Here is a 72,089-nt window from a genome sequence, read left to right on the forward strand (position 1 = left end):
ACCAATAGAATGCACAGAGCATGCCACAATGTACCTGCAGGTCCTAGAAGATTACTAGTGACAACCTAGGCACTCAGAAGGACCCGTCAATCTAGGCATCCCCTGTGCTAGCAACAACTATGGTGAAAGTGTGTGAAATCATCATTATCATGTAATCATCAAACAGCAGATACAGATGACTAGTCAACCACCAAGAACACAAACCCAGAAAAATTACAGATATGCAAAACAAATTTTGTTCACCCAGAAACCCACCATTGGGAAAAACTGGGAGTCATCAACCGACCAGGCATTCCACTAAGTAGAAAAAGATTCTTACAAAGGAAACACAACCAAGCTCAAGAAGCACCTAGGTCTATTTAGGAATATGAGCAATACCTCCTTTGTGCAATCTTCTTCTCCAACTTAGCAAAGCTTGAAGCTCAGTCCTTCATGGCAATGGCAGCTCCTTCTCCAGCTCGTTCATTCCATGGCACTAGCTTGCAAGCTCCAACACAAACCGAAACCAATTTGGATTCAAAGGAGAAAGACCAATTTCTTCAAGAAACCATACTCTTGAAGAAATCAATCTTGAATCCGACCTAGATATAAATGATAGAATGATTCAAATAGCTAGATGCAGATTTGTGTTTCAAATGCAGTTTTTCAAAAAGAAATCAATTGGAAAAACTCATAGATGAAATCATGGTTCTCTCGTGGAAGGAGAAGCGAAAGAAGGCAAGCCAAACTTTCCAAAACTTCCACCCGAAAGGAGACCACGCCAAATGAGCAATCTCGTGGGCTATGCAGACCCACCAAATTGTTAGGTCAGAAACCCACTTGGCAGCAGAGAGAGAGAAAGAAGAATAGGACAAAGCAGTTTGTTATCCAGCTGGAAACAAGGATGACTAGTCATCGAGAAACGGATGACTAGTCATCATTTTAAAGACTATTTAATGTAATGATATGCAATGCTCAATACCTTTGTCAAATTGCTTGAGCCACCATAGAGCAGAGATTAGAGAAGAGCACCAATAAAAGTTTTCCTAATCTAGACTTGAGCTTGATAAATTACATTACACATCCTATTACAAAGTTGTCAAGGGAAGCCAAAAGAAAATAGTAAAACCATACATTAACAGTACTTCACACCTTCTTTGTACACTTTCGCAAATGGGCTTAGTCATGATTTTCTGTTGAATTTTGGGTTTGTTTTCACCGTGATCTGTGTGCCTTGTTTTATGTCCTGCTTGGATAAGAAAGCTGGATCTTTGGCTACTTTGCTATGTGTTCTCTGTTGGGTTGGAGCGTTGCTTCTGGGTCGCCTTGGATTTTCTTTGGAGTTGCCTTGGCGAATCGATATAAATCCCTTGTCGATCTCGGTAAGACCTACTCCTTCTTGCTCTAGACGCTGGAGCCTTAGGGCCAGTGGTCTTGCCTATGTGAGTCCAAAGAGGTCGCACCAGTTTTGCCATCGTAGTTCTTGAGGGCGGCCATGTCGTCCGGACGTCCGAGGCTCTGGAGTTGGATTGGTAGACGATCTTATCAAGAGAGTAGGACTTGAAGTCGGCGGCGACAACAGAGGAAGGGTTGGTGTTGAAGGGGACGTAGTGGGTAGAGAAACGGTGGGTGTGGGTTGTGTTGTGGTAGCGAGCTTCGTCGCATTGTTGTGGCAATGGAGGATTGTGGAGGAAGGGGAAGGTTGTGGATGAATTTCTGAATTTACCCTCATTTTTGACAAAAAATTTAACTGAGTTTGACAGAGGGACTAATAGTGCAACAAAATATCTACTTGAGTGACCTCTGCAACTAAGAATTGAATTGAGTGACTAAACTGTAACTACGGGTATAGTTGAGGGACCATTGCTGAATAACCCAAGATTTTCGTAAAGTCATGTCTCATTTTTGTATCCATATAGTCTTCTCTTATTTTTCTTCTATTAATGGATAATCTGATAAACTCTTGGCATCCCGATTACAGTGCATCTCTTGACATCACATGTCAGATCTTTGTAGTTCGATTTTTGTTTTGTATAATCGTTTATATTTTATATCAATAAGCATTGACTGCAAACTGCATCATTATTATGTCACTGGCAAAACACTCTAAATTAGGTTTTGCTCATCAATTTAACTCAAGGTATATCATCGCCATCATTCTCAACACTTGACACATGTCCATGCATAACCATTGTTTTATAAATACAAAGTAAAAAGTTAACCATGGTTATGCCTATATCCGTTTTGAGTTCAACTTGCTAAAACACCTAACCCTAATACTCTTGGCATCCCGATTATTGTGCCCATTCTAATATCGTACCTCTTAATTTTGAAATTTAAAAATCAGGGAGTATCAATAACAAATCAGGAAGTTAATGACATGCTTTAAAATAAATTAAATACAAATTATGAAGATAGATTGCATATGTTGTAATTTAGTTAATAATAATAGGGCATATATATCTTACAAGTTTGGGTTTTAGTTAGATGTTTAAAAATATGTGAGTTTATGTCTAGGATATAAAAGTTGCAAGGCATCTATGTAGAAAGCACACCATAAAATATAGATGAAAACTTTCATTTACGACGCGCGCTAAATGCACGACACGCCATAAATACTGACCTATTATGGGGAGTCTTTGAAAGGACGTGTAAATGACGCCCGTAAATACTTAGTTTTCTTGTAGTATATGAGAAGAACCCAAAACAACACATCGTAATTGAAGGACAAAAAAAAAATAGAGAAATACATAAGTGAATTGGGAAGGGAAACTTGAGCACACAAAAATAACCAAAAAGCCAAGATAATTTTATTCAACTAAAGAAGGGTACATATGCTTGAAATTGGAGATGACGATCCAGGCTAGTAGGGGAGGAGCCCCCTACCCAGCCAACTTAAGGATCTTAGATAAAAATGTTAACTAAATAACATTATAGAATAGGGTTGAAAGAAAATCAACATAAGCAATGGCAATGATGATGGTCACCAAATAGTTTGCAGATGCCTCCTTTCTCACAACCTGAAGTGCAAAATTTCCAGCATTTTCCACCATCTGGGTTGTCATCCGCACCGGGGACACACTTTCCAAGTTCAGGATGATCAGTACAACACTTGGAACCTTCAACAGTTGCTATCCTCCAAACTGAAATTTTACAAAAAAAAAAATAACCTTATTGATTAATTCTTCAAAAAGATTATAGTCTTAGCGTAACATGAACCAAAAATTAAAAAACAAAAAGCCTCTTAAGTGAAAAATGGTAAGTAATATAGTAACATGGACTTGTGCAATATATAAAATTATATTACAAAATATTTACGGAAAAAACAAGTGTAAACATGGGTTTATGCACTTGAATAAACTCTAAATTCTTAGATTAATAGTAATTAAAATTGATCCAATATGAGTTTTCTATCGACTCATACACTGATTTGTTCAACCAAAAAGCAAAAAGAAATAATAAAAAAAACCCCTAATAGCTTGCATGCATGGACATCTGTTTGACCATATATATAGGATTTTGTAAATACTTAACTGAAAAGCCTAACTAACAGGAAAAAAATAAAATATACATGATTGAAGATCATTGAAACAAACCATTGGTGGTTGACAAGAGCACCAAAATGAGGACGAAACAAGGGATTGTAAACTTAGCCATCGTTTTTTCTAGAATTCACTTCACTTGTTCTGCTAAAAAGTTGTGACGATATGCGATTTATATAGAGAGTCAAAATATATAGTCATAAATATATAATTACGTTCAAAATATATATTGTATTTTTAAGGAATTAATTGAGCTTAATTACGTTGTTACAATGCTACAAATATATGGTCTTCAATCACGTCGGCTGCAAAACTAGGAAAGGAAACGCATACTTTTTTTTTTATTTTTTATTTATGGGGTTTTTATTATTATTTCAAAATCAATTATCTTTCCTTTCAAGATACATACTAGTTATTCCTGGTAGTATGATACTTCCCCTTAGGATAGGATCATTTTTGTTCTTGTAATTTGCTTCACAATAAAGTTTCCGGTTCTTCTATAAAAAGTAGAAAAGGAAAATAATACCAAAATCAAGCAGAAATTATATCTTTTCCAGCTTTTCTTCTAATAGATATTTGGTACCAAAGCAGAAATTATACCAAATAGATATTTCAAATCCCAAACAACCATTGAACTAAAGCAGAAAATAATACCAAAGCAAAAATTATTCAACTAAAAAAGGGTGCATATGCTTTTTCAAATTTCAATTTGCAATATTGATAAATAGTTGTTTTGGATTATTGAAAATTGAAATTTTAAGAATTTATGTGTTTCGCATCAAGTGAGGATTGGATTGGCTCTAGTTTGGTTGTATTTATGTGTTTTGTAATTTTCTTGCTCTGCTGCTTGTTATTTTTGTTCTTCTTCTTGGAATTTTTAATAAATTTCATTACTTAATTATGTTGAATTTAATTTTCCAGATTGTTTGGTTTGTTTATCTCTTTAAAACTGAAATTATTTTGTGTATTTATGAATTTATTATATTATATAAGTGTTAATATCCATTTGATTGGGTTTTAATTTCGTGTAATTGTTGTGGTCTTATAATTGCTTTTAATATCATTTCCATACCGTTGGCATTTAAATACTTGAGTCCAAAAATTATTTGTGTCAGTTTTGGTTCACCAATTTCTATTTTGCACATTCAGTATTTCCTAACAATCAACTTAGTGACCGTTTGGCATTTCTTATTTAAGGTGATAAATGATTTTTAAAAAATTTTGCTGTGGTAAACTACAAGAAAATAACTTATTGCTGAAAATTACATAGAATTTTAAAATGACGGAATTCAGATTTCCATCATTTCAATTTCTGGCAATTGAAGATTTCAATGTTTGGATTTATGCATGTCGAATTTTGTAAATAGTATCATGGAAATTGTGAAATAACACCTATTGTTAATGTATGGTTTTTACTATTTTCTTTTGGCTTCCCTTGACAACTTTGTAATAGGATGTGTAATGTAATTTATCAAGCTCAAGTCTAGATTAGGGAAAACTTTTATTGGCGCTCTTCTCTAATCTCTGCTCTATGGTGGCTCAAGCAATTTGACAAAGGTATTGAGCATTGCATATCATTACATTAAACAGTCTTCATAAAATGATGACTAGTCATCCGTTCTCAGATGACTAGTCATCCTTGCTTCCAATGGATAACAAACTGTTTTGTCCTATTCCTCTTTCTCTCTCTCGCTATCCGTGGTTTTCGACCTAACGAATTTTTGGTGTAAAGGCCACGATTTTGGTCATTTGGCTGTCTCCTTTATGGAATTTTGGAAAGATTGTTTTGCTTTCTTTCTCTTCTTCCTCAAGAGAGAACCATATATTTTTCATCTATGAGTTTTTCCAATTGATTTCTTTTTGAAAACTGCTTTTTGAAAACCCGAATCTGCATCTAGCTATTCAAATCATCTCTCATTTATATCTAGGTCAGATTCAAGACTGATTTCTTCAAGAGTATGGTTTCTTGAAGAAATTGGTCATTCTCCTTTGAATCCAAATATTGTTTTTGGTTCGTGTTGGAACTTGCAAGCTTGTGCCATGGGATGAACGAATGGAGAAGGAGCTGCCATTGCCATGAAGAACTGAGCTTCAAGTTTTGCTAAGTTGGAGAAGAAGATTGCACAAAGGAGGTATTGCTCATATTCCTAAATAGACCTAGGTGAATCTTGAGCTTGGTTGTATTTCCTTTGTAAGAATCTTTTCTACTTAGTGGATTGCCTGGTCGGTTGATGACTCCCAGCTTTTTCCCAATGGTGGGTTTCTGGGTGAACAAAATCTGTTTTGCATATCTGTAATTTTTCTGGGTTTGTGTTCTTGGTGGTTGACTAGTCATCTTTATCTGCTGTTTGATGTTTGCATGATTTTGATGATTTCACACACTTTCACATAGTTGTTGCTAGCACAGGGGATGCCTAGATTGATGGGTCCTTCTGAGTGCGTAGGTTGTCACTAGTAATCTTCTAGGGTTGCAGGTACATTGTGGCATGATCTGTGTGTTCTCTTGATTGTGATTGTTCATGACTAGCAGTTGACTAGTCATACGTGTATTTGGTCAAGGTTTAAAGTGTGTGAAGATTGCTGAGTTGTTTTGTCTTGGTTGTGTAATTAAATCTACCATTTGTCACCTAAGTACCAATTTCACCTATATCGGTGAATATTAAACTCGGGAATTTGATGCCCTAATTTTCTCAGTTTTTTCCTCGCGTCATTTAATAAATTCCACGCTTAAGTTGCCAAACAAGCAAATTCTGAGTTGTTTTTCGTCATCCAAACGAAGGGTAAGAGAAAACAACTAATGAGGTGTTTTCATTTTCTGATTATGCGGGACTCAGTTTCGAAGAAGTGCTAGGTTTAATGATTATACGGGAATCATTTTCTAATTATGCGGAAATTAGTACCAACAACACTTATAACAAAAAGTTTATCAAACGCCAAACTGCTTTCCCTCACAACTGATTTCTCTCACAGCAAATCTGACGGGCGATTATTTTCACAGATACAGTAATGCCAAACTGGCCCTTAGTGAAATCCCATGTCCGGCTATTTTTTGAGCTAAGAACTAGTACATAGATTAGGTCAAAATGTACCAAACTATCGGCAATAATTGGCCAAATTCTGATACAAATGTTTTAGTTTTTTTTTTATAACAAGTGCAATATGTTAAAACAAGGTGAGATGGTTTATAGTTGGCTTGTAAGTTTCATTAGACGTGGGTTAGGCCAGTTGACAAGTGCAGTGAGCCTATTCCTTTGTGCTGAACTTTAATTTAGAATAGTCTATTGCTTGTATTTAAATTTTTTTTTAAAAAAACCTCTTAAGTTTGATGCAAATTGCTACTAGGTTCAGATGCTGCTTCAATTTGGTTTGTTTCATTTGTCAAAAGCAGCTCATAGGGAAGTTGCTAGTCCAAGACGCTGCGTTTTGTGTGCTGTTTTATTTTGTTGCAATGTGCCACGGAACGAGAGAGGCTGGGTGGGCGTCCTAATTTAAGCAGCATCTGGACCTAGTAGCAATTTGCATCAAACTTAAAGTGCTACAATTAACTAATTTTCCGTTTGGTTCCATAGAAAGAAACTAAAGCAAAATTTAGAAAACCAATTATAATAAACCAAAACTAGAGTTTTGAAGCGTGTTTATGATTCACTTATATATATTCTTAATGCTTCTTTCATTGTTTGTTCATATATGTATCTATGCGTTTGTATTTCAGTTGTTATTATGACATACTCTTGCTAGTTCTGTGTGAAAATTGTCGTTGCTAAAATACGAAAACTATGAGAGAATATTTGTTTGTGGGAATTTTCTTTGTATTCTTCTCCTTGTAGGAAGTCATATTTATAATCCAATGAAACTTGAATGGACAAGTAAATCATAAATTCCTAAATCTATTTACAGTAGGAAATCATGAATTAAAGTAAATCAATTACAATTATAATAGGAATTCTTGGTGTGTAAGGAAAGTAAGTCAATATCCACAAGTCACGCCAACACTCTCCCTCACGTTGGTGCATAGATGTTGCCAATGCCCAATTGATCCAGTGAATTGTGGAATGCTTTACTGGAAATCGTCTTTGTCAAAATATCCGCCAATTGATCCTCGGATTTCACAAAAGGAAACTGAAACACTTTAGCCTCAAGCTTCTGTTTGATGAAGTGTTGATCCACCTCAACATGTTTAGTACGATCATGCTGAACTGGATTCTGTGTAATGACTATAGCAGCCTTGTTGTTACAAAAGAGATTCATTGTGGATGTAGGTTATACCCAAGTTCAGTAAGCAAATTTCTTAAACAAAGAAGTTCACAAATCCCTTTAGTCATGCCTCTAAACTCGGCTTCTGCACTGGATAAAGCTACTACATTCTGTTTCTTGCTCCTCCATGTCACCAAATTACCTTCCACGAATTTGAAGTAACCCGATGTGGATTTTCTATCTGTTATATTACCTACCCAATCTGCATCTGAATAACCATCAATATTTAGATGACCATGCTTTGAGAACATAAGTCCTTTTCCAGGTGCAAACTTCAAATATCTAAGTATCCGAAGAATTGCATTCATGTGGTCTTCACTTGGAGAGTGCATAAATTGACTGACAATGCTCACCGCATAAGCAATGTCTGGTCAAGTATGTGACAAATAGATCAATTTTTCCACTAACCTTTGGTATCTTTATTTGTTAGTTGGAACTTGATCCGGATATTCTCCAAGATGATGATTCTGAACAATAAGAGTGTCCGCAGGTTTGCAATCTAGCATTCCTGTGTCTGTCAACAAGCCAAGAAATATTTCATTTGAGAGAGAAATATGCCTTGCTGCGATCGAGCCACCTCAATTCCCAAGAAATACTTGAGTCCACCTAGATCATTCATCTCAAACTCAGTAGCCAAATAGTCTTGTAGCTGTGATATTTCATGTTTATCATTCCTAGTAATAATTATATCATCAACATAGATTATTAATGCTGTTACATTCCCTTTCTGATGTTTCAAGAACATAGTATGATCTGAGTTGCACTGTTTGAAACCATTGTTCTTCATTGCCATGGTGAACAGTCCAAACCATGCACGTGGTGACTGTTTCAATCCATACAATGCTTTTCGTAACCTCGCAAACTGTTCCAGTTTGAGTAGTATTATATCCAAGAGGAATGTCCAAGTACACCTCCTCCGTGAGTTCGCCATGTAGAAAAGCATTCTTTACATCAAACTGGTGTAGTGACCAATCCAAATTAGCTACAAGGGACAATAAGACTCTGACAGTGTTTAACTTTGCAACTGGAGCAAAGGTTTCTTCATAGTCTATACCATAGGTTTGTGTGTACCCTTTTCCCACAAGTCTTGCCTTGTATCGCTCGATAGATCTATCTGCATTGTGTTTTATAGTAAACACCTATCTACATCTGATAGTCTTTTTTCCTCGTGGTATAGTCTCCAATGTCCAAGTCTGATTTTTCTCAAGAGCTTTCATCTCCTCTTTTATAGCTTGGACTCACTTAGGATATTTCAATGCTTCAGATACATTGGTTGGAATACGAATAGCAGACAACTGGTGCACAAAAGCCTTGAGTGGTTCAGACATGCTTCTCAGTGGATATAGGATTTGCAATTGGATACTTGGATGTCTTGCTAATATCAGGTGAATAACGGTTTGGTAGCTTCCCACGATTTTGCCTGAAAAGTAATTGATATTCAATAGTTTTATCCTCTAAATGCACAGGTCTAGTAGGAGTAGTTACCTCAAGGATATTCTCAGGAGATTGGTATGTTGGTACTATTGAGTTAGAAGGGGGTCTTCATCTTGTTGTTATGTATTGTCTGTAGGTGTGAGACTCAGATCAGAAATATCTTCGCATGGATCAAGTGAGTCAGGCAATTGATCGTTATGAATGGGCGATTGATCGCATTTCGGCAGAGAGTAATCTCGTGCTCCAGCACTCGAGACGATTGATCATTTCTGTACATAAGAGAATTTCTTCATTTTCCAAGTTGCTCTAATTCTGCTTTTCACTTTGTATCTCCCCTTAAAGCATAGAATTGGATGATGAGTCATGGAAGAACAGCTCAAATTCAAGAAAGGTCACATCCAAAGTGACATAGGTACGTCGGGTAGGAGGGTGATAATAGTGGTAGCCTTTCTGATGAGTGGCATAACCCACAAAAACACAACGAAGCGCATAGGGATCAAGTTTGTTACGTTGATTTTTGTGGAGATGAACGAAAGCCACACATCCAAAGATTCGGGGTGTGAGTACCAAAACAGATGACAGAGGTTAGTGTTGCGCAAACACTTATTAGGGAGTTTTAAAGGTCAATACACCAGAAGGCATGCGGTTGATCAGGTGAACTGCAATGACAATAGCATTATCCCAGTGATGGTGAGGAACATGAGCGCCAATAAGAAGTGCGCGGACGGTTTCAAGAAGATGTCGATTCTTTCTTTCAGCAACACAATTTTATTGCCGTGTCTGAGGACAAGTCGTCTCATGGATAATTCCATGTTGTTGGAAGTAAGTCTGAAAGTCATGATTGACAAATTCTACACCATTGTCTGAGCGAAGAATCTGGATTTGAGCATTAAACTGAGTTTTCATCTGTTTGTGGAAGGACTAAAAATGGGAAAACACTTTGTTTTTATTCTTCAACAAATAAAGCCATGTCATCCGTGTACAATAATCTATGAATGTGACAAATCATCAAACATTAAAAGGGGCAATAATAGGTGAAAGTCCCCAGACATCAGAGTGAATTAACATAAATGGAGTAGTACACTGGTTCGTACTCAACGGGTAGGGAATATGGTGACTCTTGGCTAAAATACAAGTATCACATGTGAAGTCGGAGTCCTTGAAATCTGAAAATAAATCTGGTATAAGATGCTTCATATAACTAAAAGAGCGGTTTGTTATGTTGTCGTTGTCCATGTGAAGTCGGAGTCTTTTAGTTATATGAAGCATGTGAAGTCGGAGTCCTTGATTAGGATATGCCTCATTCGCTCATGTACTGGTTTAGATTTCAAGAGCGGTTTGTTATGTTGTCGTTGTCCAAATAGAAAACATGAGTTGTGCAACGAATTTGATTTTCGGAAGCCCTTGGAGAGGTAATTTCTAAGCGGGACGCGTATTGATTGCGTATTGACGCGAATTTGATCTTGTTGCTCTTCATGACCATTGCGCCACATTTTTATCTCAATTTCCAAGGTATGCTCCTGTTGTCTTATGTTTTCTGCCTAGAGATTTACTTAAGATGTGACATATCTGGTTAGTGAAATTACATGCATGCCAATTGGTTTTTCACAATGTCAAACTAGCTTTGTTCATTGTGGAGACGAATTTTCAGTGACTCTATGTCCTGTTTATGTGTGTGTGCATGTATTAAATGTTGGGACCACTACAAATTTCATGAAATTGAATGTCTTTGGTATTCATTTTTGCAGCTTATGCGAGGAAATGAAACAATTACATTTAACCTTTTATTTCTAAGAACTGTTTATAACCTCTTTGATCTTAAAAAATCAAATGAGATTGCCGCCAGATGTTGTAATTCTCTTAGTTTCTTTTCTGTTTTTTTATTGGTTCTTGTATATTTTAAGAAAATCTGAATTTGAGTCCTCAAGAGTTGTCATTAAGACTCCACTACCTGGCGTGTAATGAAACTAATAATCCATAAGGTATTTTTGGTGGCCATGGTCATATGGTTTGTCTTCCTTTTTTTTTTTTTTCTTTCTTCTTTTTCGTTTCTTTTTCTCTTTTTAAGTTTGATCATACATTATCTCCTTCTTTTGGCTGAAAATACAAAACTGATGACAGCATTTCTTCTGTCGGTCGTATTGCAATTCAATCATTCTGTGCTCCACAATGTGAATATTCCAACATGGTTAGTGGAAATTGTTATTCGCTCTTCAGCTTTATATCTGATTTAGCCTCTGAGTCACAACTGCTTCTTGTTTCCTTTGCTTCAGTTGTGTTGTACTTAGCTCTTTGCTTGTCCTCAAGTAAAACAAGACTCAAACAAAAATAAAAACTTAAAAGACTAGACATCTGGCTAACACTTAACTAGGACAAAATTTCCACCTTCAAGTTGCTATTCATAGCAAATTTTAAAAACTAGAACATCTTTTCAATAGATCCAACTAATCCCACCACAGAGTCTAAGCTATTTAGAATCAATTAGAAAAGAATTCACAAACTTCCTTCGGTGTAACGCGAACCATCATAGTTAAGGAGACTCGACTTAAACCCTTATCTCTCATCCCTTTTGTTCATACTTCACAAATATTTTCTTTTTCCTTTTTCTTTTCCGAATTTTTTTCAGTAACAGTGAGCGGTTGTGCAATGTCGGTTCCCTTAAGCTTTCGATCTAACCCATGTAGCGAGCTTTAGGTCAGTGACTCCCAAACCACTAAGGCTTTAAGGCACTAGGTGTAGAACACCCCTAAGGACTTATTAACTCAAGCTGAAAAGGCTACGAAACCAACTAACCACCCTGCCTCATGCCAAAACTCTACCGTTTGACTCAAGAATCACTGCTGATTAGGCAGGACTGGCCCTGGTTATTAGCAAAGCTTCGGGTGAGGCAATTATTACTTTATAACACATACTAACTTTATTTTTATAAAGAACAAAAATTAAAACACACTTAGACAAAAAGTAAGTATTTCAATCTCACTCCCCAAAACCATGTTGGTGTGATACGCAAATTTGAAAGTATAATTCATGAATTAGTGTCTAAGCAACAATAAATAGAAAAGACTCTATTGTGGGATTAATCTTTACCATGCCCATTTGTTCCAAAGTTTAAAATAATCTATGGATATTAACTTAAAAACAAAAATTTTAAACAAGACTCAAAAATAAAAAATCTCAAATTTTCTTTCCCAACCCCAAACTTAAATCACACATTGTCCTCAAGGTGTGGAAAATAAACAAAGGAAATAACCAAAGAAGTAAATTAGGAGAGAAAGAAAATAATAATAAAATAAAATAAAATGAAAGAAAGGAACATAAACTAACACACCATGAGGGCAGGGACGCTTTGGTGATTCGAATGCCGGACCAGTTGCTGCAGTGTGGCGTAAAGGCATTGACCAACTCAACCAAGTTCGTGCTTGCGTCAAACATGAGCGACAACTGCAATATAATCTGGTCTAGCTGCTGCATCTGTCATTTGAAAGATAATAGATCCCCTTCTACCAGCCCGAGCTCAGAGCAGCAAGGGTCTCCTTATTTTAAAAGCCAAAGAAGGAGCGAAGCTTGTCGGTTGCTGGGCCTAAGTGGGTGCTAGGCCGGATGCTCAGAAAATGGGGATTAGGGTTGGTGTATTGGAGTTGGGTCAAAGAACCCCATATCTGTGCAAATGCCTTACCCCCAATTTTCGCAGTGAAATCGACATTATACGGTGATGTGCTGGAGCTAGTGGCGGAAAATTCAATTCTTGGCATGTTTAGTAGCCGAAGGAGCCTGATTTGAAGGTGTTGGAAGCCTCTTGGTACATGCCTCTGTCTCAAACCTCTGTCAAGCACCGCCACTAACGTCCCACCTGCATCCATGATGGTCCTCGATCTCGCAGCACCAATGCCTTTTGATATCCATCCAAAGGTAAGAGTAATTCTAGAATTTGTTTTGGGTCCTGATCTGTAAAGAAGTGTGTTCTTTGTCCCTGCAAGTACTCATATTGGTGCTCGCTGTGTAAGGTCTGCGGATCCAAGAGAGATTCAAGGGAAAGGGCAATAAACACACAAGCTCGAAGGAAAAAAAACAAAAAGCCTTTAGGACCCAATCCGTGCATCTCATAGGTATAATTTGAATCCCTTGCATCTTTGAGTAAGCGCATGTTAATTGCACTGAATTGCCAGCATAGTGTATATGTGGTGATGTTAATGTAGACTTGCTGCTGGGTGCATGATTCCAGTGTAGACTTGTGCTGGGTGTTGGATTCAGAGGGATTTTGTTGTTGTTGATGTGCATACTGAATGTTGTGTCTTTCCCAATGTAGACTTACTCTGGTACAGGATTCCAGACATATGATTTTTCTGCTTTTGATGTTTGTTGCTGATTGTTGTGTCATGCATTGAATCAATTATGTGTTATGAGTAAAAATAAAATAAAACAACTAGATAAAGAAAACAGCAAAGAAATTGTTTTTTTTTTGTTTTTTGTTTTTGGTTGAAAAAAACAAAGAAGTAAAGAGTTAAGAAAAATTGGGTTGCCTCCCAATAAACGCTTTATTTTAAGTCAGTAACTAGACTTTGCAGAAGCTTGGTGGTCAAATCACTGGTTCCTTCAGAGTCAAAGACTCGTTTTCAGTGTCAAAGGGTGTCTCCACGTAGGGCTTCAGCTTGTGTCCATTCACCTTGAATGAGTTGCCTTTAGCTTCATTAGTGATTTGAACTGCTCCATGAGGAAAAGCTTGAGTCACTAGGTAGGGTCTAGTCTAGCGAGATTTTAATTTCCTTGGAAATAACTTGAGCCTTGAATTGAATAACAAAACCTTTTGTCCTAGCTGAAATTCCTTCCGTAAAATTTGACTATCATGAAATGCCTTAGTTCTTTCCTTGTAGATGCGAGAACTGTCATAAGCACATCAGACGAATTTCCGAGCTCATTTAACTGCAGTTTTCGCTTTTCCTAGCCAATGGTTTATCGATTGACTGTATTTGAACTGCATAAAACTATCTTGAACCATACTCGTCTACCACGTCCAATGCGCATACATTCTTGCTGCTCAGGGGACAGTTCGCTGCCTCAAACAAATTAAACACCACAGATTGGTCTTGAACCCTTAGAGTCAATGTTTCAGCTTCCACATTGATTAAAGTCCGAGTAGTGGCCATAAACGGCCTCCCCAAAATAATAGGTGTTTGAAGCTCTTCGTCCATGTCTAGAACCACAAAATCTGCCGGTAGGTAAAGATTATCAACCTTTATAATTAGATCTTTAATAATACCTCTTGGATAAGTAATTGAATGGTCAGCTAGTTGAAGTATCATTGATGTAGGCTTTAAATCTCCTTGCCCCAATCGCTGGAAAACAGAAAAAGGCATCAAATTAATACTTGCACTCAAATCAATTAAAGCACTTTTAAAATTAGAATTTCCAATAGTGCAAGAAATATTAAAACTCCCTGGATCTTTTTTCTTAGGTGGCAGTTTGTGTAGCAAAAGCTATTTACACGCTACTGCTCACAAAATGACTTTGTCCAAACCTGAAAGCTGCAAACTTCCTTAAAAAATTGGGCATATGATGGAATTTTCTTGATTGCATCCAATAATGGAATGTTAATTTGAACCTTGGATAATGTCTGCATAAAGTCTTTGAGTTGCTGGTCCTTCGCTTTAGGCTTCAAATGTTCAGGATAGGGTAATGGAGGGTCATAAACACGTTATAAAACCTGTTTAGGGACAGTTTCAAAATCTGCCAGATATGCTTTTACGCAGCTTTTGGCGAGTGTACACATCGCAAAATTTTCTGTTTTATCCGCCACTGCTTGCTGCTCCTTTTCAATGCTATTTCCTGATTGTCATAGTTTTTTCCACATCGTAAAGTCCGAACAAAGTTGCAATCTTCACGTCCATTTGGATTAGGATTTGTTTGACTAGGAAATTTGCCTTTGTCTCGTCTGAAATCTGTGCAGCTAGCTGGCCAAATTGTTGCTCCAAATTTTTAATTGATGCTTCAACATTTTGAAATCTTTGATTGTTACCCTCGATGAATGATTGAGTTGTTGCTGCCAATTTAGCTAGTTGATCATCCAGAGATGGTTTTGAGGGAACAAAAGGTTTTTGGGCATGCTGGAATGGTTTTGCATTATTCTGATTGTCACCCCATTTGAAATTAGGATGATCCCTCCATCCTGGATTGTAATGATTGGCATATGCATCATTCCTAGGCCTCTGATAGCTGTTCATCATATTGACATGTTGTTCAACAAGCTCTGGGTAGGAGTCTCTATGTGGGCAGCCCATTATGTCGTGTGTAGCCATGCTGCAGATAGTGCAAAAAATTCCCATTTTCTGTGAATGTTCTGCTGCCCATTGTTGAGATTCTGTAGCCATCATATCAAATAATTCAAATGCTTCTCTTGCAGATTTATTTGACAACGATCCTCCAGCTGATGCATTCACATGACTCTTAGATGTCGGATTAAGCCCATCAAAGAAAATATTCATCTGTGTATCTGAATCAATATTAACATGTGGACACTTTATGTACATCTCTGTATATCTTTCCCATGCTTCATGAAACTCTTCATTAGGCTTCTGTGTGAATGTCAAAATCTCCTCTTGTAATTCAATGTATTGGATGCTGGATAATATTTGTTCAAGAATTTTGTGTGTAATTGCTGCCAAGTAGTAAATAACCAAGTTTCTGCCTTGTCCTTCAAAGTGAAAGGAAAAAGACGTAACTTGATAGCTTCAGCAAAAAAACCTAATCAAAATATTCTTGCAACCCACAATAAATTTTACAATATGTATGTTCGCATCTTCATTAGGCAGCCCACGGAAGGATGGTAAAATCTCAAGCATGTGGTGCTTGATTTCAAATGTGTCTCCCTCTTCCTGAGTGGGATAGACTATGCAATTAGGAACATCATTTGCACAGGCAGCCAACGACTCTCTGAGTAGTCTGCACTGCTGCAGGTATTGCCAACACCATTTTTCCCTCCTCTGCAAGCAAATTTTTCAGAAAAAGTGCCTGCGTGAACAATCCCAGTGCCTGATTAACTTATCTTCGCTGTCTGCATGCAGAGTGTGCTCTAGTTCTCGATCAAACTGTACAAGCTGCGCAGTTCTCGATCCGTCCGATTAACTTCTCTTCGATGTTTGTGCAAAGCCCAAAACGTCATTATTCCAGCACTGCACATCGCTCCTTCATTTATTCACCAGGAAATCATCGCTTGGTGGAAAAGTCTGATATTTTGATACAATCAAGCTAATTGACTCACGTACGTCCTCCAACTGGAATTACTCCAAAATTCGTCCATTTGATTATGTTTGCCCTAGAGGAAGTCGACAGTCCTATATTGAAAATATAATTCAAAGTATCAAAATTCTTCCAAAATATTAACCAAAATATACTAAGAATAGGGTTAAATATATAATATAAAATCGACTCATCATTAGGGCTCTGAATGACTTCTCATTTCCTTGCTGTCGGTCGAGCAATTCCAGGTTAATATCAGCTTTAACATTTGTTTTTGTGCTATCGAATATTTTGACAATAATAATCTATAATGACACATTCATTCAGAAGAGGACAAGGAATTGGAAAAGCGCTCCTTACTGGTAACATGGTTGGCCTTCTCAATGTGCACAAAGTTGCACGTATTAATACACAGGTAATGTAAAACTATACTACACCAATATGAATCAAGTTTTCCGTCTCTCCTTTTTCGTTGGATGAAGTTAGCATGTGAACTTGCCATAGTTGTGTAAACATGCACCTGCATGACCCACCTTTTCACTCGGTCATCCTTAGAAATCTTTGGTACTACAGCTTTTTCTGCTAACGTACATTTCCATTACTATGAATTTTGGTTGATTGTTATTCATAATTTCTAATGCGTCATCAGGTTCATGTGATTCTTGAGTCGACAACCTTCTCAATAAATTTGAAAAAGCGGAGGTTTATGGTTTTAGAATGTCTAAACCAAGTCCCTATCGATGGTTCAAGTGGAAGTTCATATGGCACTTCTAGTAGTTGTTCAAGTGGAAGTTCATATGGCACTTCTAGTAGTTGTTCTGTGTCCTCTAAAACCGGGACGCTTGATTTTTAGCTCTCAACTTATGACATTCATTTTAGAAATGTCATCGATAAGAAATTAGATTGTTAAAGTTAAATCTAGGAATCATCCATCAGCCATGATTGCATATAACTCCGTGTGTGTTTCTACAAGATGTCTGATGAAGCAGTAGGAACAATTAGAATATAGGAAGTTTTTATTTACCAAATAAAAGTACGAAAACAAGGTGTTTGCTTTTCTCTAATTTAATACGTCGCCGTTATGCATTATATATATATATATATATATATCTCTCTCTCAAAAATTTAAGATGTAGACTTTAGTGTGTTTCCAATATCGATTACAAATCGATATTTGACATCAAATTTGGCAAGACGTTCCATGGCAGTGTTCAAATAATCAACCGGGATAACCTCAATATCAGCTGTAATGCTGTGCTTGACTGCAAAATCAACCATCTCTTGTGTTTCCTTCATGCCTCCAATCCGACTCCCAGCTACAATCTTCCTGCCTGTAATTGCACCATGTGCAAAGGGTAAGACAAAAATGATTAACAGGTAAAAGGCAGTCAACTTGTCATTCGGAGTCAAGATAGATGCTTACCCATGAGCAAAGAAAAAGCTGGAATCTGAATATTTTTCTCTGGTGCAGTAACCATCACAAGCTTTCCATTGGACTTTAACAAACCAATTAAAGGCAAAAGGGGATGGGCGGCAAAAACCGTGTCAATGATACCATCCATTGTTCCCATAGCAGCCTACAAATTACCAAACAACTAAATCAATCTGCTGAATTAAAGTCATCATCACCATGGCAACTTGTTCAAACAATCACCTGCATCTGATCTTGATCATGGCTAACTATAAACGAATCGGCATGAAGATGTTCAATTGCTTCCTTCTCCTTATTAAGGGAGGTGCTGATCACTGTAACCTTCACCCCCATGGCCTTGGCAAACTTCACTGCCAAGTGCCCTACTCCACCTAGGCCAACCACACCCACATGCATTCCGGGTTTGTCTAGTTCAAAATATCTCAAGGGGCTATAAGTTGTAATCCCGGCACAGAAGAGAGGAGCAGCACCGTCAAGGGGAAGGTTGTCCGGAATACGAACTATGAAGTGCTCATCGACCACCATGAAGTCGGAGTAGCCTCCATATGTTGTGGTTCCGTCGTGGTACTTTTCACCATAGGTGAGTATCAGTTCGGGGCAGTAATTCTCGAAATTATTGGCACAACTATCACAAGATTGGCAAGATCCCACCATGCATCCAACACCTACCTTGTCTCCAACTTTGAATTTTTCTACTTTGCTTCCTACCTCTGTCACTACACCAATAACCTCATACCTGAATTCAATTAATCAGTTCCACATTTGGTTAGTTAAATGGACATCACAATGAATTCCACATACTAAGTTCAATAACATAAAAAGAGTGTTGTTATTTTCACCCCTTTGTCTTATTTTCCCACCCACTTTATCTTCCCACCCACCATATAAATTTGAAAAAACACAATCCTATTTTTCCACCCACCATTATTCCTAAAATGCCATTTAATTATTAATTCAACTAAAATAAAGTAAAATATTAATAATAAATAACATAGAAATAAAATATAAACAAGTCTCTCTCCTTCTCTCCCCACCTTATCGACCTACCCCAACCCCTGAAGCCCTCAACCCTAGCCATCATTCCCTCCCCCACCTCGTTCGGCCTCCATAATTCTCTCTCTTTACACGCATTAGATAACTCTTCTCTATAACTATTGCTTTCTCTGCTCCTTCTGAAATGGGTATTGTTGGGTCCTCCAATTTTATGCAAACCAGAGCCTCCATTGTCTTCCTCCTCTTAGGAATTTGGATTCTAGAAGAGTGAGCTTCAATTTTTCTCAAAAAAATTCAAATTGTGGGAAATTTTTTCTGCCTGAAGGAAAAGAGAAAAATGAAAATTTCTTTCTTTTACTACTTGTTATATTTATGTGTGCCCTGACTTGGTCTTGCTTAAGAATCGAGTAAAATTTCAAGCTTTCATGGCATCAACATCATTTTAAGCTTTCCTTCAAGATTTGGTTCAGATACCAAAAGCCCCAACAATCTTAAATGTTTCCTAGTATGCTGAACAAGACTCGTAAATAAGTGTTGTAGGGGAATGGTGGCTAGGGTTGCTCAGGGGGTGGCTATAGAGATTCCAAGGATGGGTTGGGGGTGGCTTGGGAGGGGGAGACATATGGAGAGAGAATTTGTTTTCATAAAGAAAATCTTATTTTAAGGAGAGTTCGAGGTTTTTTTCCCAAGTCCTTAAAAATAATTTTACAAAGGGATAAATTTGTCTTTAAAACTTTGATTATAAGGTGGGTGGGAAAATAAGATATGTGGGTGGAAATAAGGACATATGGGTGGAAATATTAGCACTCCATAAAAATAATGTTAAAAAATGTTGTGCTGTTGACATTCAACCCATTAATTAGATGGATAGCAACATGAGATGAAACTAATTAACTCTTAGTCTAGTGATATTTCTACTTTCAGCATTAGAAGAGGTTGGACCTCGCTCCCATGTCTTTTATCGAGATTCCTGAAAAAAAAAAGTTAGTATATTTGTGAGACTTTGTACGTACCCAGGAACAATAGGATAGCTAGTGGTCCCCCATTCATTTTTGACCTTGTGAAGGTCCGAATGGCATATCCCGCAGTACAAAACTCTTAAAGCCACGTCTTTCTCTCCCGTTTTCCTGCAACCAATCCCTTCAAAAACTGAGTTCATTGGAAGGAAAGATTGTACCAAAAACAAAATATAAAGCATGGAGCTTACACGAGTTGAATATAATATTTTGTTTTAATTTTTGAAAAAACCGAAGAGAGACTGGTATTCCTAGAGTGAAAAGAAAGCGGCAAATAAATAATAGGATGGAGAAGATATAGGATATGTAACAACCTTCTTGAGATTTTGAAGGGAGAGAGAACTCCAGAAGAATCTGTGGCAGCCCATGCAAAGGCCTTATTTGGGTGTTCTTGCTCTGGACACACCATTTCCATTCTCTCTCTAACAATGTAATATAGTGAGAATCTGAGGTGGGTAGAGAAGAGATTGTGAAAGTAGCAATTGCGATGTTGTTCATATATATATATATATATATATAGAGGATGTGGGTCCTACCTACCTCAATTTGATAGGGACTCGTTCATAGTAAACTGCTTCATGACGCATTGGGTGAGCTAAGGATGATAAGTCAAGAGATTAATTAGACCAGAATTAAAACTCCTCACCAAATTTAAGAAGACATATTTTAATGGTTTTGGCAACTTCTTTTTAAGAAGACAAATTTTACTCGTCAAAACCATTGTGGCGAGGCAAATGTGAGTTTCCTTCCTATTTTCTTCTCCCTTGTGTTAGAAGCTGCGTAAACCATAAAATACATATGCTCTTGTTGTCAATCGTCGTCGATCATGTTGTTGCCATGATAAATAGTTTTGAATGATAAAATGAATGTTCACTATAAAATGTCCTACTAAGATCTGTTCATCTCATAAATCACAATTTAAAAATCATCAATCATCATTTAACGATCATCTCTTTAAAAAATCAATCATCATTTAACGATCATCTCTTCAAAAAATCAATCGTACCTCACCTGAAAATTTGATTCCAAAATACACAAACCATTCCATTTTATTTAAGATCTATCCTGTAACATATGCAGATCTATCCTGTCACATATGCCGATGATACCGCTATGTTTACGCAACAGCCACAAACAACAGTTAAGACCACAAAATCGAACTTTTAATTTCGATTGCATGATGCACAACTTAAAAGGTAGGAGGCTTCAATGTATTTCCAACGTCGATAACAAATCAGTATTCGACGTCCGCTGAGCGCTCCATTGCAGTGTTCACATAGTCAGTAGGTATATGAAATTGGTACTTAGGTGACGAATGGTAAATTTAATTACACAAACAAGACAAAACAACACAGCAATCTTCACACACTTTAAACCTTGACCAAATACACATATAACTAGTCAACTGCTAGTCATGAACAATCACAATCAAGAGAACACACAGATCATACTACAATGTACCTGCAACCCTAGAAGATTACTAGTAACAACCTAGGCACTCAGAAGGACCCGTCAATCTAGGCATCCCCTGTGCTAGCAATAACTATGGTGAAAGTGTGTGAAATCATCATAATCATGCAAACATCAAACAGAGATAAAGATGACTAGTCAACCACCAAGAACACAAACCCAGAAAAATTACAGATATGCAAAACAGATTTTGTTCACCCAGAAACCCACCATTGGGAAAAATTGGGAGTCATCAACCGACTAGGCACTCCACTAAGTAGAAAAAGATTCTTACAAAGGAAACACAACCAAGCTCAAGATGCACCTAGGTCTATTTAGGAATATGAGCAATACCTCCTTTGTGCAATCTTCTTCTCCAACTTAGCAAAACTTGAAGCTCAGTTCTTCATGGCAATGGCAGCTCCAGCTCGTTCATCCCATGGCACTAGCTTGCAAGCTCCAACACAGACCGAAACCAATATTTGGATTCAAAGGAGAATGACCAATTTCTTCAAGAAACCATACTCTTGAAGAAATCAGTCTTGAATCTGACCTAGATATAAATGAGAGATGATTTGAATAGCTAGATGCAGATTCGGGTTTTCAAAAGCAGTTTTTCAAAAAGAAATCAATTGGAAAAACTCATAGATGAAAATATATGGTTCTCTCTTGAAGAAGAAGAGAAAGAAAGCAAAGCAATCTTTCCAAAACTTCCGCGTGAAAGAGACAACACCAAATGACCAAAAACGTAGCCTTTACAAAAAAATTCGTTAGGTCGAAAAACACAAATGGCAGCAGAGAGAGAGAAAGAGGAATATGACAAAACAGTTTGTTATCTAGCTGGAAATCCAACAGAGCAAGGATGACTAGTCATCTGAGAAACGGATGACTAGTCATCATTTTTATGAAGACTGTTTTATGAAACGATATGCAATGCACTATACCTTTGTCAACTTGCTTGAACCTCCATAGAGCAGAAGTTAGAGAAGAGCTCCAAGAAAGGTTTTCCTTAATCTAAACTTGAGCTTGATAAATAACAAAACACATCCTATTACAAAGTTGTCAAGGGAAGCCAAAAGAAAATAGTAAAAACCATACATTAACAATCTCCCCCTTTTTGGCTTTCCTTGACAACACTTTCTCTAAGAACACTCAACCCAAAACAGAAACTAAGGAGATGATGGAGTGAAAGTTCTTGCAAGAACAACCAAACTGCTAGGCACAAAAACAAGCATATTATCATAGAAATTTTAAAACAATATGCAATGTGGGGTTGAGAGTGTTCTCCCCCTTGTTGATAAGGAAAGTGCAAAAAGGTAGAGAGATAGAAACAACATACAAAAGTAACCACAAACGGATAGGCAGATATGAACAAGGTTAACATCACATAATGAGGGTACCCTGGGCCCTACGTGGGAAGGTCCGTATGAGATCACCAAGGTTTGCCGCCCCGGGACTTATCAGCCGGGATCCCAAGGGCAAAACGTTGCCTCACCCTTGGAACGCCGACCATCTCAAGTACTACTACAAGTAAACATACCTAGACCCTAGGACATTATGTTTTCTTATACCTCGGTCTCGAGCCTTGACTCAGGCCCACCATTGTACTTTCTGCCTTTCGCACCTATCTAATAGAAATACCCAATGGGCCCCATTTCTACTTGAACTTGGCAGAATGCTTAAGGTAAAAGGTACCAAGCTATCATAAAATCAAAGTAACCACGCCTTAGGGCAGGGAAATATCCATACATGTCAAAAGACTACGTCTGAAATAACTGGGTACAACATAGCAAAAATACAAGCAAGCCCTCAGGCATCAAGGCATGGTCGTCCCGCCTCCTCCTCGGCAGTGTGTCGATCCACGGTCGACTCCCCTCCGCTAGCATCGGCACCTCCCCGCGTCTCAGCCTCCGAAGGACTCGTGGCCTCGGCAGATGGCGTGGCTGCAAATAATGACTCCGACCGGAAGGAATGGGAGGAGGAACACCACTAGTGTCGAAGTTTATATCCAACTCGGATTAAACCTCGCAACCAGTTTCTCCCACCCATACTGCTCCTCGACCATCGCATCCAAAGACAAGGCTCTTGAACCCGTCTCGAGCCCCGATACTCCTCCACACCTCGGCACGAGCCATGCTCGGCTCCTCGGTCCTCCTCCTCTCAGACTCGAGCCTAGCCTCCTCCACCGCCTCCACCGCCGGGTCGTCTCCTTCAGCTCCCGCTCCAACCTCCCACCTTCACCGGTGCGACATTCCTCTCGGATGGCGGCATGGGCCTCGCGGTAGCGACCTTGGCTGTCTTGGAATGGCGTCTAGCCAAGTCCACCTCTCTCTGCCTGGCTAGGGTAAGGTACATATCCCCAAAGGCCTGCAAGAAAGGTACGATCATAAGCATATCATAATTGCACTGATTAGAGAGTCAAAGGCACAAGAATACTTACATTGGCGGCAGAGAGCACCGTCTTCTGGATCCGATCGGAGAAGTCCGTGACCTTGGTCCGAGCGAGCTCCCGCATCAATCTTTACCCGGTCGGAAGGCGTTGACAAGAGGCACTTCGGCGATGCATGGCGGGTTACCTCCTTCGCCTCCCGTCCGAACCGAGGCAAAGTCTATATCCTCGGTACTGCAGGAATAGCTCCTCCATCTCGAGCGGCAGCCTGGGTGGGGGATCTAGGTCAAATGGCGGCAGCACTGTCCCACCCATGACGTCATGGATCGAGGACTCAAGTCCTCCGTTTCTCTCCCAGTCCAACCGCTCATCCTCCTCCGTCCGAAGGCCGCTTTCAGCAGCCCGGGCTCTGTCCCTCGGCGTCGGGCGCCCCATTTGCTCGCTTCTTGGCCCTATTGGCCCTATCCCTCTCTCTTCTCTCTCGCAACTTTCGTGCCTCTCCTCCTCATCCACCACTACCTTCGGTGACGTCTCAACCACGGTCACCACCTTCTTGAACCTCGACTCAAAAACAACACCGAAGCACAGGTGAGAAGCTATACAACATCATACACATAACAAGGAGGGAGTGGGCTAATACTTACTTCCTTGAAGCAACCCCGATGTAGAAGAAGGGTCTGGGGTCACAATATTCTTCAGCTCACGCGCCTCTGGGCACCTGCCTCCTCACCAGCCTATCTCTTCCTCCTCCTCCTAGACACGGCCTACACTTCACAGACCTGCACATGGACAAAGGCGTTAGTTCTCACGAGCCTCAGACAACAATACATATTCATACCAACACATTCAAACACAAAGACATGAGTGATGACCCAAGACCTATAGATTGAAAATGGGTAGGCACATGTTTGCTGACAGTCGTCCCAGGCCAAGACTCCCAATCACCAAAGGCAAAGAACCATCGATTTCGCCACGTCTTCGCGATCTACTACACAGTACCACACCACGGCCCACCCGCCCACTTCCACTAGCCTCTGGTGCCTGGGTTATCCCCAACACCCGGTTTGCACAAGCTTCTAGGGCCACATAGTTCCTTTGCATCTCCCTATAAGCTTCCCCCCCAGAACTCCTTGACTGCTCTTCTCCCCCAACCCTATTTCCTTCCACTATCAGCCCTTCCACCACATGTTCAGACTCAGTACTTTCCCCACCAGTACCCAAGTCCTCATTAAGGCTACCACTCTCAAACTCTTCCCCATCCAAGGCATGGGGACTTCGGGAGCTTTGACTTTCTCTTTCAGAATGATCAGACATCTACAAACACAAAAAGGGAAACTAAGGGGCATGCGAAGATTGAAAACAGGAGCCTAGGCATGTTCTTAATATGCTCATGACACTTCCATCTACGTTCATATCACATTCATGCAAAACTCAAACAAAAGAAGGCATTTCAATCCAGAAGGGGAGAATGAGCACAAGGCATACCTTGTTATCTCCACCGTCCACGGTTGCCGGAAATCGCCTAGCTCCCAAAAAGCACCTTTTCCCGTCTCGCCGGAAATCGCTCCGCTTCCGATCCTATCGGAAATCGCCTCTCGCTACAAAAATCTTTCAAAAAAACTCAAGTGCTCATTCCTTCACCCTCCTCACTCTTTTAAAGGCATATGAAGGACCTTCGATTCTTGCTCCAAGCAATAACTCATCATACCGCTTGGGACGCCGATTTCCACGCCAGACGTTTCATTCCACCTTCCCGTCGGAAGGCATGATGACGCCACACCTTCCTTCGGAAGGGTCCTTCCAAGTTTGAAGGACCTCGCGACACGCGGTGACGCCACACCTTCCCTTCGAAGGCATGATGACGCCACACCTTCTCTTCGGAAGGCTCCTTCCGGCTTGGAAGGACCCCTCGCGACACGCCGTGACGCCACACCTTCCTTCGGAAGGGTCCTTCGCTTAGAAGGACCCTCGTGACACGCGGGTGACGCTCACACCTTCCCTTCTAAGGCATGATGATGTCACACATTTCCTTCGGAAGGCTCCTTCTTCAAGCGTGGAAGGACCTCGCGACACGCGCGCGTGACGCCACACCTTCCTTCTGCCGAAGGCATGATGACGCCACACCTTCCCTTCTGGAAGGCTCCCTTCCGAAGCTTGGAAGGACCTCGCGACACGCGGTGGCCACACCTTCCTTCTAGGGTCCTTCCGAAGCTTGGAAGGACCTCGCGACACGCGATGACGCCACACCTTCCTTCGAAGCTCCTTCCGGCGTGGAAGGACCCCTCGCGACACGCGGTGACGCGCACACCTTCTTCGAAGGCATGATGGCCACACTTTCCTTCGGAAGGCTCCTTCCGCTTGAAGAGACCTCGCGACACGCGCGTGGCGCCACACCTTCCTTCTGGCGAAGGGTCCTTCCGGCGCGGAAGGACCCATCGCGACAGCGCGGTGACGCCACACCTTCCTTCCGGAAAGCATGATGACGCCACACCTTCCCTTCTAAGGCTCCTTCCAAGCTTGAAGGACCTCGCGACACGCAGCGACGCCACACCTTCCTTGGGGCTCCTTCCGGCTTAGAAGGACCCTCGCGACACGCGATGGCCACACCTTCCTTCGAAGGCATGATGGCGCACACTTTCTCTTCTGGAAGGCTCCTTCCAAGCTTGGAAAGAGACCTTGAGGTGACGCCACACCTTCCCTTCGAAGGCATGATGACGCCACACCTTCCTTCAAGGCTCCTTCGAAGCTTGGAAGGAGACCTCGCGATGACGCCACACCTTCCTTCGGAAGGTATCCGTGACGCGCATACCTACTTCGAAGGCTATCTTGCAGCCACCTTGCACCCCCATGACCAAAAAAAAAAAAAAGAGGTGTCTTCTAGTTTTCAAACTTGGGGGACTAGGGGACTACCTTCGGCACCCGCCACGACACGCTTGGTTGAAATACACAACCTCTTCACAAGTTCCCAAACCAGAAGCCACTTCTTGATTGACAACTTGGGGGACTACTGTTGACACCATAATTAACCAAGCGTGATTGAACACCAAGGTAGACATGTCTTCCTCTCCAAAGGGAGATGCTCTTCCGATGGGACAACCACCTGCCGAAGCCCCGAACTGCCAAACCTAAAACACAGGAGACACGTGTCATCATCACACAACTTGCACAAAGTCCCACACCGGAACTTTGTGCAAACCTCCTACCTTTACTTCCCTATAAATAGGAACAGTAACCAAGAAAAAGGGTAACTTCTCTCTCTCACTATTACTGCTACTTTGCAATAGTCACTCACCCTAGCCGACTCAGGCATTGGAGAGCCTTCGCCGCACCACACCTGTCCGGCTTAACGATTGCTTCTCCTATCTTTGTCTTTGCAGGCTAGCCCTCTACAAGGCCCAGTGCCCTTCTCTGCCAAAGACAATCCTATATCTCTAAGTTGACCCTCTCCGAAAAAGAGCATCAACAAATTAGATTGTTGACTAGTCATATAACAGTTGTTTAAAATAAGATACAAAACATAAAATTATGACTAGTCAAATACCACTTGTTCAAAACAGACAGAACAACTCCCCCTATCAAAATGCACAGACTAACCACAATGTGATTACAAAATAACTCCCCTACCCACAATGTGATTACAAAATAACTCCCCCTATCAAAATGCACAACCTGTCCAGAATTACACTTCCTATCTAGAACACAGCCAAGAACAATATCATAGCTAAAAAACTAAAGAACCACGAGAATCCACAGAGTCATCCGAGTTCTCTGCTATAGGAGACGTCGGAGGATCTACATCAGCAGCAGATAGCAGCGGTGGCGGAGTCTAAGAGGACGGAATGAGGCTTAAAAGATGCTGAATATACTCCTCCTTGGCAGCCAGTTGAGATCTAAGAGAGGCACTCTCAGAGGAAGTTGACACAGAGGTGAGAAAGGTTATGGAAACCTTCTAGCTAAGGGCAGCAGAGGCCTTGCCATACGGAGACAATGGGAGGATGCCACTGATCGGACTCATGAAATACCACCCCGGTTCTCTCACAGAGACGCTGGATCGACAATGGAAAACAAGAGTCCCATTGTGCTTGGTACCATGTCCTGTGGTTTTGCCAAGAACAGGCAGCAAGAGTGGGATTAGAATTGTTCCCAGTAGGGAGAACATTATGACGGATAAAGTCCCACAAAAATTTATAAAAAGGTGACAGGTAACACTTGATAGGCAGACATTTAGAAGTCAAAGGCATGGATTGATCAGTGTATTCCATAGATTTAAAAAGATCAATAGAGTAATCAGCAGAAGCAAGAGCAAATTTTGCATAATCAAAACCAGGGCACGATCGAAAACCTAAGACCCGATTGATAACAGATGGTCTCAGAGTAATGGGAACTGACCTAACAATAATCTGAAACTTTGACTCCTTAGGGTCAACAGGAAAGTTAGAGTAAAACTCTTGAATTACAGAGGCATTAAACTTACCAGAGAGAGAGTTTAGGGCATGAAGGTGGTAGTGCTCCAAAATTTGATTTGCAAACTCCTGAGCCGCCAAAGGAACAGCATCAAGTTGGTAAGACCTCTCAGGAACAAATTTCCTTTTAGAGACAACTTCATCAAAGAAGGAGGCAGCCTCAGAAGACACAAATGGAGAGGAATCTCCAACAGGAGCAGAGGAAGAGGGACGAGTCCTAGGAGCCTTAGGAATTGAAGGTATGAAATCCACTATGTCATTGGATTTTGATTTGGAGCGACGGTGGTAAGTGAGGAAAGGCTTTGAGGAAGACATCGGAGACAATGGGAAGAAATTAGGAAGGGAAAACAAATGGAAGAAGGGGCGAAGAGACCAGAACAGAGTGAGAGGGAGAGAAACAACTGAAAGGAACAAACGGAATGGAAGAGAAGGAGGAATTTGTGACTGGGATCGAGACTGATACAAGAACAGAGAGAGGAAGAGATAGACGATTTATACTAACGAAGGAGAGGGAAACTAACCTAAAAAGGAAAAAACATAAGCGACAAGACCCTAAAATAAAAGGTACCGCTCAAAACAAAAAGAAAAAAGAACCGCCAAAAGCGAAAAATGAAAAAGACGCATCGGTCAGGAGACAAAGTGGATGACTAGTCAACCACAAGAAAGATGACTAGTCAACTCAGGCAAAATTGGCACAGGAGGAACCGGATGACTAGTCATCCACAAATATGATGACTAGTCAACTAATGCAAATCAGAACGAGCATCAAATGCAAAACACCCAGATGACTAGTCAACCATAAGCATAGATGACTAGTCAACTAAAACAGCATTATGACAAACACCAAATAATATCGACCCTGTGAAAGACATGGTTTTGGTTTCTAAAAACATAAGCATGAACTAGCACATATATCAAGTGATCAAAGTTGCATTAGCACAATAGCCTAGATCAAGTCTTCAACATATGAAGGAAAGGGAATGAAAAAGAAGAAAATTTTAAAACCATATGCAGTGTACATAGACAATCAACTCTGGGAGATAGGCAATTAGATGCAATTCATGCTCAGAAACAAGGCATATCTAGGAAAGAATGAGGTTTAGAGCCAAGAGACACAAGAGATGATATCTTATCTCTCTTGGAGAAACACGTATACAATGCATTCTTAAGACATGATCATAGTATGGGCTCACAGCAAAATACCATCACTATCTATTGACAAAATATTTGATGATTTATTTTATGTTACTTGCACATCCCGAACATAAGTGCTTTGAATGGCCCAATTTTACGGCTCTTTGCTCTAGATTCTTCAATCAAAACACCTTATACCTTCCTAGAGCCGTGACTACATTGGTCACACTTTCCCTTTTTTTTGTTTAAATTTTAAATAGATTGGCTAAGATAGTGAGACCAGCTAAGAGATAATAACAAGAACAGTCCAGAATGAAGCAGAGATACATGGCTCACCAAGAGGATAAGATAACACGATTTAAGTCTCATCTAATAGCATCTTAAACAAGAAAATGGATTATGCACAAGTCAAACAAAGCACAAAAACATTCAATCATTCACACCATCAGAAATGAGAGATATGAACAGTGACATATCAACATCAAAACATAACAAAAAAAATTTGGACTTGACTAGGCAACTACAAGCAAGATGACTAGTCAACTGTTTTGGAATGTGCTGAAGACAAGGAACAGACCAGCTAATCTATCAATTGAGCAAAGGCCAATGGACTGCCGAAGTGTAACATGTTTATGAAAGTTCAAAGCCTTGGTGAGTATATCTGCTAGCTGTTTTTCAGAGGGAACAAATTCCAAAAATAAAATTTTATCTTCCACAAGATCTCTAATAAAATGGTGCCTAATGTCTATATGCTTAGTCCTAGAGTGTTGAACAGGATTTTTTGAAATATCTATGGCACTCATGTTGTCACAATAGATTAGAAAGGATGATTGAGCAAGACCATAGTCTTCCAACATTTGTCTCATCCAAAGGAGTTGAGTACAACAACTCCCAGTTGCAACATACTCTGCTTCAGCAGGGATAAGGAGACAGAATTCTATTTTTTGCTATGCCAAGCAACAAGGTTGTTGCCTACATAGAAGACCCCCCGGAAGTGCTTTTCCTATCATCACTACAACCTGCCCAATCGGCATCACTATACCCAACAAGATTGACACAAGTGTCATAGGTATACCACAACCCAAACTCAATAGTCCCACTCACATATTTTATGATTCTTTTAACAGCAAACAAGTGAGACTCTTTTGGGTCACTTTGAAACCTAGCACACACACCAACACTAAAAGAAATGTCAAGTCTACTAGCAGTCAAGTAGATAAGACTTCCTATCATACTTCTATAGAGAGTTTGATCCACACTTTTGCCATGCAAGTCTCTATGAATCTTAGCACTAGTGCTCATTGGAGTTCTTGCAGATTTTGCTCCCTCCAAACCAAATTTTGTCACAAGATTTTTTGCATATTTAGATTGAGATACAAAGATCCCATCATGGCTTTGTTTAATTTGAAGACCTAAGAAATAGTTAAGCTCACCTACAAGACTCATTTCAAATTCACTAGTCATGACATGAATAAAATCTTGAACATGCAAATCAGAGGTAGAACCAACCACAATATCATCAACATACACTTGAGCAATCAAGACATCCTTTTTAAACCTTTTCACAAACAAAGTTTTATCAACGGACCTTCTAACATACCCATTTCCTAGAAGATGAGAGGATAACCTCTCATACCATGCTCTAGGAGCTTGTTTCAAACCATAGAAAGCCTTTTTTAACCGAAACACATCATTTGGATGATGTGGATCTTCAAAACCCTTTGGTTGCTCAACATAGACCTCTTCATTTAGGACACCATTCAAGAAGGCAGTTTTGACATCCATTTGATAAAGTTTGAATTTCAAATGACAAGCAATGGCAAGAAGCAATCTAACTGATTCTAATCTTGCAACAGGGGCAAAAGTTTCATCAAAGTCAATGCCTTCCATTTGAGTGTATCCTTGAGCAACCAATCTAGCCTTGTTTCTCACCACATTACCTTGCTCATCGGTTTTATTTTTGAAAATCCACTTAGTGCCTATGACATTTGTGTTGACTGGTCTAGGAACAAGGTACCAAACGTCATTTCTCACAAATTGATTTAATTCTTCCTGCATTGCAAGAAACCATTCACCATGGTGTAGGGCTTCTTTCACATTTCTAGGCTCTTCCTTGGAGACATAACACACATGGCTAATTTCTTGAGCAAGTTGCTTCCTAGTTCTTACTCCTGATTAAGAGGACCAATAATGACACTCTCAGTTTGAGTGAGAGGACTAAGATCGATGAGAGTGGCACCGGATGATGAGATGGAACTAGAAGTTGAAGAGGTTGTGAGGTCAACCGCGACAGAATTTCCAAAAGTTGTGAGTCAACCACAAGATCCGGAACTGGAGATTCTTGCTCAAGAGGAGGAGGAGGTAAAGACCATCCTCATCCAATGCCATCTCTGTAGAGGCAGCAAAATCATCAATAGTGACATTTACTGGATTCAATGATGGTTCTGGACCTCTGTTGTACACTCTATAGGCTCGGCGAGGTGGAATACCTAGAAATATTCCCTTATCACACTTAGAATCAAACTTAGCAAGATGCTCCCTATCTCTCAAAATATAGCATGTGCTACCAAAGACCCTAAAATATGACACATTAGGCTTCTTTCCTTTCCAAATCTCATAGGGAGTTTGTTTGGTACTGCAGACCTCATAAATACCCTGTTTGAGATGTAACAAGCTGTATTGACAGCTTCAGCCCAAAAGTGTTTAGCAAGATTTTTGCTATTTAGCATCACACTTGCCATCTATACAAGCACTCTATTCTTTCTCTCCACAACACCATTTTGCTGAGGTGTAATAGGTGCAGAAAACTCATGTTTAATTCCCATTTCTTCACAAAATTTCAGAAACTGAGAATTCTCAAATTCAGAGCCATGATCTGTTCTAATTCTAACAAGAGGTAGATGACTAGTCATCTTCTCTTTTTGCAAAAGGTGATAAACAGACTTAAACCTTTGGAAAGTTTCAGATTTCTCACGTAAGAATGAGACCCAAGTGAACCTAGAGAAATCATCAACCATGACAAGAATATATTTCTTTCCACCAAGGGACACGGTTTGGATAGGACCAACAAGATCCATGTGAACAAGTTCTAGACTAACATTTGTTTGAATGTGTTTGACCTTTTTGTGTGACACTCTAACTTGTTTGCCTAATTGACATCCTTCACAAACATGCAGATCAGATTTTTCAAGCTTTGGTAGACCACTTACTAACTCTCTCTTGGACAATTTATGCAAGTCTCTAAAATTCACATGTCCAAGCCTTTGATGCCACAAAACACTTGTTTCATTTACAACATTGTTGCAAACTACTTCTTTTGCATCATTGACATCATCAATGCAGTAGCAATTGTCCCTAGACCTTGCCACGCTCACAATCTCATTGCCACCTTTTCCAATGATTTTGCAGCCATGCTTGGAGAATCTAACCTCTACTATTCCATCATCACACAGCTGACTCACATTAATGAGATTGGATGTGAGACCCTCAACAAATCTAACATTCTTAAGCTCGGGAAGACCAGGGATACAAACAGTACCTTTTCCAACAACTTGAGACCTATGACCTCCACCAAAAGTCACAGTGCCTCCATCAAAGGGGGTGAGAGATGAGAAAACATTTTTATCCCCAGACATATGTTTGGAACAGCCACTATCAAAATACCAAGAGTTGGTGTTTGAAGCAGCAAAAGCATTTAGCACAATAAGAGATTTGGTATGACCTCTTGCAATCCAAGTAGACTTAGGCACAATGGGAGAACTCATTTTGAGGGAGACAAGTTTGGCTATCTTAGTAACTTCATTCAGCAAATGATCAACTTGATCTTACAAAGATCTGGGTTTCCTTTTAGATTTTGAAGACAATTTTCTGGTCTTATCTTTGCTAAACATATGACAGATTGGTCGAATATGACCAGTCAACCAACACCTGTGACAAGTTAGAACAAACTTAGGTTTCTTGACAACCTGCTGAACATCAAGAGGTACAGTGACTGGAGTTTCTGATTTGACAAACTTAGTGGTAAAACTAGACGAACTAGAACCAAAGTGATTAAATCCAAGACCACCTTTGTCCCCATGAACTTTTCCCATATTCAACATTTTGTCAATTTTTGAAGCACCAATGGTCATAGATATAATCTTCCTATTTGCTTCATTCAATTCACCTAGGAGCTGTTTGTTTGAGTTCAAAACCAATGTTACTTTCCTTGAGCACATTAACTTGATTCTCAAGGTTACTCCTAATTGACACAAGAGCATTACTTTCTTTTTCTAGAAACTCAAATTTGTCACTCAACTCCTTTTTGGTTTCTTTTAGGATGAGAATTTCATGTTGAAGATCTTGGTTATTGGCCTCAAGTTTGACGCTCTCTTCTTTCAAAAACAAGGTCTCTTTAAACAAACAATCATATTTTCTTCCTAATGACTCGTATGACAGGTCATCTGACTGGAATCAGATTCATCAGACATGGGCTCTACAGAGGCAACAAAGGCAACATGTTGGTCATCATCATCAGAGGAAGATGAATCCTCTTGAGACCCTTCACTTTCACTCTCACTCCAGCTCACTTTCATGGCCTTGTCCTTTCCTTTGGAGTATTTTTTTATTGTTTGCACAGTCGGCAACATAGTGTCCAATGCCTCCACATGTGAAGCACTTGATAGATTTTCTAAAATCTTTCGCGAAAGGTTTGACATCCTTATTCCTCTCATTAGACCGATCAGTTGATGGTCTAAACTGTTTTTTACTACCAGAGCTGCCCTCTCTAGCAAACTTTCCCTTATCCTTAAGAATTCTCCTAAATTTTTTGACAAACAAAGCCATCTCATCCTCAAAACCTGAGGATTTTTCACCACCTTTCAGAAAGGAAACATGCACTTCTTGAAGTGCAACATTTTTTTAATTTTTTGGAGTCATTTTCTTCCATATTCAATTCCATCTCATAGGTTTTCAGTTTTCCTACAAGCTTGCCAAGCTTAATTTCATTTAAATTTTGGACCTCCATGATTGCGGTTTTCTTTACTCTAAACCTAGATGGTAGAACACAAAGAATTTTCTGAACAACAAGAAGCTCTTCAATGGGTTGACCTAGACTCATGGCTTCATTTGTGATCATCTCAACTCTCCCATGGAACCCAGAAATAGACTCAGTTTCAGACATCCTAAGTTCTTCAAATTGTGCAAGCACCATCTGAAGTTTTAGGGTTCTAACTTGGTCATCCCCTTCATGAACCACCCTTAGTTTATCCCAAACTTATTTAGCATTAGGGATGTGTTGTATATGTGCAAATTGTGTGCTAGACAAAGCTATAACTAAGGCATTTCTGGCCTTATTGTTCGAATATGCACCAAACACCTCAGCTTCAGTCCATTCTGACCTAGGCTTGGGCACAACCTCACCCTCAACAGTCTTGACCGGAGCAACCCACTCTTTTGTAAGATACCCACTTGCATACTCATCAAGAGCATCAAGAAATATCTCAAATTTTTCTCTCCATGCAGCGTAGTTATTACCGTCAAAATAGGGAGAGGAGTTGCAAGATCCAGCAACTCGATCCCTTTCCATAGTGAGCACACCTAAACACCAAAACAAATCCTAGGATCTCTCTATTTGTGTTAAGAGCTGACGCTTTGATACCAATTGAAATTGGTACTTAGGTGACGAATGGTAAATTTAATTACACAAACAAGACAAAACAACACAGCAATCTTCACACACTTTAAACCTTGACCAAATACACATATGACTAGTCAACTGCTAGTCATGAACAATCACAATCAAGAGAACACACAGATCATGCCACAATGTACCTGCAACCCTAGAAGATTACTAGTGACAACCTAGGCACTCTAGGCATCCCCTGTGCTAGCAACAACTATGGTGAAAGTGTGTGAAATCATCATAATCATGCAAACATCAAACAACAAATAAAGATGACTAGTCAGCCACCAAGAACACAAACCCAGAAAAATTACAGATATGCAAAACAGATTTTGTCACCCAGAAACCCACCATTGGGAAAAACTGGGAGTCATCAACCGACCAAGCACTCCACTAAGTAGAAAAAGTTTCTTACAAAGGAAACACAATCAAGCTCAAGATGCACCTAGGTCTATTTAGGAATATGAGCAATACCTCCTTTGTGCAATCTTCTTTTCCAACTTAGCAAAGCTTGAAGCTCAGTTCTTCATGGCAATGGCAGCTCCTTCTCCAGCTCGTTCATCCCATGGCACCAGCTTGCAAGCCCCAACACAGACCGAAACCAATATTTGGATTCAAAGGAGAATGACCAATTTCTTCAAGAAACCATACTCTTGAAGCTTACCTAGATATAAATGAGAGATGATTTGAATAGCTAGATGCAGATTCGGGTTTTCAAAAGCAGTTTTTCAAAAAGAAATCAATTGAAAAAACTCATAGATGAAAATATATGGTTCTCTCTTGAAGAAGAAGAGAAAGAAAGCAAAGCAATCTTTCCAAAACTTCCACGTGAAAGAGACAACACCAAATGACCAAAAACGTAGCCTTTACAGCCAAAAAATTCGTTAGGTCAGAAAACACAGATGGCAGCAGAGAGAGAGAAAGAGGAATAGGACAAAACAGTTTGTTATCTAGCTGGAAATCCAACAGAGCAAGGATGACTAGTCATCTGAGAAACGGATGACTAGTCATCATTTTTATGAAGACTGTTTTATGAAATGATATGCAATGCACTATACCTTTGTCAACTTGCTTGAACCTCCATAGAGCAGAAGTTAGAGAAGAGCACCAATAAAGGTTTTCCTTAATCTAAACTTGAGCTTGATAAATAACAAAACACATCCTATTACAAAGTTGTCAAGGGAAGCCAAAAGAAAATAGTAAAAACCATACATTAACAGTATAACCTCAGCCGCTTAAAAGGCAGGAGGCTTAACGTCCGCTTTCGCGAGGCGCTCCATAGCAGTGTTCACATAGTCAATAGGTATAACCTCAACCTCGGCTGTTATGTTGTGCTTGGCCACAAAATCAATCATCTCTTGTCTCTCTTTCACACCTCCAATGTTGCTACCACCTACCATCTTTCTTCCTCCAATGTTGCTACCACCTACCACCTACCAATGTTGTTAATACACACTCATCAAATTCTCTCAATCAAAATTATAGCTTTCTCTTGTCCAATCCAATGTTCGAACTTTGAAGTGAGTTATGCCATTATATGCGCTTTACCTATTAGCAAAGGAAAAACAGGAAGCTCATTGGGCTTCTCTGGTGCACCAAGCACCACAAGTTTTTCGTTAGTCTTCAACAAACGAATCAAAGGCAAGATAGGGTGAATTGCAGAAACTGTGTCGATTATACCATCCATTGTACCCATGGCCGCCTACAAAATTAAAGTGACAAAACATTAGATCATCCTCCTATATACATAAATGAAAGTCATCAATGCAACTTGACAATACCAGCATCTGATCTTGTTCGTGGCTGACCAAAAACAAATCGGCTTTGAGACGATTAATAGCTTCCTCCTCCTTACTAGGGGAAGTACTAATCGCTGTAACCCTAATCCCCGTAGCCTTGGAAAACTTCACTGCCACATGGCTTAGACCACCAAGGGCAACCACACCGACATGCATGCCGGGTTTGTTGAGGCCATAACATCTCAAGGGGCTGTAGGTTGTAATCCCGACACAAAGGAGAGGAGCAGCACCTCAAGAGGCAGGTTATCCGGAATACGAATCACAAAGTGCTCATCGGCCACCATGATGTCGGAGTAACCTCCATATGTGGTGGTTCCGTCGTAGTACTTGTCACCATAGGTGAGTATAAGTCTGGGGCAGTAGTTCTCAAGATTGTTTGCACACTTATCACAAGATTGGCAAGATCCCACTAGGCACCCAACACCTACCTTGTCTCCAACTTTGTATTTTTGTACTCTACTTCCTACCTCTGTCACTACTCCAACAATCTCATGTCTTGATTTCCCATTTAAATTAAGTTAACATTTGATTAATTACATGGTTAGCATAATCATATATCGAAGTTGATTAGGATAACCATGTGCAGAGTATGTACCAAAGTGTGTATGTACCCGGGAACTAGGGGATAGGTAGTAATTTTGAAATTGGTACTTAGGTGACGAGGGGTGGAAATGAGGCAATATCTACAAAAACACTTATGACTAGTCAACTGCTAGTCATGAACAGCCACAATTAAAAAAATTGCTTGGGGGTGGAAATGAGGCAATATCTACAATACCTGGATTGAATCAGATATGTTTTGAGTTCAACTTGCTAAAACACCCAACCCTTAGAGCAACTCCACCCATTTTCTCCTTGCCATGGCAAGGGTGGAGCTAGGGCAGCCATTATTCAAGTGAATAGTGGTTGCCCTTGCAAATAGTGTGTTTCCACCCGTTGCCATGACAAAAGGCAATTACTATTTATTTTTTTGTTTTTTTCACAAATTTGTTCACCTAAACAATTAATTTGGATAATATTTTCGGATAAGATTTTTGGGTTCGTACGTGTCAATATTTATTATAAAATTCATATCTCAATCGGATAAAATTTTGGTATTTATAGAAGAAAAAAAATCAGTAATTTTTTGGTATTTTTTTTTTTAAAATTCAATTTTTTTTCTTTTTTTTATTGCACAAAATTTGGCTGCCGTTGGATTGGAGAAAAAAATCTGATCGGAGAGCCCAAAGCGCGACACGTGAACTTTAGCAGCATTGTAGCACGTGAGCACTGCAGCGGTAATGTAGCGCCGACGTTAGCACCAAAACAAGTGGAGCTCGCCAACCTTGCCCTCGGGGCCACCAGTTGGTCCCACCTTGCGCCCGGGCATGGGCTCCTCACTGAAAATGGATTTTGGCATTTTTTTCCCCCAACCCGAGGCTCTGTCATACCGCTGGAGTTGCTCTTATACTCTGATGAATGATTAGGTTATGATCTTTCACACTTGAAACTGACCCAACATAAATAGAAACAAATCCAATAAAGATATCCCAGGTGGTTGAGAAGTTGGGTTTAGAGGCCTATATTCTTTTGCAATATTCTAGGCCCATATATATAATATATCAACCCAACATAGAGATTTTCTTTTGCAATCTACCTATTATCTTTTATGAATTATAATTTACCTATTATTGTGAGTTAATAAAAATAGTATCTATACCATTCAAAATATTATGTACATGTCTTTAATTTATAACAAGTGTACATAATTTTTTCAAAGTAACGCACTTATTTTTATTCTTATATATATATATATATATATGTAGAAATAACGTACCACGGGTAAAAAAATAAAAAGAAATCATGTAACTATGTTTTAAATCAAATGATTTAAGGATTTTTTTGGTCGAATTTGTAGGGATTTTTTTGGGTCAAAATTCAACGGTTTTTATTTTCTCGAAATTTTACCACACAAAAAATTGGAGTCTGCTAAAAATCATGGAGTTGACGAAATACTTTAAAATAAATTAAATACGAAACATGAAGGTACATCTCATATATTGTAAGTTAGTTAATAATAATAGGGCATATCTATCTTACAAGTTTGGGTTTTAGTTAGATGTTTAAAATTATGTGAGTGTATGTCTAGGATATAAAAGTTGCAAGGACATCTATGCGAAGAACCCAAGACAGCACATTGTAATGGGAAGCCTGAGCACACAAAAAGTCAAGATAATTTTATTCAACTAAAGAAGGGTACATATGCTTGAAATTGAAGATGACGATTCAGGCTAGTAGGGGAGGAGCCCCCCCTACCCAGCCAACTTAAGGATCTTAGATAAAAATGTTAACTAATTAAAAATATTATGGAATAGGGTTGAAAGAAAATCAACATAAGCAATGGCAATGATGACGGTCACCAAATAGCTTGCAGATGCCTCCTTTCTCACAATCTGAAGTGCAAAATTTCCAGCATTTTCCACTGTTTGGGTTGTCATCCGCACCAGGGACACCCTTTCCAAGTTCAGGATGATCAGTACAACACTTGGAACCTTCAACAGTTGCTATCTTCCAAACTACATTTAAAAAATAAAATCTATTAGTTAATTCTTCAGAAAGATTATAGTTCTAACGTGACATCAACCAAAAATTAAAAAACAAAAAGCCTCTTAAGCGAAAAATGGTAACCAATATAGAAAATTATATTACAAGATATTTGTGAAAAAAACAAGTGTAGATATGGGTTTACACACTTGAACAAACTTTAGATTATTAGATTAATAGTAATTAAAATTAATCCAATTTGGGTTTCTATCGATTCATACACTGATATGATCAACCAAAAGGGAAAAAGAAAAAAAAAACCTTCTAGTTTGCATGCAGACATCAGTTTGACCATATATATAGGAGATTGTATACACTTAATTGAAAAGCCTAACTAACAGGAAAACAATAAAATATATATGATTGAAGATCATTGAAACAAACCATTGGTGGTTGACAAGAGCACCAAAATGAGGACGAAACAAGGGATTGTAAACTTAGCCATGGATTTTTTTTTCTAGAATTCACTTCACTTGTTCTGCTAAAAAGTTGAGATGATGTGCAATTTATATAGAGAGCTAAAATATATAGTCATAAATATATAATTACGTTCAAAATATATATGGTATTTTTAGGCAAATAGTGGAATTTTTGTCTTGAAATGGGACATTAAAAAAATTGTTTGGAGGTGGAAATGAGGTAATATCTACAATACCTGAATTTAATCAGATATGTTTCAAGTTCAACTTGCTAAAACACCCAACCCTAATACTCTGATGAATGATTGGGTTATGATCTTTCACACCTGAAACTAACCAACATCAATAGAAACAAATCCAATAAAGATCCCAGGTGGTTGAGAAGATGGGTTTAGAGGCCTATATTCTTTTGCAATATTCTAAGCCCATATAGGTCAACCCTAACGTAGAGATTTTTATTCCAGTAAAGAAGGGTGTAGATGCTTCAAAGCGCAATTTTATGGTGACTAATGATAAGTAGAAGACGAGTTTACGTACTTCACTTCTTACGTCACTTCTTCTGCCAAAAAAAGTTGCGGTGATGTGAGGTTTATATGGAGATTCGAAACAGTAAAATATAAAATATATATGGTCTTTTTAGGGAATTAGTTGACCTTACTTACGTTGTTACAAACGCTACCAATATTATGGGTGGCATTTTAAACCGAAAAACCGAAAAACCGCAAAAACCAACCGACAATTTACCGCAATGAAACCGCAATCGCGGTAAACCGAACCGCATTTGCGGTATTAAGAACCAAACCGCATTTGCGGTTGCGGTTGCGGTATTTGATTTTCAAAACTTGCGGTTACCGCAAACCGCAAAGTATAGCCGCACGGATGATGAGGTTGAATTCTACAAGAAAATGAAACATATGACAACTTGTTAGTAATTAGTTTATTTATGCTAGTGTTATTTATGATTCTTCTTATAATAAAATGTACTAAACTATGTTGTTTTATTTGTAAATAACATTGGTACTTAAACAACAAAACGGGGTTCTTCAAATCCACTCACCACCAACACTTTGAGTTTGTAACTTTAGTTTGTAACATTGGTGCATTACATTTTCATTTTAGTTTGTAACTTTAATTAACTTTGAATTGGATTTTTCTTTTTAGTTGTAACTTTAATTCATTTTGCTTTGCATTTTCCTTTTGGTTTGTAATTTTAATTGGAATGCTTGGAATTGTAACTTTAATTTTCTTAGGTTGTGAATGCTTGAGAAGTTTAACCTTAATTGGAATGCTTGGAATTGTAACTTTAATTTTCTTAGGTTGTGAATGCTTGAGAAGTTGAGGAGATTGTGAATTTATATATGTTTGAGAAATTGAGGTTGTGTATTTATTTATTTATGTTTTAAATTTATATTTTTGTGAATGCTTGAGAACTTGCGGTTTTAAACCGCAAAACGCGGTCGGTTTGCGGTTTCAAAAATCACCAAACCGCAAATAGTCGGTCGGTTTGCAGTTTGAGTAAAAATTCGCGGTTACCGAACCGCAACCACCCCTAACCAATATATAAAGCTAAGTTGACTACTGAAACGTTTGAGAATTAACCCAATCTTAATCTTTTATGGGGTTTTTATTATTATTTCGAAATCAATTATCTTTCCTCTAAAGATGCATGCTAGTTATTCCTCGTATGATACTTTCCTTTCAAAAAATTAGAGTCATTGATGTGCTAGAAATTAGGGAGTATCAATAAGAAATCAAGGAGTTTATGACATTCTTTAAAATAAATTAAATACAAAACATGAAGGTAGATCACATATATTGTAATTTAGTTAATAATAATAGAGCATATATATCTTACCAGTTTAGGTTTTAGTTAGATGGTTAAAATTATGTGAGTTGATGTCTAGGATATAAAAGTTGTAAAGACATCTATGTGAACAACCCAAGACGGCAGATTGCAACAGGAAGCCTGAGGACACATAAATGACAAAAAACCAAGATAATTTTGCTCAACTAAAGAAGGTTATATAAGCTTGAAATTGGAAATGACGATCTAGTCTAGTAGGGGAGAGCCCCCCTACCTAGCCAACTTAAGGATCTTAGATTAATTTAAAAAAGTTTTATAGGTTTTTAAAAGACCAAACATGTAAATTATGTTTATTTAACAACAAATTTAACAGAATAGTCAATATTGACTAACGGTGCTAAACATTAGGACTGAATTGGCCAATTTAAAAACACAAGGACTAAATTGACCAATGTGGTAAAACACATAGTGTGTTATATGAGGTGAATTAAGTGATCTTTAAGAAATTGTCATTATTATCTATCATTTTAATAGTGTTGTAATTTCAAATAGGGGTTTTAAATATATATATATATATATCTATATATATATAAAGCAAAAGGCAGAGAATGGTAAAACATTTAGAATACCAAAAAATGCCCTTGGTTAATACAAACATTAAGAATTGAAATTATTAATTAAATGAGGATAATATAGTAAATTCACACTTTTTCATATTAAAAAAAATTAAAATTAGAAGAAAAAATCCTATTTTTATAGAACACAACTACCCATTATCTTTTTAATTTAAAAATAAATTTAAATTTAAAAAATAATAAATAAATAAATAAAATCATCTTGCAAGCCCGGAAGCGCTTGCAGAAAGGCTAGTATATAAATAAAGCAAACGGCAAGAATGGTAAAACATTCAAAATTCTAAAAAATGTCATTAGTTAATGCAAACATTAAGAATTGAAATTATTAATTAAATGGGGATAATATGGTAAATTCACACTTTTTCATATTAAAAAAATTAAAATTAAAGGAAAAATAAGATAATGGATCATATTTTTGTGGAATACATCTACCCATTTTCTTTTTTAATTCTAAAATATATTTAATTTTTTTAAAATACCTCTCGCAAGCGCGGAAGTGTGTGTGAAGAGGCTAGTTGGCATAAATTTAAAGATTTGTTAAGCAAATTGTTTTCTTTTTTGTTAGGGCAGTTTTCTTTGGGATTTTAATACCCTAGGTTTTATCTGTTAAGAAAATTCCTGTGTTTTGGCCAGAAAGGTTCTATTTCTTCCTTTTTTGTTGTCAAATTTAAAATAGGAAAAGGTCATTTGTTTAAATGATTTTTTCAATATGAGAATAATAGTGTCCATATTTTATATTAATTTATTTTCTTTTTAACGAATGATAATATACTTATTAAATTTTTATTGTATCTATAAAATTTTATCAATAATAATCTACGTATTATATATCTTTTATGAATTATAATTTACCTATTCTTGTGAGTTAATAAAAATAGCATCTGTAGTATTCAAAATATTATGTACATGTCTTTAATTTGTAACAAGTGTACATAGTTTTTTCAAAGTAACGCACTTATTATTATTCTTATATATATATATATATATGTAGAAATAATGTACCTTGGTTAGAAAAAGAAAAAGACATAATGTAACTATATTTAAATCAAATGATTTAAGGATATTTTTTGGTCAAATTTGTAGCAATTTTTTTTGGTCGAAATTCAAGGGTTTTTATTTTCTCGAAATTTTAGGGATTAGAGGGAACACCAAACAAAAAATTGGAGTCTGCTAAAAATCAGGGACTTAATGAAATACTTTAAAATAAATTAAATACAAAACATGAAGGTAGATCTCATGTATTGTAATTTAGTTAATAATAATAGGGCATATCTATCTTACAAGTTTGGGTTTTAGTTAGATGTTTAAAATTATGTGAGTTTATGTCTAGGATATAAAAGTTACAAGGACATTTATGTGAAGAACCCAAGACGACACATTGTAACGGGAAGCCTGAGCACACAAAAAGCCAAGATAATTTTATTCAACTAAAGAAGGGTACATATGCTTGAAATTGGAGATGACAATCCAGGATAGTTGGGGAGGAGCCCCCCTACCCAGCCAACTTAAGGATCTTAGATAAAAATGTTAACTAATTAATCATATTATGGAATAAGGTTGAAAGAAAATCAACATAAGCAATGGCAATGATGACGGTCGCCAAATAGCTTGCAGATGCCTCCTTTCTCACAATCTGAAGTGCAAAATTTCCAGCATTTTCCACTGTCTGGGTTGTCATCCGCACCAGGAATACACTTTCCAAGTTCAGGATGATCAGTACAACACTTGGAACCTTCAACAATTGCTATCTTCCAAACTACATTTAAAAAATACAAAAAATTATTAATTAATTCTTCAAAAAGATTATAGTCCTAACGCGACATCAACCAAAAATAAAAAAATAAAAATCCTCTTAAGCGGAAAATGGTAACCAATATAATAACATGGCCTTCTGCAATATATAAAATTATATTACAAGATATTTACAAAAAAAACAAGTGTAGATATGGGTTTACACACTTGAACAAACTTTAGATTATTAGATTAATAGTAATTAAAATTGATCCAATTTGGGTTTTCTATTGACTCATACACTGATATGATCAACCAAAAAGGACAAAGAAAAAAAAAACTTTTAGTTTGCATGCAGACATCTGTTTGACCACATATATAGGAGATTGTAAATACTTAATTGAAAAGCCTAACTAACAGGAAAAGAATAAAATATATATGACTGAAGATCATTGAAACAAACCATTGGGGGTTGACAAGAGCACCAAAATGAGGACGAAACAAGGGATTGTAAACTTAGCCATTGTTTTTTTTTTCTTTCTAGAATTCACTTCACTTGTTCTGCTAAAAAGTTGAGACGATGTGCAATTTATATAGAGAGTTAAAATATATAGTCATAAATATATAATTAAGTTCAAAATATATATGGTATTTTTAGGCAAACAGTGGGATTTTTGTCTTGAAATGAGAAATTAACAAAATTGCTCGGGGGTGGAAATGAGGCAATATCTACAATACCTGGAATTAATATGATACGTTTTGAGTTCAACTTGCTAAAACACTCAACCCTAATACTCTGATGAATGATTGGGTTATGATCCAACATAAATAGAAAAAAATCCAATGAAGGTCCCAGGTGGTTGAGAAGATGGGTTTAGTGGCCTATATTCTTTTGCAATATTCTAGGTCCATATATATCAACCCCAACATAGAGATTTTTTTCAAGAAGGAAGGGTATAGATTCTTCAAAGCGAAATTCTATAGTGTAATGATAAGTAGAACATGAGTTTACGTACTTCACTTCTTACGTCACTTTTTTTGCCAAAAAATTGCGGTGATGTGCGGTTTATATGGGGAGTTGAAACAGTAAAATATAAAATATATATAGTCTTTTTAGCTGACTACTGAAACGTTTGAGAATTAACCCAGTCTTAATCTTTTTTGGGGATTTTATTACTATTTCGAAATCAATTATCTTTCCTTTTAAGATGCATGCTAGTTATTCCTGGTATGATACTTTCCTTTTAAAAAATTGGAGTCATTAATGTGCTAGAAATCAGGGAGTATCAATAGGAAATCAGGGAGTTTATGACATGCTTGAAAATAAGTTAAATACAAAACATGAAGGTAGATTGCACATATTGTAATTTTGTTAATAATAATAGAGCATATATATCTTACCAGTTTAGGTTTTAGTTAGACGGTTAAAATTATGTGAGTTTATGTCTAGTATATAAAAGTTGTAAAGACATCTATATGAAGAACCCAAGATGGCACATTGCAACGGGAAACCTGAGCACACAGAAATGACAAAAAGCCAAGATAATTTTATTCAACTAAAAAAGGGTACATAAGCTTGAAATTGGAAATGACGATCTAGTCTAGTAGGGGAGGAGCCCCCCTTCCTAGCCAACTTAAGGATCTTAGACAAAACAGTTAACTAATTAATAATATTATGGAATAGGGTTGAAAGAAAATCAACATAAGCAATGGCAATGATGATGGTGGCCAAATAGTTTGCAGATGCCTCCCTTCTCACAATCTGAAGTGCAAAATGTCCAGCATTTTCCCCCATCTGGGTTGTCATCCGCACCAGGGACACACTTTCCAAGTTCGGGATGATCAGTACAACACTTAGACCCTTCAACAGTTGCAATCTTCCAAACTGAAATATAAGAAAAAAAATAAATAAAAAAGACAATTAATTAATTCTCCAGAAAGATTATAGTCTTAATGTGATATGAACCAAAAATTAAAAAACAAAAGCCTCTTGAACAAACTCTGCAATATTACAAAATATTTACGGAAAAAACGAGTGTAGACGTGAGTTTAAGCACTTGAACAAACTCTAGATTCTTAGATTAAAAGTAATTAAAATTGATCCAATTTGGGTTTTCTATCGACTCAGACATTGATATGATCAACCAACAAGGAAAAAGAAAAAAAGCCAAATAGTTTGCATGCATGGACATCTGTTTGAGCATATATGCATAGGAGATTGGTAATACTTAATTGAAAAGCCTAACTAGCAGGAAAAAAATAAAATATATATGATTGAAGATCATTGAAACAAACCATTGGTGGTTGACAAGAGCACCAAAATGAGGACGAAACAAGGGATTGTAAACTTAGCCATCGTTTTTTATAGAATTCACTTCACTTGTTCTGCTAAAAAGTTGAGACGATGTGCGATTTATATAGAGAGTCAAAATATATAGTCATAAATATATAATTACGTTCAAAATATATATGGTATTTTTAAGGAATTAATTGAGCTTAATTACGTTGTTACAAATGCTACAAATATATAAAGCTCAGTTGACTTTTGAGAATTAAGCCTAGTCTTCAATCACGTCGGCTGCAAAACTAGGGAAGGAAACGCATACTTTCTTTCTTTTAAGGGGTTATTGTTATTTCGAAATCAATTATCTTTCCTTTTCAAGATGCACTAGTTATTCCTGGTATGATACGTCCCCTAGGATCATTTTTGTTCTTGTAATTTGTTTTATTTTGTTAAGAAAAAAAGTTGTCGTTTCTTCTATAAAAAGAAAAAGAAAATCAAATATAAATTATATCTTTTCCATACAATACTATCAAATTTCACACATGTTATTTGAGTTTCACATTAAAATCCGTAATCTAATATATGAAAATTCAAGAATTAGATTAATTAGAGAGGAGTAGTTGATTCCTCTCTCTCTCTCTCTCTCAATTTCTCACTTGCCCAATTCAAGACTTTCCCTATAGTTAGATATGACCCACATATATACAGAGCACTTCAGCTGATGGATCCTCAAAAGTTTATTTGAGGAGACTTGAGGTCCCACTAAACCCTCAATAGGAGGGGGCTGTATATATATATATGCGCATTTGAAAACTAATTAATAGAGCTTTTTAGTGAAATTTTATCTCAATTGGTTCAGAATTAGAAAAACTAATTTTGGTTGTAGCTTGTATTGTTTTTGTCATGAATTATGAATGAAAGTACTATTTTTTAATTTTTTTTAGTGTTATTTTCATCTTAAACAAATTTATGAACTTTTACACCACCAACTCTTGAGGTAACAATCAGGCATTGATGATAGTAAAGACATTGACCAGAAAAAATTAAAAGGACTAGAGAAGTTGATATGGAGTTCTCATATCAAAGAATGAGTAACAAAGTTTGCCTAGAAATTAATAGCCCAAAAAATTTCATAAATATCGACTTTATCACTCCCTTTGCATCTTAAAATATATTCTTCGTCTATATGGAATTAATAAGGCCAATCATCCTATGTGCGCGATGATGATCCTTAGCAATTCATCTTATTGCCAAACAAGGCATGTTGGCTAGGAAGTTATTTTCATATTAATATGGAGATTTTATGGTGTTTGCCACATCAATGACAAAGCGGTACTTAACATCAGCCTTGGCAACTCGTTCAAGGGCAGTATTCACATAATCCATTGGAATAACTTCAACATCTGCTGTGATATTGTGCTTTGCTGCAAAGTCTATCATCTCTTGGGTCTCTTTCATTCCCCCAATTGCACTGCCAGCAACAAGCTTCCTCCCTAGTAATTAAATCACAGAATTTAGTTAATTTTGGTCTTAGAGATATAGTTTAGATTACTCTGAAAAAAAAAAGTAATGAGCAAAACTAGGCCGAAAATAAAATGAACTTACCCAAGATTAAAGGGAAAACTGGTAGCTCAGGAGGCTGGATTGGAGCACCAACCAGAATTAGTTTTCCATTGGTCTTCAGCAGGCCAACCAAATGCAAGAGAGGGTGAGCGGCTGAAACTGTATCGATGATACCATCCATTGTACCCATGGCAGCCTAATTCCATATAGTGCAATATTGACATGCAAGTACAAAGAATAAATATAATTTTTTGGAAGAAGTTAGTGCGTGTAGGCGTTACTCAAAACGAGAATTATTGCTAGCTAATGTACCTGTAATTGCTCTTGGTCGTGACTAATCAGAAATTCATCAACACCAAGTTGTTCCACAGCTTCCTTCTTCTTATTGGGGGAGGTACTTATCACAGTAACTTTTGCTCCAACAGCTTTGGCAAACTTCACGGCCATATGGCCAAGGCCACCAAGCCCCACCACACCCAAATGCTTACCAGGCTCCATCAGTCCAAAGTATCTCATAGGGCTGTAAACTGTGATCCCAGCACACAGCATTGGAGCAGTACCTTGTAGTGGAAGGTTTTTGGGGATTTGAACGACGAAGTGCTCATCGACTACTATCTTGTCGGAGTATCCACCGAAGGTTCTTGATCCGTCTTCGTGGTGTTTGTTGTAGGTCCACACCATTTTGGGGCAGTAGTTTTCCAGGTCCTGTGTACAGTTGTCGCATGAGCGACATGAACCCACCATGCACCCAACTCCGGCTATGTCTCCTACTTTGAATTTTGTGACATTGCGCCCCACCTTTGTCACTTCTCCTACAATCTCGTGTCTGCAAAATTTCGATGAAAATGCATATTATTTTCCGAGTTATTTTCATGCCTTCTCATTATTTATAGGGTGACATTTGAGATTAAATTCCATGTACTAAGCTTAGTTGAACCAATAAATTAAATAATGTACCCTGGGACAATGGGATATATGGTCATTCCCACTTCGTCCTTAGCGAGGTGAAGGTCTGAGTGGCAAATTCCACAATAGAGTATCTTCATGCTGATGTCTTTATCACCATTGCCTCTGCAAGTACCCCAAAAAAAAAAAAACACACAAGTTTGGTGAAGCCTATATCTTAAGAATTATTAATTCAAAATGAGTTCTAGAGGGAGCCCATATTTAAATAAACGAAAAACTGTCACGTAAGATTTAGAGAAATGGCGTGGAAGGGAAGAAAAAGTAACTCAAATACCTCCTGGTGAAGTGGAAGGGAGAAAGAACACCAGAGGAATCTCTAGCTGCCCATCCATAGGCTTTCACTGCTTGTTCTTCGGCCCCTGATATTTCTTGAGACATTATTGTACCTTAATCAATATTGTGTATGATCTGTGTATGTACCTTGAGAGAACTGAAATGAGGCAGAGTGTTGTGGTGTCTTGATTGGGGGTTTACGAAGAGATATATAGCATACGGTTGGGTAAGCTTCAAGAAAGAAAGGAATGCACCAGTTGGCGGAAATATTATATCATATGCATATTTGAAACTGTGAGAATCAGCAATGACGTAGTGCGATCGACTTGGCGGCCATGTATGAATTTTCTCCTCCTACTTTTCAAACCATTTAAAAAGTTTTACCCCATCCTCAAGCCAAAGAACATGCGTTGACCAAATCAACGGAGCTACCAAGACAAAATTATATAAGGGGAGAAGAAAAACCACAAGTCTTAATTGGATGAGTCTTGCCTCGTGGAACATATTTGATTACCTTATGAAGATAGAGGCATTCACAGAGGGAGGATTAAATCGAGAGACGAGATCAGTTTAGGAGGAGATCGGTTGGAGTGAGTCTCTTTTGTTTTTTCTACCTGCTAAAAGTGTAACGTTGGATTTAATATTTGCTTTGGCGATGCTCTTAGTTTGTTGGCCTCTTGGAATCGGTAGTGTAGATGTCATGTTGATGTATTTGATTGTATTATTGAAGTTTATCTAATGAAATTTCTGTTTGTTAAAAAAAATTCACTACTACAAAAATCGCAATAGACGACGGTATATCCGATTTTTCAACTGTCGTGAAATCGATCGACATCTTTTTATGCATAAAACCACGACGGTAAATCCCCGTCGTCTATTATTTGTAAAGACGACGCTTTTACTCAAAACCGTCGTCTATTATATGTAATGACGACGGTTTTTTGAAAGAAATGTCGTCTATTAGATGTAAAGATGCCCCTTTTTGAAAGAACTGTTGTCTATTAGATGTAAAGACGATGGTTTTTTTGAAATCACTATCGTCTTGTTGTTATATAGACGACAGTTTTTTAAAGAACTGTTGTTGTTTTGTTATATAGACGACGTTTTGTGACAAAAAAAGGTCGTTGTTTAGGGGTAAGGACGACGTTTTTGTTAAAACCGTCGTTACTTGTAGGCAAAATACAACGGTTTTTATTTAAAACCGTCTTTGATTGTATAGAAAGATGACAGTTTTTTGTTAAAAATGTATGTAAAGACGCCCTTTTTTGTTAAAAATCATCTTTGATTGTATGTAAAGACGATGATTTTTACAATAAAGCCATCGTTGATTACATTTTAGTTCAGTCGTCTAATAAATTCATAGGTTGTTATATTTTAGTTTTTTAGTTTCCTATGATTTTATACAACTATTTTGATTAGAAAACTAACCATAATGCTTTATTAATGAATATATACACTCAAAAATTGTTTCTTTCATAAAACTTGAAGTTTCAATAGTTATTACATAGTTAACAAATCTTTATTCCTACCACATCGATAACATTAACCTAAATAATGAAGCTAAATGTGATTGCTCATAAATTCTTCCAATTCGATATGAACTTCAATTTGTTCTTGAGTGTGTTAGTTAGCTCTGTCTTCTTGCACATTTTCCATGTTGTATTCTCCTCCCCTGTAGCAGTATCAGCAACAACATGTCTCTTCTTGGCTTGTAAAATTAACATCAATCTTTACAAATGAAGCTTGAGACATAGTGGTTTAAAGAACAGTTTGTTTAAGCACCTGCCACATTAGATACAAACTTAATAATACTATTTTAGTTATTCACTGATTTTATGTTTCAATAAACATGGCCATGAGGAAAATATACATACATGAAGGGTGCAAACAGTATCCGTAGCTGACAAGATAACACCAAGTGCTCCATGTAGAGAACTAAAATAAAAAATATGAGCATAAAAGGGCAAAAATAAGAAGGAATAAATGTTTCAAATACAACACAAATATAAACTCAAACTACAAAAACGTGAACACTATCAACTTGAAACTGCTGTTGGTATACCACAACAACCTACAACTTTGGGAATTACCTGGAAGCAGATGATGTATAATTTTACTACCTGAAAATTAGGTAGTTAAATTCAAGAAATAAACTTGCAAGCGCACAAGGTTAATGCAATATAGCCAAGGCAAGTACAAGGTCGTTCCCACAGAGACTGAATAAATTCTCAAGTTGTTGTGAATTATAAACTAATTTAAATCCTAAATTACTCTAGACACCCTAATTAATAAACTTAAAACTAATGACTCAACTAAAACTTAATAGAGGATTTTTGAAAGTTGGTTTTGAAAGATTTTCTTTGAAAGAACGTTGAAAACAAGAAAATTAAAAGACAAGATAACGAAGAAAACGTGAACTAAATAAGTTTGTGAAAGATTTTAAAGAAGCTTACCAAGACAACAATTTCACCACAATTCCTCTTATCCAAACCTTAGCATGCATACTATCAAAATTCCCAAGTTATGTTGATGATTAGTTCTCCAAAATTATGACTAATTCTTTTCACAGCAATTAACCACTTCTTCTTACATGCAATTTATCCTTGGCGTGAGGCATAAATATAAACATATAAAAAGACCTTAGGTTCAATGAGAACTTCACACAATCACACAAACCCCTAAGAGTATAGTGTTTACCTTAGGCGCATTCATGAATTTAATCATAAAAAGCAAAACTCATATTAGGCATGGCGTATACCCTAACATGCATCAAATTACTTAACCAAAAACCTTGATGGTAGCTAAGCATCAAGATCATTAGTTAGGAAAATAAGCACAGTGATTAAATTTCAACAACATGGAAATTCTAATAGCATGACATAACTAAGCTTTGAATAATTAGAAAAGGGTTACATTGTGTCTTAGTAAAAGAAAATTAGTTACTCATAATCATGGTAACAAAGCAAAAATAAAACATGGAGAAAGAGATAAGGAAAACCCTTAGAGTTTAGAGGCACGGTGGCTCTTCCTTGCTCCACGGTTGAAGTCTGAAATTTCTGGTCCCTTGAGCCTCTACGACCTCCCCTCTTAAAAGAACCTAAAACCTAGTTAGAATGGGCCTAAACAAGTGGCCTTACACGAAGACTTGATTTCCAAGTCAGTTCAAACTAGAAAAGCTAATTAAAACTAAGTTTCCTAAAACCTCCAGGAAACTGCACGTGATCCTCATTGCGAATGCGATTTGGACACGTTTCTGACCTCCAAAAATTACGTATGACCACTCTTTGGAAAGCTCTGGATGTCTTCTTTTCAGCCATATATCATGTGCCTCAATCCGATGTTGTATGAGTGAGTTGTAGCCAAAATACCCCTGCTGACTCAGTATTCTCTGGGAATTGATTTATGCTGAATTGTCTAATTAAAAATGGGCACCTTAGCAGCCTTCAAAAATTATGAAAATATTCATGGATAAACTTCAAGATGCTGTCTCCCATCTCCAATTGGAATCATGTCGAACTCTATTATGATGAATATTTGACGAATTTATTCATTCCGTGGCTCATAAGCTGAAAAACAGGAAATAACTCAACTCAGCATCTTTAGTCCAAATTAATTCACAAAACTAAGTAAAAATGATATAAAATCATGTGAATTTATGAACACATCAGCAGAGGACAAGGTCTCCAACCTTCAAATTTTGACAAAGTCACCCTGTACATAAAAGGACCACCAAGAAATCCAATGACAAAGTCACCTTTGTTTGTGTACTAACCATGCCCCATTTTTCGATCACCTTGCCTCAAATTCCAACTCTGATATGTTTCCCGTATTTTCTTCTACTTTCAAATGCACAATAGTAAAATAATAAAATGATATGTGAATGATATTATGTGAAACAGAAACAGTTCAAACTTGAAATAACTTATTAGATATGACATTCAGTGGCTGGCAGTTAATAGAATGACAAATTTATAAACTAGTGTATATAATACAATTCAAAACTTCAACTAGCTCGGTCGGTTTGTGGTTCACTATTTTTCTATTTTGGCTATAATAAATGAGCTCACCATACAATAATAAGATTTAACCAGTTTGCAAAAAGCCTTAGAAGCTTGCATATTACTACAGCCTAGACATAAAAGCAACAAGAGGTTATGAGAAGCACCTTTAGATAGTTCAGAACTTTTGATTGCCTTATTCGAAGGGTGAATTCCTATTGCTCAGAGATATTTTGGATACGTTTGGCAACTATTACGCTCTATTCTGCAACCAACTTTGCACCTAAGACAATTGCAATAGAGTAGGGCTCTAAAAATGATTAATCACAGACACCTTATGGTAACAATAGTAACAAGAATATCATGGTTTTATACTACAATAAAAGTAAAGGAAGAGAGAGTGAATGAAATGTGCAACCTCAGTCCATTTCACAATCGGTTTCCCAGCACGACCGGCGGAGTGACTGCATAAGCATAAGAAGCCCAAGCAAGATTTAAGAGTAGGGACAAAAATTTCTCCGAAAGAAGAATCAGTACAATATGAAATTCTAACCATGAAATGAAACTCACTTAAAACATTTTGCAATATTTTGACAAAATTGTCACTCCAGCACTTGTTCTCCTAATTCCCTTAGCAATCTCTCCATTTTTTGAGTCTGTACATAATGGTGGTGGAAAAAACCAAATAAAAGCAAAGCGCAATTAATTTCAACATATAATCTCTCCATTTTCTAAGTCTGTTCAACAAACATTTATTATTTACAAAAACAATAAAGACCAAGAAGAAAAAATTGAGAAAAAGCCAGTCAATCCAGCTTTGCAAACCGACCTTGTATGCTTAATTGTTTCATAAAGTTGTTATATGTCCACCAATCTTAGTAACTAGTTAATCCCAAGCTTCCTCCTCATCTCCTGAGAATCAAATCAAAAAATCTAAAAAGAATCCAGAAATTAAAAAAATATGTAAACAAACCAGACAAATCATGAGAGACAAAAAATCTGAAATCAGGGAGACAATCTCGAATTCACTAGCAAGATATAGAAGGGTATTGAGAGATTAGGTGACTTTCAAATCAAACCTTTCGAAAGGTAGGAGGCTAGGGTTTTGATCTTCACAATTATTAGGAGATTAGGACAATTATAAGGCTTGGAACTTCAGAGGAGTGCGAGGGCCAAGGGCCTAAAGTGGTGACGATAGCCATGGGCCTGAAGTGGCTTGTGTGACAGATTTCGACGAGTCTTTCTAGATCGCGACTATGAAATTGGAGAGCTAACCAGACCAAGCCGCTAAGGTTGATGAGAGAGTTGAACGCCTGAGATGGAGATCATTGTTAAAGAGCGTGGAGATCAAGATATTCACCATCCAACCAGCTTTGATCCTCAGATACAGAACCTCCCTCTCCATTTTGTGGATCTGTGAAGATCTCAATCTCTCAACCCCTTCATTGATATCAATTTTCTGATGAATTTGTAGAGAGTTTCATGAGGGTGTTTCAGAGAGTTGAGGAGGGTTTCAAGGAGGGAGATATAAGGTTTTCAGAGACGGGGAAAATCTGAAAATTTGTCGAGCTCGAATTCACTTAAACGGCCTTTTTTTAGCATGTTTTAAAAGACGACGCTTGTTAGTGACAAGAGTCGTCTTTTAAAAATCAAGTGGCCTTGTTTTTGTTCAGCGTGTTTTAAAAGACGACGCTTGTTAGTGACAAGTGTCGTCTTTTAAAAGTCAATCAAACTTAGTAGTGTATAAGATGATATATCATGACGGTTTTAAAAAAACCATCGTCTTTTGAAACATAACGACGGTTTTAAGATGCACCATCATCTATTTTGTGTCGTGGTTTAATTATTTTGTAGTAGTGATTGTTGGATCTGATCTTATTTCTAAAGGAGATTATTTATATATATATATACACACCTATGTTATGACATCAATTTTTAAAGACTTGTCATTTATAAGCATATATAACTCTCTCAATCTTGGTGAAAATTGATCCAACAATTATATATTTGAGCATCTTTAAGAGAATCCCCAAGGGAGATGTCAAATATTAAACATTAAAATTGAAAAAACGAGCACCATGGAAATACATATCACTCAGCCAAAGAAAGATGATAGAGAATTAACCGAAATAGGGGACCAGGAGATTGGATCTAGCCGTAAGAAGAATGCTTGGCTAATAAATAACTCACTTCTTGGTCTTCTTCCCCCTCAGTCACTACGAATGCCCTCGATCAGTGCAATGAGATGTGTCTAATTATCTATTTGAATTTGATGGCGTGAGTTTTAATTTGACATATAATAAAGTTTTATATTATATCTCAAATTAAAATATTATTTTATTACATTAGGATTGATTTATTTATTACTTTCAAGTCACATCAATTAAAAATAATAATTAAATAATTAAATAACATCACAAAGTCAAACATAAAAAAATTACAGCAGAATGGAGACATTATTCCACGTTGAATTTAAGGAGATGCTTCATCATGATTATTTATGGTGTTTGCCACATCAATGACAAAACGATACTTAACGTCACCCTTGTCAAGTCGGTCAAGGGCAGTGTTCACATAATCTATTGGAACAACTTCCACATCTGCTGTGATATTGTGTTTTGCTGCAAAATCTATCATCTCTTGTGTCTCTTTTAGTCCCCCCATTGCACTACCCGCAATAAGTTTCCTCCCTGTTTTTTTACCCCAAAAAAAATCCCAATATCAATTACATCAATTTGAAATCACTATTTTGTGAAGAAAAAAACCCCAATAACAAGAAAGCAGGAAAAAAAAATTAAAAAATAAAAAAGGAGAAGGGAAATTACGTACCCATAATTGTAGGGAAGACAGGTAGCTCAGGAGGCTCAATTGGAGCACCCACCAAAATTAGTTTTCCACTAGTCTTGAGCAAGCCAATCAAAGGCAAGAGAGGGTGAGGGGCTGAAACGGTGTCAATGATACCATCCATAGTTCCCATGGCAGCCTAAAAATATTATATGAAAATTAGTATTATACTGAACACATTGGCTTTTTTTCTTTGCGCTTGAGGGCAATGTAAACAATTTTTTTAATAAATAAAAAAACTTATTAATTACCTCTAGTTGCTCCTGATCATGACTGACCAAAAAAGAATCAGCACCAAGCCTTTCCACTGCTTCCTTCTGCTTGCTTGGAGAAGAACTTACCACCGTGACCTTCACACCAAACGCTTTGGCAAACTTCACGGCCATGTGACCTAGGCCGCCAAGCCCGACCACACCCAAGTGCATGGCGGGCTTCGAGAGGCCAAAATGTTTCAGGGGGCTGTACACGGTAATCCCGGCACACAACAATGGGGCAGTACCAGCTAATGCAAAACCATTTGGGATTAGGACTGCATAGCGCTCCTCCACAACCATGTTATCAGAATACCCACCAAAGGCTCTTGTCCCATCTTCATGCTGTCCTTGGAAGGTCCATAACATTTTGGGACAATAATTTTCTAAGTCTTGTTTGCAGTTATCGCATGAGCCACATGAACCAACTATGCACCCCACTCCGGCTATATCCCCAACTCTAAATTTTGTGACATTTTTCCCAATTCTTGTCACTTGCCCCACAATCTCATGCCTACAAAAATTATCAAAAAAAGAAAAGAAAAATTTATTCATTAAATTTTACAATATAGTGTAATCCAGCTTGATCACCTGAAAAGAAATTTCACCCGGGGACAGTTGGATAGAGGGTCGGCCATATTTTGTTCTTGACCAGATGAATGTCTCCATGGCAAATTCCACAGTAGAGTATCTTTACGGTGATATCATCATCGCTGTTAGCTCTGAACACAAAAGCATGCAACGATCGTCTTGTTAAGTCGAAAATTAAGCTAGTTTTAGCGCAAATACGATAAACCCAATTGCCCATCGTAGTATAAAAGATTTCGAGTCTCTCCATCCATTAGGAAGTGGTTTTACGTACATTGATTATGAAAAAAGAAAAAGTTTGAGTTACCTCCTAGTGAAGTGAAAGGGGGAGAGAACTCCCGAGGAATCTCTTGCAGCCCATCCATAGGCATTGACAGGTGGTTTTGCTTCCGATGCTGCTTTAGTCATTGGCCCTATATGTTGAGAGATTGATCAAAGACGTGAAAGCTAGCTCCAATTTACCGAAGATTAAAAGTTGTTTTGAATTTGAGGTGAGTATAGATTTATAGCAATAATTTCGCGGGATTAGAATATAGAAGTATATGCAACAGATTTGTTGCTGTCAGCAGTGACGTTTTTTCTACCTACTTTTCAAAACCTTTACCTTCTTATGATGTGTATGAGAGATTCAAACCCCGAAAATGGACTTAGGTGTTGGATTTTTATATTTATTTTATTATAAGATTCAAACCTTTATTATTAGTTAAATAATAATTTGAAAAGTAATAATTGTTGGATTTAAAAGGACAGTCATAATCTTTTATTAAAGATTTTCGGATTATTCGCAGCAATGGTCCCTCAATTATACCCGTAGTTACAGTTTGGTCACTCAATTCAATTATTAGTTGTAGAGGTCACTCAAGTAGGTGTTTTGTTGCACCATTAGTCCTTCTGTCAAGTTTATGACTTTTTCCGTTAAAAATGAGGGCAAATTCGAAAATTCATCCACAACCCTCCATTTCCTCCACAATCCTCCATTGCCACAACCCAATGAATGGAGGAAGGATTATAAAGTCTTGTATTCTACCAGCAAACCAGTCTCATGGTATTTGATGAATGGAGGAACTATAACCCAGTCAAGGAAAATTCAGAGCTTTCGATGTGCTATTAGGCTCTTGTTTTCTATGAATTCTGTCTACTTCTTCGTCCTCTTATACACACTTTGTTTGATTTTTCTTATCTCTTTTTTTTTTCCCTGAAAATCTGTCTTCTTTCCAAGAAATTTTATGGGGAGGACTGGTTTGTTTGATCTTGAAAGGCACGTCACCTTCTACGGCGCATACCACAATTGTGTTTGTGTGGACAATATTTTTCACCTCTCTGGTTCTTTTGTACTTCACACCTTCTTTGTACACTTTCGCAGCTGGGCTTAGTCATGATTTTCTGTTGAATTTTGGGTTTGTTTTCACCGTGATCTGTGTGCCTTGTTTTATGTCTGCTTGGATAAGAAAGCTGGATCTTTGGCTACTTTGCTATGTGTTCTCTGTTGGGTTGGAGCCAGTTTGCTTGCTGGTCGCCTTGGATTTTCTTTGGAGTTGCCTTCGAAGGCAGATACGATATCGTCACTGTCGATCTCTGGTAAGACCTACTCCTTCTTGCTCCAGACGTTGGAGCCTTAGGGCCAGGTGGTCTTGCCTATGTGGGAGTCAAAGAGGTCGCACTAGTTTTTGCCATCGTAGTTCTTGAGGGCGGCCATGTCGTGCTGGACGTCCAGGAGGCTGCTGGAGTTGGATTGGTAGAAGATCTTATCAAGAGAGTAGGACTCGAAGTCGGCGGCGACAACAGAGGAAGGGTTGGTGTTGAAGGGGACGTAGTGGGCAGAGAAACGGTGGGTGTGGGTTGTGTTGTGGTAGCGAGCTTCGTCGCGACTGTTGTGGCAATGGAGGATTGTGGAGGAAGGGGAAGGTTGTGGATGAATTTCTGAATTTACCCTCATTTTTGACAAAAAATTTAACAGAGTTTGACAAAGGGACTAATGGTGCAACAAAACATCTACTTGAGTGACCTCTGCAACTAATAATTGAATTGAGTGACTAAACTGTAACTACGGGTATAGTTGAGGGACCATTGCTACGAATAACCCAAGATTTTCGTAAAGTCATGTCTCATTTTTGTATCCATATAGTCTTCTCTTATTTTTCTTCTATTAATGGATAATCTGATAAACTCTTGGCATCCCGATTACAATGCATCTCTTGACATCACATGTCAGATCTTTGTAGTTCGATTTTTGTTTTGTATAATCGTTTATATTTTATATCAATAAGCATTGACTGCAAACTGCATCATTATTATGTCACTGGCAAAACACTCTAAATTAGGTTTTGCTCATCAATTTAACTCAAGGTATATCATCGCCATCATTCTCAACACTTGACACATGTCCATGCATAACCATTGTTTTATAAATACAAAGTAAAAAGTTAACCATGGTTATGCCTATATCCGTTTTGAGTTCAACTTGCTAAAACACCTAACCCTAATACTCTTGGCATCCCGATTATTGTGCCCATTCTAATATCGTACCTCTTAATTTTGAAATTTAAAAATCAGGGAGTATCAATAAGAAATCAGGAAGTTAATGACATGCTTTAAAATAAATTAAATACAAATTATGAAGATAGATTGCATATGTTGTAATTTAGTTAATAATAATAGGGCATATATATCTTACAAGTTTGGGTTTTAGTTAGATGTTTAAAAATATGTGAGTTTATGTCTTAGGATATAAAAGTTGCAAGGCATCTATGTAGAAAGCACACCATAAAATATAGATGAAAACTTTCATTTACGACGCGCGCTAAATGCACGACACGCCATAAATACTGACCTATTATGGGAGTGCTGAAAGGACGGTGTAAATGACGCACCGTAAATACTTAGTTTTCTTGTAGTGTATGAGAAGAACCCAAAACAACACATCGTAATTGAAGGACAAAAAAAAAAAGAGAAATACATAAGTGAATTGGGAAGGGAAACTTGAGCACACAAAAATAACCAAAAAGCCAAGATAATTTTATTCAACTAAAGAAGGGTACATATGCTTGAAATTGGAGATGACGATCCAGGCTAGTAGGGGAGGAGCCCCCTACCCAGCCAACTTAAGGATCTTAGATAAAAATGTTAACTAAATAACATTATAGAATAGGGTTGAAAGAAAATCAACATAAGCAATGGCAATGATGATGGTCACCAAATAGTTTGCAGATGCCTCCTTTCTCACAACCTGAAGTGCAAAATTTCCAGCATTTTCCACTGTTTGGGTTGTCATCCGCACCAGGGACACACTTTCCAAGTTCAGGATGATCAGTATGAGTTTTCTATCGACTCATACACTGACTCATACACTGACTTGTTCAACCAAAAAGCAAAAAGAAATAATAAAAAAACCCCTAATAGCTTGCATGCATGGACATCTGTTTGACCATATATATAGGATTTTGTAAATACTTAACTGAAAAGCCTAACTAACAGGAAAAAAATAAAATATACATGATTGAAGATCATTGAAACAAACCATTGGTGGTTGACAAGAGCACCAAAATGAGGACGAAACAAGGGATTGTAAACTTAGCCATCGTTTTTTCTAGAATTCACTTCACTTGTTCTGCTAAAAAGTTGTGACGATATGCGATTTATATAGAGAGTCAAAATATATAGTCATAAATATATATTACCATCATGGGGATATATGTCCATGCATGTCCATGCATAACAATTGTTCCATAAATACGAAGTAAAAAGTTAATCATTGTTATGTCTATGGACACGTGTCAAGTATTAAGAAAGGTGATGATGATACACCTTAGATTAAAGCAGTGAACAAAAATATTTTCGGAATACAGAATATCATAATAATGGTAGAAATTGACTCGCTTTTCGTTTTGATATTCTATACAAAATTGCATAAGTCTAAGTAGAATTTATCAGTTCCATTCCATATGTTGCTAATTTCAATTTGAGTACAAAATTTCTCTTTATTCCTTCATTCATATGTATTTCAAACATTACATATATTATATGGGGTTAGGTAAAATTTCATGTGATTCAGTTATAAACAGAATATAAATTCCATCATTGCTAGATCAATCCATATGATTCGATGAAGAATGAGCAAATAGTGAGATTTTTGTCTTGAAATGAGAAATTAAAAAAATTGCTTGGGGGTGAAAATGAGGCAATATCTACAATAACCTGGATTTAATCAGATATGTTCTGAGTTCAACTTGCTAAAACACCCAACCCTTAGAGCATCCACAGTGGAGAGGTGTATATGGGGGTGTATGTTAAATATACACCCCGAGTCACCGGAATCGTCTCCAATGGGGAGATGTAAATAGATGTAAATATACATCACCATCATGGGGATGTAAAATAAAATGTATATTTACATCTATTTTTACATCCCTTGCATGCAAACCCACTCGAGAAAAGAGAAAAAAATGAAGAAAAGTCAACATAAAAGGCTGGGACCCACGACTACACCCCCGAATTTACACCCTCCTATTAGAGCAAAAAACATATTTACACCCCCCGGAGATGTAAAGGGAATGTAAAAGTAGCTTTACACCCTCGAATTTACACCTCTCATTGTGGATGCTCTTATACTCTAATGAATGATTAGGTTATGATCTTTCACACTTGAAACTGACCCAACATAAATAGAAACAAATCCAATAAAGATATCCCAGGTGGTTGAGAAGTTGGGTTTAGAGGCCTATATTCTTTGGCAATATTCTAGGCCCATATATATCAACCCAACACAGAGATTTTCTTTTGCAATCTACCTATTATCTTTTATGAATTATAATTTACCTATTATTGTGAGTTAATAAAAATAGTATCTATACCATTCAAAATATTATGTACATGTCTTTAATTTATAACAAGTGTACATAATTTTTTCAAAGTAACGCACTTATTTATATATATATATATGTGTAGAAATAACGTACCACGGGTAAAAAAATAAAAAGAAATAATGTAACTATGTTTTAAATCAAATGATTTAAGGATTTTTTTGGTCGAATTTGTAGGGATTTTTTTGGTTCAAAATTCAACGGTTTTTATTTTCTCGAAATTTTACCACACAAAAAATTGGAGTATGCTAAAAATCATGGAGTTAACGAAATACTTTAAAATAAATTAAATACGAAACATGAAGGTACATCTCATATATTGTAAGTTAGTTAATAATAATAGGGCATATCTATCTTACAAGTTTGGGTTTTAGTTAGACGTTTAAAATTATGTGAGTGTATGTCTAGGATATAAAAGTTGCATGGACATCTATGCGAAGAACCTAAGACGGCACATTGTAATGGGAAGCCTGAGCACACAAAAAGCCAAGATAATTTTATTCAACTAAAGAAGGGTACATATGCTTGAAATTGGAGATGACGATCCAGGCTAGTAGGGGAGGAGCCCCCCCTACCCAGCCAACTTAAGGATCTTAGATAAAAATGTTAACTAATTAATAATATTATGGAATAGGGTTGAAAGAAAATCAACATAAGCAATGGCAATGATGACGGTCGCCAAATAGCTTGCAGATGCCTCCTTTCTCACAATCAAGTGCAAAATTTCCAGCATTTTCCACTGTTTGGGTTGTCATCCGCACCAGGGACACACTTTCCAAGTTCAGGATGATCAGTACAACACTTCGAACCTTCAACAGTTGCTATCTTCCAAACTACATTTAAAAAATAAAATCTAATAATTAATTCTTCAAAAATATTATAGTTCTAACGCGACATCAACCAAAAATTAAAAAACAAAAAGCCTCTTAAGCGAAAAATGGTAGCCAATATATAAAATTATATTACAAGATATTTATGAAAAAAAACAAGTGTAGATATGGGTTTACACACTTGAACAAACTTTAGATTATTAGATTAATAGTAATTACAAATTATACAAATTTATAAATAAACCCAATCCTAGACATGTATTTATAAAAAAACCCAAGCACTATTTAAACATAGAAACACACCCAAAATCAACTCCAAAGTCAACTTTTTGGGTGTGTTTATAAATGGGTTTTGAGTGTGTGTAATGATTGGTTTTGGGTGTGTTTATAAAGTGTTTTGGGTGTTGGGTTTTTTTATAATTTCAACCTCCATTTTGGGTGTTTTAGTGAAACTCCCAATCTATCGATTCATACACTGATATGATCAACCAAAAAGGAAAAAGAAAAAAAAAACTTCTAGTTTGCATGCAGACATCAGTTTGACCATATATATAGGAGATTGTATACACTTAATTGAAAAGCCTAACTAATAGGAAAACAATAAAATATATATGATTGAAGATCATTGAAACAAACCATTGGTGGCTGACAAGAGCACCAAAATGAGGACGAAACAAGGGATTGTAAACTTAGCCATGGATTTTTTTTTTTCTAGAATTCACTTCACTTGTTATGCTAAAAAGTTGAGATGATGTGCAATTTATATAAAGAGTTAAAATATATAGTCATAAATATATAATTACGTTCAAAATATATATGGTATTTTTAGTCAAATAGTGGGATTTTTATCTTGAAATGGGACATTAAAAAAATTGTTTGGGGGTGGAAATTAGGCAATATCTACAATACCTGGATTTAATCAGATATGTTTCGAGTTCAACTTGCTAAAACACCGAACCCTAATACTCTGATGAATGATTGAGTTATGATCTTTCACACTTGAAACTAACCAACATCAATAGAAACAAATCCAATAAAGATCCCAGGTGGTTGAGAAGATGGGTTTAGAGGCCTATATTCTTTTGCAATATTCTAAGCCCATATAGATCAACCCTAACATAGAGATTTTTATTCCAGTAAAGAAGGGTGTAGATACTTCAAAGCGCAATTTTATGGTGACTAATGATAAGTAGAAGACGAGTTTACGTACTTCACTTCTTACGTCACTTCTTCTGCCAAAAAAAGTTGCGGTGATGTGCGGTTTATATGGAGATTCGAAACAGTAAAATATAAAATATATATGGTCTTTTTAGGGAATTAGTTGACCTTAATTACGTTGTTACAAACGCTACCAATATATAAAGCTAAGTTGACTACTGAAACGTTTGAGAATTAACCCAATCTTAATCTTTTATGGGGTTTTTATTATTATTTCGAAATCAATTATCTTTCCTCTAAAGATGCATTCTAGTTATTCCTCGTATGATACTTTCCTTTTAAAAAATTAGAGTCATTGATGTGCTAGAAATTAGGGAGTATCAATAAGAAATCAAGGAGTTTATGACATTCTTTAAAATAAATTAAATACAAAACATGAAGGTAGATCACATATATTGTAATTTAGTTAATAATAATAGAGCATATATATCTTACCAGTTTAGGTTTTAGTTAGATGGTTAAAATTATGTGAGTTGATGTCTAGGATATAAAAGTTGTAAAGACATCTATGTGAAGAACCCAAGACGGCAGATTGCAACAGGAAGCCTGAGGACACAGAAATGACAAAAAACCAAGATAATTTTATTCAACTAAAGAAGGGTATATAAGCTTGAAATTGGAAATGACGATCTAGTCTAGTAGGGGAGAGCCCCCCTACCTAGCCAACTTAAGGATCTTAGACAAAACTGTCAACTAATTAATAATATTATGGAATAGGGTTGAAAGGAAATCAACATATATAAGCAATGGATCCCTAACCTTATATTTCTATAAATAAAACATGATTTTTTAAGTAAAACCTTAGGATCCAACTTATTAAGTTACCTAATCAAACTTAAAATATGATTTATTATACTTTTCAAATTCCAAATGTACCCCTAATTACATTTTAGGCCTAAATACAAAAATGGTCCCTGTGTTTTACCACATTGGCCAATTTAGCCTGTGTTTTCTATTTAGCCAATCCGGTCCCTATGTTTAGTATTGTTAGCCAATATTGTCCATTTTAAAAAAACATAAATATAAATTTAAAAAAAATAACTATTTGAATACAATTTAAAGTTAAACAAATAAGACCAAAACTAAAAAAAAATCAAAATCTGAAACTAAAAAAATCAAAAAAAGAAAGACCCCCAACTCTAATCCCAACCGCCGCCACCACCTTCAATCCCACCCATTAGCCATCATCTCCAATCCTAGCCACCGTTCACCACCCTTCTTTCTTCTTTCTTTCTCAAGAACAATCCTTACCTTCATGTTTTTGAATGTTTTAGTATGTAGTGCCCTGTGGGGTTTCCTTGTATTAGTTTCTAGTTTCATTAATGTCTCTCTCTCGCTTGGTCTTGGCCCTCCGCTCGTCACTCTCCTTCCCACCTTTCCATTATTGGGCAAACCCTCCCCTCCCCTACAACATTTTTTTCTTCAATATTTTTAGATTAATTTAAAAAAGTTTTATAGGTTTTAAAAGAACAAAGATGTAAATTATGTGTATTTAACAACAAATTTAACAGAATAGTCAATATTGACTAACGGTGCTAAACATTAGGACTGAATTGGCCAATTTAAAAACACAAGGACTAAATTGACCAATGTGGTAAAACACATTGTAATAACCCAAACCCAAAATTAATATTTAATTATTAATTTATTTGAGAAAAAGACTAAAATACCCTTAGAATTTTTATGAGGTCAAAAGTTGACTTTTTGATCGGGAAGGAATTTGGAGATTTCAGTTGCATATTTACATAGAGCGCGATGAAAGGAGTCCGTAAACATGTAGTGGACTTAAATCGGAGTTGTAACGAATGAGTTACAATCAAAAGAAGTTCAGTGGCATAACCGTAAATACTTCAAACTTCAGTTTTTAAAACCCAGTTTTCTTCCTCCTCCTCCAGTTCGACCAGCCGACTTTAGGAGAGGGTTTCTCTCAGCTCCGACCACCAAATTGAGCAAGATCAGTGCCAAACGAACCACCTCACTCCCCTCTTTCAGTATCAACCCATCCCAGCCGTGATCCGCCGGTGTGGTCGCCGGAATCAGCCACGAAACAGGCATTGTTGGACATATTTTTCTTAAACTTTCACCGGCCGTTTCTCTCCCCTCCGACCACCAAATCAGTCGAGTGAGGTATGAATTTCTAGCTATTTTTCATGCTCTATCTGTTGGTTGGGTAGGATTTCAGATATTTCAAGCGTAGATCGTTCGATTCTTAAGTTATGTTTGCAGACTTTGGTCACTTTGCCACTTCGGCTAGTTTTTGGGGTAGGTGGAACAAAAGTGGTTCCAAATAGGGTGTTTTACCTAGGATAGGAGTCTTGAGCCGAGATGTTGAGATTTTCCGGCGCGTTATCGTTTAGGCACCACGCGCTGCGCGCGCGCTGGCGACAGGATGGGGACCACAGTCGGTCCTAGAATAATCTTCTAGTCCCCACGACCGCCTAGGATTTCATGGATCTTAATTCGGATAACGTTTGAAACCGAACGGATCTCGCCTATTGTGTGATTTCCGGGTTCGATACGTTTGAACCGTTGGATCGCAGTCAATTTCAAGTATGTTGATCTAGGTAATTTCAGGATCGTATAGCATTTGACGGATCGTAAAACGGACTCCCGGATACTCCAGAAATGTCAGCCCTAGAGTAAGGTTTATAGTAAAACAAACTAGTTACAGGTCAAGAACAGAGAAAAGAACTACGTGTGGCTTGATCCTCGAAAGCGTACGATTATCGGCGACCACGAGTTAGGGCGTCAATTTTAACAGGACTCGACCCGAATTTCAAAGTGGAATTTGGGTCGGGTCGTTTCACATATAGTGTGTTATATGAGGTGAATTAAGTGATCTTTAAGAAATTGTCATTATTATCTATCATTTTAATAGTGTTGTAATTTCAAATAGGGGAAATATATATATATATATATATCTATATATATAAAGCAAAAGGCAGAGAATGGTAAAACATTCAAAATACCAAAAAATGCCCTTGGTTAATACAAACATTAAGAATTGAAATTATTAATTAAATGAGGATAATATTGTAAATTCACACTTTTTCATATTAAAAAAAATTAAAATTAGACGAAAAAATCCTATTTTTATAGAACACAACTACCCATTATCTTTTTTAATTTAAAAAATAATAAATAAATAAATAAAAGCCTTTTGCAAGCCCGGAAGCGCTTGCAGAAAAGCTAGTATATATATAAAGCAAACGGCAAAGAATGGTAAAACATTCAAAATTCTAAAAAATACCATTAGTTAATGCAAACATTAAGAATTGAAATTATTAATTAAATAGGGATAATATGGTAAATTCACACTTTTTCATATTAAAAAAATTAAAATTAAAAGAAAAATAAGATAATGGATCATATTTTTGTGGAATACATCTACCCATTTTCTTTTTTAATTCTAAAATATATTTAATTTTTTTTTAAAAAATACCTCTCGCAGGCGCGGAAGTGTGTGTGAATTTGTTAAGCAAATTGTTTTCTTTGTTAGGGCAGTTTTCGTTGGCATTTTAATACCCTAGGTTTTATCTGTTAAGAAAATTCCTATGTTTTGGCCAGAAAGGTTCTATTTCTTCCTTTTTTGTTGTCAAATTCAAAATAGGGAAAAGTCATTTGTTTAAATGATTTTTTCAATATGAGAATAATAGTGTCCATATTTTATATTAATTTATTTTCTTTTTAACGAATGATAATATACTTATTAAATATTTATTGTATCCATAAAATTTTATCAATAATAATCTACCTATTATATATCTTTTATGAATTATAATTTACCTATTCTTTTGAGTTAATAAAAATAGCATCTGTAGTATTCAAAATATTATGTACATGTCTTTAATTTATAACAAGTGTACATAGTTTTTTCAAAGTAACGCACTTATTATTATTCCTTTATATATATATATATATATGTAGAAATAATGTACCTTGGTTAGAAAAAGAAAAAGAAATAATGTAACTATGTTTAAATCAAATGATTTAAGGATATTTTTTGGTCAAATTTGTAGCAATTTTTTTTGGTCGAAATTCAAGGGTTTTTATTTTCTCGAAATTTTAGGGATTAGAGGGAACACCAAATAAAAAATTGGAGTCTGCTAAAAATCAGGGACTTAATGCAATACTTTAAAATAAATTAAATACAAAACATGAAGATAGATCTCATGTATTGTAATTTAGTTAATAATAATAATAGGGCATATCTATCTTACAAGTTTGGGTTTTAGTTAGATGTTTAAAATTATGTGAGTTTATGTCTAGGATATAAAAGTTACAAGGACATCTATGTGAAGAACCCAAGACGGCACATTGTAATGGGAAGCCTGAGCACACAAAAAGCCAAGATAATTTTATTCAACTAAAGAAGGGTACATATGCTTGAAATTGGAGATGACGATCCAGGATAGTTGGGGAGGAGCCCCCCTACCCAGCCAACTTAAGGATCTTAGATAAAAATGTTAACTAATTAATCATATTATGGAATAAGGTTGAAAGAAAATCAACATAAGCAATGGCAATGATGACGGTCGCCAAATAGCTTGCAGATGCCTCCTTTCTCACAATCTGAAGTGCAAAATTTCCAGCATTTTCCACTGTCTGGGTTGTCATCCGCACCAGGAATACACTTTCCAAGTTCAGGATGATCAGTACAACACTTAGAACCTTCAACAGTTGCTATCTTCCAAACTACATTTAAAAAATAAAAAAAACTATTAATTAATTCTTCAAAACGATTATAGTCCTAACGTGACATCAACCAAAAATAAAAAAATAAAAATCCTCTTAAGTGGAAAATGGTAACCAATATAGTAGCATGGCCTTCTGCAATATATAAAATTATATTACAAGATATTTACAAAAAAAACAAGTGTAGATATGGGTTTACACACTTGAACAAACTTTAGATGATTAGATTAATAGTAATTAAAATTGATCCAATTTGGGTTTTCTATTGACTCAGACACTGATATGATCAACCAAAAAGGACAAAGAAAAAAAAAACTTATAGTTTGCATGCAGACATCTGTTTGACCACATATATAGGAGATTGTAAATACTTAATTGAAAAGCCTAACTAACAGGAAAAGAATAAAATATATATGACTGAAGATCATTGAAACAAACCATTGGGGGTTGACAAGAGCACCAAAATGAGGACGAAACAAGGGATTGTAAACTTAGCCATTGTTTTTTTTTTCTTTCTAGAATTCACTTCACTTGTTCTGCTAAAAAGTTGAGACGATGTGCAATTTATATAGAGAGTTAAAATATATAGTCATAAATATATAATTATGTTCAAAATATATATGGTATTTTTAGGCAAATAGTGGGATTTTTGTCTTGAAATGAGAAATTAAAAAAATTGCTCGGGGGTGGAAATGAGGCAATATCTACAATACCTGAAATTAATATGATATGTTTTGAGTTCAACTTGCTAAAACACTCAACCCTAATACTCTGATGAATGATTGGGTTATGATCCAACATAAATAGAAAAAAATCCAATGAAGGTCCCAGGTGGTTGAGAAGATGGGTTTAGTGGCCTATATTCTTTTGCAATATTCTAGGTCCATATATATCAACCCCAACATAGAGATTTTTTTCAAGAAGGAAGGGTATAGATTCTTCAAAGCGAAATTCTATAGTGTAATGATAAGTAGAACATGAGTTTACGTACTTCACTTCTTACGTCACTTTTTTTGCCAAAAAAAGTTGCGGTGATGTGCGGTTTATATAGGAGTTGAAACAGTAAAATATAAAATATATATAGTCTTTTTAGCTGACTACTGAAACGTTTGAGAATTAACCCAGTCTTAATCTTTTTTGGGGATTTTATTACTATTTCGAAATCAATTATCTTTCCTTTTAAGATGCATGCTAGTTATTCCTGGTATGATACTTTCCTTTTAAAAAATTGGAGTCATTAATGTGCTAGAAATCAGGGAGTATCAATAGGAAATCAGGGAGTTTATGACATGCTTGAAAATAAGTTAAATACAAAACATGAAGGTAGATTGCACATATTGTAATTTTGTTAATAATAATAGAGCATATATATCTTACCAGTTTAGGTTTTAGTTAGACGGTTAAAATTATGTGAGTTTATGTCTAGTATATAAAAGTTGTAAAGACATCTATATGAAGAACCCAAGATGGCACATTGCAACGGAAACCTGAGCACACAGAAATGACAAAAAGCCAAGATAATTTTATTAAACTAAAAAAGTGTACATAAGCTTGAAATTGGAAATGACGATCTAGTCTAGTAGGGGAGGAGCCCCCCTTCCTAGCCAACTTAAGGATCTTAGACAAAACCGTTAACTAATTAATAATATTATGGAATAGGGTTGAAAGAAAATCAACATAAGCAATGGCAATGATGATGGTCGCCAAATAGTTTGCAGATGCCTCCCTTCTCACAATCTGAAGTGCAAAATGTCCAGCATTTTCCTCCGTCTGGGTTGTCATCCGCACCAGGGACACACTTTCCAAGTTCGGGATGATCAGTACAACACTTAGACCCTTCAACAGTTGCAATCTTCCAAACTGAAATATAAGCAAAAAAATAAATAAAAAAGACAATTAATTAATTCTCCAGAAAGATTATAGTCTTAGTGTGATATGAACCAAAAATTAAAAAACAAAAGCCTCTTGAACAAACTCTGCAATATTACAAAATATTTACGGAAAAAACGAGTGTAGACGTGAGTTTACGCACTTGAACAAACTCTAGATTCTTAGTGTTAATGTATGGTTTTTACTATTTTCTTTTGGTTTCCCTTGACAACTTTGTAATAGGATGTGTAATGTAATTTATCAAGCTCAAGTCTAGATTAGGGAAAACCTTTATTGGTGCTCTTCTCTAATCTTTGTTCTATGGAAGCTCATGCAAGTTAACAAAGGTATTGTGCATTGCATATCATTACATTAAACAGTCTTCATAAAATGATGACTAGTCATCCGTTTCTCATATGACTAGTCATCCTTGCTTCCAGCTGGATAACAAACTGTTTTGTCCTATTCCTCTTTCTCTCTCTATGCTGCCATCTGTGGTTTTCTGACCTAACAAATTTTTGATGTAAAGGTCACGTTTTTGGTCATTTGGCGGCTGTCACTTTTGTGTGGAATTTTTGGAAAGATTGTTTTTGCTTTCTTTCTCTTCTTCCTCAAGAGAGAACCATATACTTTTCATCTATGAGTTTTTCCAATTGATTTCTTTTTGAAAAACTGCTTTTGAAAACCCGAATCTGCATCTAGCTATTCAAATCATCTCTCATTTATATCTAGGTCAGATTCAAGACTGATTTCTTCAAGAGTATGGTTTCTTGAAGAAATTGGTCATTCTCCTTTGAATCCAAATATTGTTCTTGGTTCGTGTTGGAACTTGCAAGCTTGTGCCATGGGATGAACGAGCTGGAGAAGGAGCTGCCATTGCCATGAAGAACTGAGCTTCAAGTTTTGCTAAGTTGGAGAAGGAGATTGCACAAAGGAGGTATTGCTCATATTCCTAAATTGACCTAGGTGAATCTTGAGCTTGGTTGTATTTCCTTTGTAAGAATCTTTTTCTACTTAGTGGATTGCCTGGTCGGTTGATGACTCCCAGTTTTTCCCAATGGTGGGTTTCTGGGTGAACAAAATCTGTTTTGCATATCTGTAATTTTTCTGGGTTTGTGTTCTTGATGGTTGACTAGTCATCTTTATCTGCTGTTTGATGTTTGCATGATTTTGATGATTTCACACACTTTCACATAGTTGTTGCTAGCACAGGGGATGCCTAGATTGATGGGTCCTTCTGAGTGCGTAGGTTGTCACTAGTAATCTTCTAGGCTGCAGGTACATTGTGGCATGATCTGTATGTTCTCTTGATTGTGATTGTTCATGACTAGCAGTTGACTAGTCATACGTGTATTTGGTCAAGGTTTAAAGTGTGTGAAGATTGCTGAGTTGTTTTGTTTTGGTTGTGTAATTAAATCTACCATTTGTCACCTAAGTACCAATTTCAATTGGTATCAGAGCTTCAGCTCTTAACACAAATAGAGAGATCCTAGGATTTGTTTTGGTGTTTAGGTGTGTTCACTATGGAAAGGGATCGAGTTGCTGGATCTTGCAACTCCCCTCCCTATTTTGACGATAATAACTACGCTGCATGGAGAGAAAAATTTGAGATATTTCTTGATGCTCTTGATGAGTATGCAAGTGAGTATCTCACAAAAGAGTGGGTTGCTCCGGTCAAGACTGTTTTTGGTGAGGATGTGCCCAAACCTAGGTCAGAATGGACTGAAGCTGAGGTGTTTGGTGCATATTCGAACAAGAAGGCCAGAAATGCCTTAGTTACTGCTTTGTCTAGCACACAATTTGCACATATACAACATATCCCTAATGCTAAACAAGCTTGGGATAAACTAAGGGTGGTTCATGAAGGGGATGACCAAGTTAGAACCCTAAAACTTCAGAT

General features: G+C 36.9%; 3 protein-coding genes, 1 long non-coding RNA gene and 2 pseudogenes across 4 annotated transcripts; 2 read left to right on the forward strand and 4 right to left on the reverse strand.

Annotated features, from left to right (window-relative positions):
• The first annotated feature begins 13,191 nt into the window (after positions 1-13,191).
• On the forward strand, positions 13,192-15,795 carry LOC103335197 (uncharacterized). The gene is made up of 2 exons (XR_514314.3): positions 13,192-13,315; positions 15,607-15,795. It is a non-coding gene; the product is annotated as an uncharacterized LOC103335197 (long non-coding RNA).
• LOC148920988 (small nucleolar RNA R71) lies at positions 15,709-15,808 on the forward strand (annotated as a pseudogene).
• Positions 15,809-17,437: 1,629 nt separating this feature from the next.
• LOC103335204 (putative mannitol dehydrogenase) lies at positions 17,438-20,341 on the reverse strand. The gene is made up of 5 exons (XM_089044063.1): positions 20,198-20,341; positions 19,881-19,994; positions 18,097-18,610; positions 17,866-18,019; positions 17,438-17,773 (listed from the first exon to the last, which is right to left on the reverse strand). Exons 1-5 carry the CDS (start codon positions 20,296-20,298, stop codon positions 17,568-17,570), a joined length of 1,089 nt encoding a protein of 362 aa, XP_088900189.1. The 5' UTR covers positions 20,299-20,341; the 3' UTR covers positions 17,438-17,567.
• A 731-nt stretch (positions 20,342-21,072) lies between these two features.
• LOC148920989 (putative mannitol dehydrogenase) lies at positions 21,073-37,627 on the reverse strand (annotated as a pseudogene).
• Positions 37,628-47,264: 9,637 nt separating this feature from the next.
• Positions 47,265-49,194, reverse strand: LOC103335187 (putative mannitol dehydrogenase). Its single transcript, XM_008238198.3, has 5 exons — positions 49,039-49,194; positions 48,756-48,869; positions 48,111-48,624; positions 47,841-47,994; positions 47,265-47,728 (listed from the first exon to the last, which is right to left on the reverse strand). The coding sequence occupies exons 1-5, from the start codon at positions 49,140-49,142 to the stop codon at positions 47,523-47,525; spliced, it is 1,092 nt and encodes a 363-aa protein (XP_008236420.1). The 5' UTR covers positions 49,143-49,194; the 3' UTR covers positions 47,265-47,522.
• Positions 49,195-55,409: 6,215 nt separating this feature from the next.
• On the reverse strand, positions 55,410-57,203 carry LOC148920990 (putative mannitol dehydrogenase). The gene is made up of 5 exons (XM_089044091.1): positions 57,026-57,203; positions 56,739-56,852; positions 56,131-56,644; positions 55,865-56,018; positions 55,410-55,725 (listed from the first exon to the last, which is right to left on the reverse strand). Exons 1-5 carry the CDS (start codon positions 57,124-57,126, stop codon positions 55,508-55,510), a joined length of 1,101 nt encoding a protein of 366 aa, XP_088900217.1. The 5' UTR covers positions 57,127-57,203; the 3' UTR covers positions 55,410-55,507.
• Between the last annotated feature and the right edge of the window lie 14,886 nt (positions 57,204-72,089).

Source organism: Prunus mume, linkage group LG1 (genome assembly GCF_029339155.1).
Source record: "Prunus mume cultivar Tortuosa linkage group LG1, ASM2933915v1, whole genome shotgun sequence".
Lineage (NCBI taxonomy): Eukaryota > Viridiplantae > Streptophyta > Magnoliopsida > Rosales > Rosaceae > Prunus > Prunus mume.

What these genes read in the sequence shown, in the direction of transcription:
- LOC103335204 (XM_089044063.1), bottom strand. Translation starts at nt 20,298, where the DNA reads ATGGAAATGGTGTGTCCAGAGCAAGAACACCCAAATAAGGCCTTTGCA. An exon ending in ATGATCAAGATCAGATGCAG is followed by an intron (nt 18,020 to 18,096) that starts GTGATTGTTTGA and finishes GGTAATTTGTAG; the next exon opens with GCTGCTATGGGAACAATGGA. An exon ending in AGCTTTTTCTTTGCTCATGG is followed by an intron (nt 17,774 to 17,865) that starts GTAAGCATCTAT and finishes GTGCAATTACAG; the next exon opens with GCAGGAAGATTGTAGCTGGG.
- LOC103335187 (XM_008238198.3), bottom strand. Translation starts at nt 49,142, where the DNA reads ATGTCTCAAGAAATATCAGGGGCCGAAGAACAAGCAGTGAAAGCCTAT. An exon ending in ACGACCAAGAGCAATTACAG is followed by an intron (nt 47,995 to 48,110) that starts GTACATTAGCTA and finishes ATATGGAATTAG; the next exon opens with GCTGCCATGGGTACAATGGA. An exon ending in AGTTTTCCCTTTAATCTTGG is followed by an intron (nt 47,729 to 47,840) that starts GTAAGTTCATTT and finishes TTTAATTACTAG; the next exon opens with GGAGGAAGCTTGTTGCTGGC.
- LOC148920990 (XM_089044091.1), bottom strand. Translation starts at nt 57,126, where the DNA reads ATGACTAAAGCAGCATCGGAAGCAAAACCACCTGTCAATGCCTATGGA. An exon ending in ATGATCAGGAGCAACTAGAG is followed by an intron (nt 56,019 to 56,130) that starts GTAATTAATAAG and finishes TAATATTTTTAG; the next exon opens with GCTGCCATGGGAACTATGGA. An exon ending in TGTCTTCCCTACAATTATGG is followed by an intron (nt 55,726 to 55,864) that starts GTACGTAATTTC and finishes GTAAAAAAACAG; the next exon opens with GGAGGAAACTTATTGCGGGT.